The sequence below is a fragment of the Cherax quadricarinatus genome, chromosome 66 (assembly GCF_038502225.1).
Source record: "Cherax quadricarinatus isolate ZL_2023a chromosome 66, ASM3850222v1, whole genome shotgun sequence".
Classification (NCBI taxonomy): Eukaryota; Metazoa; Arthropoda; class Malacostraca; order Decapoda; family Parastacidae; genus Cherax; species Cherax quadricarinatus.
Window position 1 is genome coordinate 17,711,152 of NC_091357.1, and position 72,089 is coordinate 17,783,240.

At 39.8% G+C, this 72,089-nt stretch overlaps 2 protein-coding genes across 4 annotated transcripts in view; one reads left to right on the top strand and one right to left on the bottom strand.

Moving 5' to 3' along the window:
- Positions 1 to 21,544: 21,544 nt before the first annotated feature.
- LOC128704116 (isatin hydrolase) lies at positions 21,545 to 49,554 on the bottom strand. Of its 3 annotated transcripts, XM_053799156.2 has the most exons (7): positions 39,497 to 39,915; positions 37,721 to 37,842; positions 36,035 to 36,176; positions 35,113 to 35,177; positions 32,072 to 32,250; positions 22,809 to 22,945; positions 21,545 to 22,497 (listed from the first exon to the last, which is right to left on the bottom strand). In XM_053799156.2, the coding sequence occupies exons 1-7, from the start codon at positions 39,670 to 39,672 to the stop codon at positions 22,494 to 22,496; spliced, it is 825 nt and encodes a 274-aa protein (XP_053655131.1). In that variant the 5' UTR covers positions 39,673 to 39,915; the 3' UTR covers positions 21,545 to 22,493. The 3 variants fall into 3 exon arrangements, with proteins under 3 accessions (XP_053655131.1, XP_053655130.1, XP_053655129.1); XM_053799155.2 differs by lacking the exon at positions 39,497 to 39,915 and adding an exon at positions 49,312 to 49,554 and having other exon boundaries at positions 21,545 to 22,945; XM_053799154.2 differs by having other exon boundaries at positions 21,545 to 22,945; positions 39,497 to 39,918.
- Positions 49,555 to 53,682: 4,128 nt separating this feature from the next.
- Positions 53,683 to 72,089, top strand: part of Pat1 (Protein interacting with APP tail-1) — a 21,899-nt gene continuing 3,492 nt past the window's right edge. The window contains exons 1-10 of the mRNA XM_053799153.2: positions 53,683 to 53,860; positions 54,942 to 55,055; positions 55,464 to 55,568; positions 58,882 to 59,042; positions 59,364 to 59,532; positions 62,675 to 62,815; positions 63,304 to 63,426; positions 63,721 to 63,845; positions 66,410 to 66,543; positions 69,204 to 69,346. Coding sequence (XP_053655128.1) covers positions 53,720 to 53,860; positions 54,942 to 55,055; positions 55,464 to 55,568; positions 58,882 to 59,042; positions 59,364 to 59,532; positions 62,675 to 62,815; positions 63,304 to 63,426; positions 63,721 to 63,845; positions 66,410 to 66,543; positions 69,204 to 69,346 — 1,356 coding nt within the window. The 5' untranslated portion in view covers positions 53,683 to 53,719. The remainder of the gene's footprint in view (positions 53,861 to 54,941; positions 55,056 to 55,463; positions 55,569 to 58,881; positions 59,043 to 59,363; positions 59,533 to 62,674; positions 62,816 to 63,303; positions 63,427 to 63,720; positions 63,846 to 66,409; positions 66,544 to 69,203; positions 69,347 to 72,089) is intronic.

Below are 72,089 nucleotides of genomic sequence, written 5' to 3' on the forward strand. Positions count from 1 at the left end.
GGCTTATGAGTTATTTACAATAGGCTCCCCATTATGTGTCTCTGTAATCTTTTAACTACCGCCCACAGGCTGGGTATGGGAAGTATAATGAAGTAATTAGACTAAAACTATCTAGGTTAGGTAAGGTTCGTCAGGAAACAGGACAAGTGTTTCCTGACGCGGGTCTTAGATGTTGACCCGCCATTGGAGTTTTTGGTCATCTGACCGAGGCCTTCCGCTGGCTTACTGGTCCACCCCTTTAAAAATTATAGTCATAGTTATAACCATTTTTTCTATTAAACTATCTGTAGGTTGTCTTAAAAGCAAATCGTTCAATTCTGCACCCATAAACGTATATTTTTTTGGTAATAGTTACTCTCAATAATAATAATAACTCATATCTATATAAAGTTACTCAATGTAATTGGTATAGAAGCAGTTATATAATAGCTAAACATAAGTGTTAGCCATGGAACATTCTCCTAAGCTATAAAAAAATATTTAATTTTATATGTAGTTTTTATTTTTAGACACTGAAAAGGTGAGGGAGCCCTTTAAAAACATTCCTGATTGAAGATTGAGACACTTATGCAGCATATGGGAATCTTTATTCAGGAAACGTTTCGCCACACAGTGGCTTCATCAGTCCAATACAAAGAGGAAGGCGTAAGGAGAGGAGGATTATGAGGTAATCAGTCCCTCAACCTGGAGTCGATGTGTTCAGTCCATCAATCTTGTAGAATGATTGACAAGATTGATGGACTGAACACATCGACTCCAGGCTGAGGGACTGATTACCTCATACTCCTCCTCTCCTTACGCCTTCCTCTTTGTATTGGACTGATGAAGCCACTGTGTGGCGAAACGTTTCCTGAATAAAGATTCCCATATGCTGCATAAGTGTCTCAATCTTCAACTTTTCGGTTTTTCAAACCATTCATCACAAAAACATTCCTTGTGGATGAAGACAAAGAGATGCTTTTATCGCGAGAATTTTTGGTTCTGCGTAGAGCATGACATAGCTTGTTTAGATTAGATTTTGCCACCGAAGTGGCTACTTTGGAAATATAAACACATATGCAGTATAATGTGATCCTTTATTGACTACGTTTCGCCCACACATGTGCAACTCTTGGGTATCTTTATTGAGGAAACGTTTCGCCACACAGTGGCTTCATCAGTCCATACAAAGGAGAATCTTGAAGAACAGGAGGAGAATGAGGTAATCAGTCCCTCAACCTTGAGTCGATGTGGTCAGTCCATCAATCTTGAATAGAGTACGGCATACGTGCTGAGAAGGAGCTTATAAACCGTTGCTCCTTCTCAGCACGTATGCCGTACTCTATTCAAGATTGATGGACTGACCACATCGACTCAAGGTTGAGGGACTGATTACCTCATTCTCCTCCTGTTCTTCAAGATTCTCCTTTGTATGGACTGATGAAGCCACTGTGTGGCGAAACGTTTCCTCAATAAAGATACCCAAGAGTTGCACATGTGTCTAATTTATCAACATGTCGGTTCTCTGAACCATTCATCTACAAACAGATCTGTTTGTGACTTGAAAAAGCCCACTGTGTGGGCGAAACGTAGTCAATAAAGGATCACATTATACTGCATATGTGTTTATATTTCCATTGTGTCGGTATTTTATACCATTTATTTCCAAGTGGCTACTTTATTGTGTACCCCATATCCATCCTGTGGACGGTAGCACAAGGTCATATGGATACACAAAAGGCCTTGGAACTAGGCCCCAAAAGGGTTAACAGGTGTACATATGGATTTATAGCTACATATCTACATATCTACATATCAGATTCTCCTCCACCACGATGCTGTGAACACTAACTCCAAGGCCGAGGGACTGATTACCTCATCTTTTGTATATAGTTCTACTGTCTTCCTATTATGTCCTAGAATCTGTATTGATAAAGTCACTGGATGGCGAAACGTCTACAATAAAGATATCCAGATGTTGCACATGTGTCTTAACTTTCATACATATCTATAGTTCACTTATCTGTTACAAGCAAATTTAGGAAATTTGCTTAGTATATCTGGTATCTTATTTTCATTAATAAGATATCTTGACATGTCACATAGGTTATCATACTGTCTCTGTATTGCTCAATAAGTGGACAATTAAGCACAGAGTGTTCAAGACAGTGTATGGTGTAGGAGGTAGGTTACTGAAAGCAGTGAAGAGTTTTTACGAGGATAGTGAGGCTCAAGTTAGAGTATGTAGGAAAGAGGGAAATTTTTTCCCAGTAAAAGTAGGCCTTAGACAAGGATGTGTGATGTCACCGTGGTTGTTTAATATATTTATAGATGGGGTTGTAAGAGAAGTAAATGCGAGGGTCTTGGCAAGAGGCGTGGAGTTAAAAGATAAAGAATCACACACAAAGTGGGAGTTGTCACAGCTGCTCTTTGCTGATGACACTGTGCTCTTGGGAGATTCTGAAGAGAAGTTGCAGAGATTGGTGGATGAATTTGGTAGGGTGTGCAAAAGAAGAAAATTAAAGGTGAATACAGGAAAGAGTAAGGTTATGAGGATAACAAAAAGATTAGGTGATGAAAGATTGAATATCAGATTGGAGGGAGAGAGTATGGCGGAGGTGAACGTATTCAGATATTTGGGAGTGGACGTGTCAGCGGATGGGTCTATGAAAGATGAGGTGAATCATAGAATTGATGAGGGAAAAAGAGTGAGTGGTGCACTTAGGAGTCTGTGGAGACAAAGAACTTTGTCCTTGGAGGCAAAGAGGGGAATGTATGAGAGTATAGTTTTACCAACGCTCTTATATGGGTGTGAAGCGTGGGTGATGAATGTTGCAGCGAGGAGAAGGCTGGAGGCAGTGGAGATGTCATGTCTGAGGGCAATGTGTGGTGTGAATATAATGCAGAGAATTCGTAGTTCGGAAGTTAGGAGGAGGTGCGGGATTACCAAAACTGTTGTCCAGAGGGCTGAGGAAGGGTTGTTGAGGTGGTTCGGACATGTAGAGAGAATGGAGCGAAACAGAATGACTTCAAGAGTGTATCAGTCTGTAGTGGAAGGAAGGCGGGGTAGGGGTCGGCCTAGGAAGGGTTGGAGGGAGGGGGTAAAGGAGGTTTTGTGTGCGAGGGGCTTGGACTTCCAGCAGGCATGCGTGAGCGTGTTTGATAGGAGTGAATGGAGACAAATGGTTTTTAATACTTGACGTGCTGTTGGAGTGTGAGCAAAGTAACATTTATGAAGGGATTCAGGGAAACCGGCAGGCCGGACTTGAGTCCTGGAGATGGGAAGTACAGTGCCTGCACTCTGAAGGAGGGGTGTTAATGTTGCAGTTTAAAAACTGTAGTGTAAAGCACCCTTCTGGCAAGACAGTGATGGAGTGAATGATGGTGAAAGTTTTTCTTTTTCGGGCCACCCTGCCTTGGTGGGAATCGGCCGGTGTGATAATAAAATAAATAATAAAAAATAAATGTTCAAGACAGTGACCATATACCTGACCACATAATTTGCATTTAGTTTGATCATCATCTGTGTGTCTCCCAAACTGCCAGAAGTACTTGTAACCAAGCCTAAGCCTGGCCACTACAACATCAGTCAGTACTTGTAACCAAGGCTAAGCCTGGCCACTACAGCATCAGTCTGTACTTGTAACCAAGGCTAAGCCTGGCCACTACAACATCAGTCAGTACTTGTAACCAAGGCTAAGCCTGGTCACTACAACATCAGTCAGTACTTGTAACCAAGGCTAAGCCTGGCCACTACAACATCAGTCAGTACTTGTAACCAAGGCTAAGCCTGGCCACTACAACATCAGTCAGTACTTGTAACCAAGGCTAAGCCTGGCCACTACAACATCAGTCAGTACTTGTAACCAAGGCTAAGCCTGGCCACTACAACATCAGTCAGTACTTGTAACCAAGGCTAAGCCTGGCCACTACAACATCAGTCAGTACTTGTAACCAAGGCTAAGCCTGGCCACTACAACATCAGTCAGTACTTGTAACCAAGGCTAAGCCTGGCCACTACAGCATAAGTCAGTCTGTTCACATTGCAAGTTCATTGTTCAGCAAACTGGCGCTTTTTCTTCAGTATTGTCGCTAGTATAGCTGCTTGGATCTACCTAAAGGGGAGACAGAGTGAGAATCCTTGAAGCTGTATCAGAATGGACAAGTGTGACGAGTGGGGTTCCTCAAACGTAAGTACTTGGACCGGCACTGTTCTTAGTATACATGGAGAGAGTTCCGGGGGTCAATGCCCCCGCGGCCCGGTCTGTGACCAGGCCTCATGGTGGATCAGGGCCTGATCATCCAGGCTGTTAGTGGATGTACACGGGCCAAATAAGAGAGTCCTATATCTACCTCTTGGGGGATTATGTGGAACTAATGAGATTAATGAAAACGTGAGACGGCGGGAAATGGCTATACAATGGTTATGGCGAATTATAGGGATGGTCATGTGACTGACCACTAAAATTCAACACCAGAAAGTTGAAGGCTATGAAGAATGAAGGGAAAAGAAGGTAGGAAATGGAGTACAGACTGTGGGGGGACAGAAGCTACAGACCTCTCATAAGGAGGGCCTAGGAGTAAGTATAACCCTGCAACCACAAATAGGTGAGTACACACACACACACACGCACACATACAGGAACTACGAATCGACTCCTGCAACCACACACACACACACAGATCTATACATAGCTTTAAGAATAGGTATGAACAAGGCTTTTGGAGTGGGGAGAGAGTGATTTAGTAGCGACTAGCGAAGTCTGGGCCAGGAGCTGTGACTCAACCCCTTCAACCACATACAGGTGAGTATACACAGGAGCAACTACATATAGGCGAGTACTCTACTCCATAAACAAAGACTACTAAATAAAACTGTCGATACGTGTACTTGAATAACAGGTGCACGTGATTTTGAATATAAATCAGTGTTACATCTCTGTCTTTTGCCTTTGAAATATATCTGATATTTACATACAAATCAGAAAAATCACCAATAGTCTTCACAAACTGCAAAACATTTAGCAAGTATAAGAACATAAGAACATAAGAAAGGACTGCAGCAGGCCTGTTGGCCCATACTAGGCAGGTCCTTTACAATTCATCCCACTAACAAAACATTTGCCCAACCCAATTTTCAATGCCACCCAAGAAACAAGCTCCGATGTGCAAGTCCCTCTCAAATCCAACCCCTCCCACTCATGTACTTATCCAACCTAAATTTGAAACTACCCAAAGTCCTAGCCTCAATAACCCAACTAGGTAGAAATTGTTAATTTCATCTTGTCGGTATTATATACCATTCTAGCCCAACTAGGTAGACTGTTCCACTCATCAACCACCCTATTTCCAAACCAATACTTTCCTACGTCCTTTCTAAATCTAAACTTATCCAATTTAAATCCATTACTGCGGGTTCTCTCTTGGAGAGACATCCTCAAGACCTTATTAATATCCCCTTTATTAATACCTATCTTCCACTTATACACTTCGATCAGGTCTCCCCTCATTCTTCGTCTAACAAGTGAATGTAAATTAAGAGTCTTCAATCTTTCTTCATAAGGAAGATTTTTAATGCTATGTATTAATTTAGTCATCCTACGCTGAATGTTTTCTAACGAATTTATGTCCATTCTGTAATATGGAGACCAGAATTGAGCTGCATAATCTAGGTGACAGGATAATATTACCTCCCTGGGTGAAGATTGAGACACTTATGCAGCACATGGGAATCTTTATTCAGGAAACGTTTCGCCACACAGTGGCTTCATCAGTCCAATACAAAGAGGAAGGCGTAAGGAGAGGAGGAGAATGAGGTAATCAGTCCCTCAACCTGGAGTCGATGTGTTCAGTCCATCAATCTTGTAGAATGTACAGCATAGGGCCGTAGACGTGGCTTATATACTGTAGTGAGGGGACGTGAAGCAGGTGGAGGCGGGGTCATAGTGGTACCATCCACTAGTCGAAGTAGGTCTTCGTCCAAAGGTTGAACAAGTGTTGAAGAATTCTTTGTAACAAGATCCCATGATGCTGCAGTGTCTGACAGTTGTGATGAATGGTTTGAAAAACCGACAAGTTGATGATTGACAGACACTTATGCATCACTTGCAGACACTTATGCATCAACTTGTCGGTTTTTCAAACCATTCATCACAACTGTCAGACACTGCAGCATCATGGGATCTTGTTACAAAGAATTCTTCAACACTTGTTCAACCTTTGGACGAAGACCTACTTCGACTAGTGGATGGTACCACTATGACCCCGCCTCCATCTGCTTCACGTCACCTCACTACAGTATATAAGCCACGTCTACGGCCCTATGCTGTACATTCTACAAGATTGATGGACAGAATGGCAGAATGAGGTAATCAGTCCCTCAACCTTGAGTCGATGTTTATAAGCTCCTTCTCAGCACGTATGCCGTATTCTATTCAAGATTGATGGACTGACCACATCGACTCAAGGTTGAGGGACTGATTACCTCATTCTCCTCCTGTTCTTCAAGATTCTCCTTTGTATGGACTGATGAAGCCACTGTGTGGCGAAACGTTTCCTCAATAAAGATACCCAAGAGTTGCACATGTGTCTAATTTATCAACATGTCGGTTCTCTGAACCATTCATCTACAAAGTAGAAATGGGTAAGGAGAGTAGAAGTTTGAGGTAATCAGTCCCTCAACCTGGAATCGATGTGTTCAGTCCATCACTCTTGTAGGAAGTGCAGTATAGGGCCAGAGAGGTGGCTTATATACTGCGGTGAGATGAGTTGAAGCAGGAGGAGGTGAGATCACCCACCCTTGGTGGGGAGGACTATGTATCTCTTCTCGGCAGTAGTTCTGTGTGTGACTTGAAAAAGCCCACTGTGTGGGCGAAACGTAGTCAATAAAGGATCACATTATACTGCATATGTGTTTATATTTCCATTGTGTCGGTATTTTATACCATTTATTTCCACCTAACAACCTGTCGGTATTTTATACCATTTTAATGTTCACCTCCCTGGGTGGTTGTTGTCGTTCTACAGTGATGAGATAGGATGGTAGTACCTCCCTGGGTGGTTGTTGTCGTTCTACAGTGATGAGATAGGATGGTAGTACCTCCCTGGGTGGTTGCTATCTGCCCGCTCGTTACCTGCTTAAAAATGATAAACCATTACTTAATGCCATTTCCCCTATCACCCCATCTTTTCATTCTTCCATATATATATATATATATATATATATATATATATATATATATATATATATATATATATATATATATATATATATATATATATATATATATATATATATATATATATATATATATATATATATATATATATATGCAATAAGATCACAGTAAACAGGTGATTTCAAAATATGCAAAACAACCACTCTGAAAGAATAGAGAAATTCCAAGCGCTTTCGTGACTACTCACATTATCAAGGAACTTTTCTAGATGTTTTAATTATTAAGGGTAATAATGAATTCAAATTTAAAATTTACAGAAAACCTACAAATAACTGTTCCTATGTCCACTATTATTCCTCGCATCATGATAGAGTCAAACTGTCTGTTTTCTCATCAATGTTTTTGAGAGCTTTACGAATTTGTAGTCCTGAGTTCATAGATGAGGAAATATCCAAAATTTATGAAATAGGTAATGATTTAAAATACCCAAGAAATGTAATTGATAAATCTTTTAAAGTTGCTAGGAACACTTTTTATAATCCAAAAAAGGGCAACCAGCCTTATTCAACTAAAAATATGTTGGTTCTCCCTTACCATGAAAACTTGGTTGATATGCCTTCTCTTCTTAAGACTTTTAATATTAAAGTTGTATTCAAAAATCTTGATACAGTAAAAAAACTTTTGATTAAGAATTCCCCCCAAAATGCTGAAGGATGTGTCTATAAGATTCCTTGTAAAATTTGCGATAAAGTTTATTACGGTCAAACTGGTAAAAATCTCGAACTAAGATTAAAACAACATAAATATAGCATTAGAACTGGACAAGATTCCAATGCTCTATTTATTCATGTAAGAGATTTTAACCATCCAATTGATTTTCAAAAAGTTGAGAAAGTAGTATCAAGCAAGTCCATGGTCGACAGGAATATAATTGAATCTTGTTTCATAAAAAGCAGTTTTGACAATAATATGAATATTTCCTTTGGTTTATATAAATTAGATCCATTTATAATTAATAGAATTTGGGTAGAATTTAATAATACACTGGACAAATAAATAGCTTGGGGGTGAGTTTTGCAAAGGACCTATCCAAGTTGGCTCGCCGCGCGTCACGTGTTTAACCGTTGTGGGATCTGATAGTGAGGTGCTGGCCGACCCCTTATATAGCTTCCTTACCTGGAGGTTACCTGGAGGTTATTCCGGGGATCAACGCCCCCGCGGCCCGGTCCACGACCAGGCCTCCCGATGGATCAGGGCCTGATCAACTAGGCTGTTACTGCTGGCCGCACGCAGTCCGACGTACGAGCCACAGCCCGGCTGATCCGGCACTGACTTTAGGTATCTGTCCAGCTCTCTCTTGAAGGCAGCCAGGGGTTTATTGGCAATTCCCCTAATGCTTGATGGGAGGCTGTTGAACAGTTTTGGGCCCCGGACACTTACGGTGTTTTCTCTTAGTGTACCAATGGCGCCCCTACTTTTTATTGGCGGCATTTTGCATCGCCTGCCCAGTCTTTTACTTTCGTAGGGAGTGATTTCTGTGTGCAGATTTGGGACCATTCCTTCCAAGATTTTCCAAGTGTAGATTATGATATATCTCTCCCTCCTGCGTTCCAACGAGTACAAGTCAAGTGCTTTCAAGCGTTCCCAGTAGTTAAGGTGCTTGACAGAACTTATACGTGCAGTAAAGGATCTCTGTACACTCTCTAGATCTGCGATTTCACCTGCTTTGTATGGAGATGTTAATGTACAGCAGTATTCCAGCCTAGAGAGAACAAGTGATTTGAAAAGGATCATCATGGGCTTGGCATCTCTCGTTTTGAAAGTTCTCATTATCCATCCTATCATTTTCTTGGCACGTGCGATCGTGGCACTGTTGTGATCCTTGAAAGTGAGATCCTCAGACATTACTACTCCCAGGTCCCTTACATTATTTTTCCGCTCTATTGTATGGCCGGAGTCAGTAGTATACTCTGTTCTAGTTATTATCTCCTCCAGTTTTCCATAACGGAGTAGTTGGAATTTGTCCTCATTGAACATCATATTGTTTACCGTCGCCCACTGGAAAACTTTGTTTATATCTTCTTGGAGGTTAACCGCGTCCTCAGCAGATGACAGCCTCATGCAGATCCTAGTATCATCCGCAAAGGATGATACGGTGCTGTGGTGTATATCTCTGTTTATGTCTGATATGAGGATAAGGAATAAGATGGGGGCGAGTACTGTGCCTTGTGGAACAGAGCTCTTCACTATGGCAGCCTCCGATTTAACTCTGTTGACCACTACTCTTTGTGTTCGATTTGTTAGGAAGTTTAAGATCCATCTCCCCACTTTCCCAGTTATTCCTTTAGCACGTATTTTATGGGCTATTACACCATGATCGCATTTGTCAAATGCTTTTGCAAAGTCTGTGTATATTACATCTGCATTCTGATTTTCTTCCAGTGCATCCAAGGCCATGTCATAGTGATCCAGTAGTTGTGAGAGGCAGGAGCGACCTGCCCTGAACCCATGTTGCCCTGGATTGTGCAGATTTTGGGAATCCAGGTGATTTGCAATCCTGCTTCTTAGCACTCTTTCTAAGATTTTTATGATGTGGGACGTCAGAGCTATTGGTCTATAGTTCTTAGCTAATGCTTTGCTGCCACCTTTATGGAGCGGGGCTATATCCGTTGTTTTAAGTGACTGTGGAATCTCACCCATGTCCAAGCTCCTCCTCCATAGTGTACTTAGGGCACGCGAGAGGGGTTTCTTGCAGTTCTTAATGAAAACAGAGTTCCACGAGTCTGGGCCCGGGGCTGAGTGCATAGGCATGTTGTCAATGGCTTTTTCGAAATCTATCGGAGTTAGGGTAATGTCGGAAATCTGGCATACATTTATGGAGTTTTGAGGCTCATTCATGAAGAAATCATTTGGGTCGTCGATCCTCAGACCGATTAGTGGTTCACTAAACACAGAGTCGTACTGGGATTTCAATATTTCACTCATTTCCTTGTTGTCATCTGTGTAAGTCCCATCCTGTCTGAGTAAGGGCCCGATACTAGATGTGGTATTTGCCTTGTTTTTGGCATATGAAAAGAAATATTTTGAATTTCTTTCAATTTCACTAATAGCTTTAAGCTCCTCCTGCCTCTCCTGGTTCCTGTAAGAGTCATTTAGCTTAAGTTCGATAGTTTCCACTTCCCTGGTCAGCGCCTCCTTTCGTGTATCAGATATTCTAGCACTCCTGAGGAGCTCAGTGACTCTTCGTCGTCTTCTGTAGAGGGAGCGTCTTTTTCTCTCCAGTTTACTCCTGCTCTTCTTCTTTCTTAGGGGAATATGCCTAGAACATGCTTCGGCTACCAGGAAGTTGATCCTTTCAAGGCACTGGTTTGGGTCCATGTCATTTAAGACATCTTCCCAACATGTTTCGTTTAGGACATGGTTTACCTGGTCCCAGTTGATGTTCTTGTTGTTGAAATTGTATTTTGTGAAGACACCTTCACCGGTACATGCATTCTGCTGTTCAGGACCCCTATGCATGTACGTCTGGACTTCGATTAGATTGTGATCGGAATTAGTTGTTTTTGATATTCTTATGTCTCTTATCAGGTCCTCATTATTTGTGAAGATAAGGTCAAGTGTGTTTTCTAGTCTTGTTGGCTCCACTATCTGCTGGCTGCTTCACTTTCATAGTTCCTTGATAATGTGAGTAGTCACGAAAGCGCTTGGAATTTCTCTATTCTTTCAGAGTGGTTGTTTTGCATATATATATATATATATATATATATATATATATATATATATATATATATATATATATATATATATATATATATATATATATATATAAAGAACATAAGAATGTAGGAACACTGCAGAAGGCCTACTGGCCCATTATCAAAACGATCTCTACCTAAAGCCACCCAAGAAATAACTCCCATACCCAATGACACCAATCAAACCCAGCCCCTCCCATTCATATATTCGTCCAGTCTCTTCTTAAAGCTACCCAAGGTCCTAGCCTCTATCACCCCACTAGGAAGACTGTTTCACGCATCTACAACTCTGTTAGAAAACCAGTACTTACCTATGTCCTTTCTAAATCTAAATTTATCCAACTTATATCCATTACAGTATTTCTGGTTCTTACCTGGTTCGACACCCTCAGTACTTTATTAATATCTCCCTTGTTTATGCCTGTCATCCACTTATACACTTCAATGATATCTCCTCTCATTCTATGCCTCTCCAGAGAGTGGAGATTTAAGGCTTTAAGTCTTTAAGGCTTTAAGTCTATCTTCATACGGGAGGTTCCTTACACAGTAAATCATTTTAGTCATTCTTCTCTGTATGCTCTCTAATGAGTCTATATCCATCCTGTAGTAAGGAGACCAAAACTGAGCAGCATAATCTAAATGAGGCCTCACTCGATGTATGCACAAGGCTTATTCCTCTAAGAAAAAGGAGGAGTAGATGTAAAATAGAAAGAGACAGGCGCTCCCTTTACAGGCGACGGAAAAGAATAACAGAGCGGCTAAAAGAGGTCAATATATCTGAAATGCGTAGGGAGACACTGGTCAGAGAAATAGCAGGCATCGAACTTAAGCTAAAAGAATCCTTTAGGAGTCAGGAATCGCGGGAAGAACTAAAAGCCATCAATGAAATCGAAAGAAACCCAAAGTATTTCTTCTCCTATGCCAAATCAAAATCGAGAACAACGTCCAGTATTGGGCCCCTACTTAAACAAGATGGGTCCTACACAGATGACAGCAAGGAAATGAGTGAGCTACTCAAGTCCCAATATGACTCAGTTTTTAGCAAGCCGCTAACCAGACTGAGAGTCGAAGATCAAAATGAATTTTTTATGAGAGAGCCACAAAATTTGATTAACACAAGCCTATCCGACGTTATCCTGATGCCAAATGACTTCGAACAGGCGATAAATGACATGCCCATGCACTCTGCCCCAGGGCCAGACTCATGGAACTCTGTGTTCATCAAGAACTGCAAGAAGCCCCTATCACGAGCCTTTTCCATCCTATGGAGAGGGAGCATGGACACGGGGGTCGTCCCACAGTTACTAAAAACAACAGACATAGCCCCACTCCACAAAGGGGGCAGTAAAGCAACAGCAAAGAACTACAGACCAATAGCACTAACATCCCATATCATAAAAATCTTTGAAAGGGTCCTAAGAAGCAAGATCACTACCCATCTAGAAACCCATCAGTTACACAACCCAGGGCAACATGGGTTTAGAACAGGTCGCTCCTGTCTGTCTCAACTATTGGATCACTACGACAAGGTCCTAAATGCAATAGAAGACAAAAAGAATGCAGATGTAATATACTGTATACAGACTTTGCAAAAGCCTTCGACAAGTGTGACCATGGCGTAATAGCGCACAAAATGCGTGCTAAAGGAATAACAGGAAAAGTCGGTCGATGGATCTATAATTTCCTCACTAACAGAACACAGAGAGTAGTCGTCAACAGAGTAAAGTCCGAGGCAGCTACGGTGAAAAGCTCTGTTCCACAAGGCACAGTACTCGCTCCCATCTTGTTCCTCATCCTCATATCCGACATAGACAAGGATGTCAGCCACAGCACCGTGTCTTCCTTTGCAGATGACACCCGAATCTGCATGACAGTGTCTTCCATTGCAGACACTGCAAGGCTCCAGGCGGACATCAACCAAATCTTTCAGTGGGCTGCAGAAAACAATATGAAGTTCAGCGATGAGAAATTTCAATTACTCAGATATGGTAAACATGAGGAAATTAAATCTTCATCAGAGTACAAAACAAATTCTGGCCACAAAATAGAGCGAAACACCAACGTCAAAGACCTGGGAGTGATCATGTCGGAGGATCTCACCTTCAAGGACCATAACATTGTATCAATCGCATCTGCTAGAAAAATGACAGGATGGATAATGAGAACCTTCAAAACTAGGGAGGCCAAGCCCATGATGACACTCTTCAGGTCACTTGTTCTATCTAGGCTGGAATATTGCTGTACACTAACAGCACCTTTCAAGGCAGGTGAAATTGCTGACCTAGAAAATGTACAGAGAACCTTCACGGCGCGCATAACGGAGATAAAACACCTCAATTACTGGGAGCGCTTGAGGTTCCTAAACCTGTATTCCCTTGAATGCAGGAGGGAGAGATACATGATTATATACACCTGGAAAATCCTAGAGGGACTAGTACCGAACTTGCACACGAAAGTCACTCACTACGAAAGCAAAAGACTTGGCAGACGATGCAACATCCCCCCAATGAAAAGCAGGGGTGTCACTAGCACGTTAAGAGACCATACAATAAGTGTCAGGGGCCCGAGACTGTTCAACTGCCTCCCAGCACACATAAGGGGGATTACCAACAGACCCCTGGCAGTCTTCAAGCTGACACTGGACAAGCACCTAAAGTCAGTTCCTGATCAGCCGGGCTGTGGCTCGTACGTTGGTTTGCGTGCAGCCAGCAGCAACAGCCTGGTTGATCAGGCTCTGGTCCACCAGGAGGCCTGGTCACAGACCGGGCCGCGGGGGCGTTGACCCCCGGAACTCTCTCCAGGTAAACTCCAGGTAATACAGCCTCTCCTCACTTAACGACAGCGTTCCATTCCTAAGACCGCGTTGGTAAACAAACTCGTTGCTAAGCAAGGAGCATACTATAACAAAAGATAAAAAGATAAAGATTTTATTTCTTTGCAAGGTTACAATGTGTATTTACAGTTTTGATTAGTTAAGTACAAAGAAAGTCACTATTATGCCAGGGCATTTCGGGCAGACTTATCCTAATACATAATAACTACTTAAGTCTAGACAAGATAAGAGTGGTTAACTTTTTAATAAATCTTTATTTTATCTTAATATTAATGTGAGGTAGTCAAGGTGGAGATTTATAAGAATAATAATCTTGAAGTTGGACATTATAAAACAATATTACAATCAATGGTTCAAACAGCAATATTTCATGGATTGGCAGATATTTTAATAGACTCGAGGTCATATAAGTTGGGAGTTGCCTCAAACTGGTTAGAAGTTGTTTTAATTGGTTAGGTTAATATTCACAGATGAGATGATTTTTAAGCATAGCCCTAAATTTGTATGTTGTCGGGGGATCCTTTACCAGCTCTGGTGGTGAATTCCAGATCTTCGGCCCCTTAGTGTGCATTGCATTTTTGCAGTGTGAGAATGACACAAGGGAAGTCAAAGAGTTCCTTGTGCCTTGTATTGTGACTGTGCATTCTGTTGTAGCTATCAAGGAGAAGTTTAAGTGGAGGGTTTATATTGGAGTTTAGCGTTCTGTAGACATATATAGTAGGCACAATAGTATGAGTGATTGTCTCATATATATAGTAGATTCAGGCTTTTGGTAGCGTGTTTGTGTCGACCATCTTTGATATTGTCATAATGTCACCTTCGCACCATTTATAACATTTTTAGTATATTTTTAAATGTTTATTCAGTAGTGTACTATATATTATAATAAACAGAATAGAGGAAATCAGCTCCAGTATAAAGAGTTATGCATACTGGTCAGAAGCTCGTTGTAAGTCTGAGTCGTCAGTAAATGAGTATGTTGCTAAGTGAGGAGAGGCTCTATATTTAATTAGATTAAGCTAAATTAAATTGTGCTTGTTATAATAATTAGGTTAGGTAAGTTTTCTAAGGTTCTTTTGGTACAAAATTATTAATTTTTACATTAACATAAATGAAAAAAATATAGTATCTTTAAACATACGTATAGGAGAAAATTTTAGAAAGGACTTAATTTCAAACGAGTTCTTGCTAATTGACCAGTTTTACCTATTCGGCACAATATAACCGGTTAGCCAGACTCGAGTCCTGGAGGTAGAAAGTACAGTGCCTGCACTCTGAAGGAGGGGTGGGAATGTTTTAGTTTGGAGTCATCTGAATTGTGATGTCAGCTCACTTCTAGTAAGACAGTGAATGAATAAGTGACAACTGTGATGTCAATGCACTTCTAGTAAGACAGTGAGTGAATAAGTGACAGTGACAGGATTTTATTCTTTGTTGGAGCCTCCTACCTCAGCAGGAGACAGCCAAAGTGTTTCAAAGAAAGAGAGAGTTTGAGTGAATACCTAAGAAATCTATAATATAAATCCTCACTTTGTAAATACACTTGACTGAATGTCGTGGGCAGAGCAACGTCCACTAGCTTTATTGGCTTACAAAATACATGTATCTGGATAGTCAAGAGTCACACATTGTGACTCTTGACTCTAAAACTAGTGGAGTCTCGATCCTCGTTTCATTACCTGCAACAGCCTCTTCTCTGACCATGACTAAGTTTTCCAAAAGGATTCCACTGCCAGTTTTTATGGTAGTATTTCAAAAATTACACTGTTACTATTGTTATCATTATTATTAATTATTATTAATAATTTATTATTATTATTGTCGTGGTTAAGCACAAAATAAGGTCATGTATCATCTGAGGAATGGAAGGTAATCAGGTTTGATCCAACAAAGAAAAGGGTAGCTCCAATTCTTCAGATCAAGAGCCCCTGAGCAGCATCAAGGCACACTAGCTGCTTATGTGTTGTTGCTAAGGTACCAAGTTGGATCCATGGGAGATAAGATCTCTCAAGCTTATCACATTACCATCAAGCATTTCAAGGATCTCTTTCTCTTATTTTAATGACAGTGAATCTTTTCCCCTCCACGTTAAATTAATCAGAATCTCCAGGTTCTCTTCTTGTTAGATTATTATTTTCATGAATCTCTTCTCATGTTAAATTACTAGCATCTTATAGTCTTCTCTCCTTGTGTTAAATTACCAGCATCATACAGTTCTCTTATGTTAAATTACCAGCATCTTACAGTTCTCTTACGTTAAATTATGAGCATTTTATAGTTCTGCTCTCGTGTTATATTGCCAGTAAAGTACCAGTTAATGTAACATTAATAATATAGGTTTATGCTAAATTTGAAGTTTATGTGTGCTGCTAACTGCTACAGGCAGGTAACACTCTCTCCACTGTTGGCAACTACACCAGTGATAATAATAATGATCATAACACAAAATACACATGCACTCATAAACCTAGCACCCACTGCTTCAGTGGTCCAAGGAAAGTATATTCCATATTCCTTATGTGTAGTTCTTAAGTAGTCTGTAAAGATTAGGGTTAATCTGTCCGAAATTCACCGATTGCTAGTGGCTTAATATTTTATTACATGTAAACTACATTTTGTAATACCGCAGAAAGAAATATCTCGTAAGCCCAGCCCCCCTCTACCTTGGTGATCCAAGAAAGCGCTGAACCTACAAGGGTCATACAGCGCAGCTACTTGTGCACCAGTGATCTGAGAAAAGTATCCTCGTATCAAAGCCTCAATGCACACAGAAACAGTGATAGAAAGTGCTGTATAAGTTCCTAATGCAGTTAAATAATAACATTGAAGATTTGAATGGCAGTCTTTTGATGAACGGAGAAAACTTAGTTATCAAGGCAAATCTTTATTGGAGACAGATCACAAAACAGGTGGGGATAGAACCCATGGCAGGGAAGTTCTGCCAGTTTTAAGACTTCACTGCCACTGGTTCGAGCTCCACCCATTCTGTGATACGTTTACAATCTTTATTGGAGACCTTAACAAAACTGTCCAATAATGCCTTGCCTTTCCTTATCCTTGGTTTACCCACTTTATATGTACGTAGATATTTAATTCCTGTTATACCAACAAGTATATTGTACTTGTGATATTTATGGATATGCCAGCAGATATAATGTACTTGTGAAATATACAAATATGTTGGTTATATTCTGTTCTAACGACCCATCCACTTATTCCGAGGGCAGTGGAGAGAGAGATATCCACGGTGGACTTCGGCTGCCTGGACCCATGCACGTACACACACCCGCACAATCATATATAAACATGATAAGCTCTACGTCTTATCTGAAGGAGCGTTTCCCACCATTTGTGTCTACTGTGATGAATGCACACGACACACTGCACACGGCTCTCTAGGTGATGTGCAGCTCAGTGGCAGTGCTCATCTCAATTAAACATGTCCTTAGTTTGATTCCTGGGCAAATCTTACCCCTGATGACCTACCAGTAAATATGTACTTAGGTGTTAGCTTTTGTAGCTCTCATCCTAGGGAGAACTTTTATGTAAATAAGCCACATTTACTTTTTGGGGGTTATTGTTGGTTATCATTATCTTTGGCTTAATACACAACAACATCCACTAAAAAAATTTAGTGTCAAGATCAAAGCATTGCAAGCTGCTCCACATTGTGTCTTCAGTGCTCCACTGAGGTTCCTTGCAGTGAAAGATTAAAAATGCAGGCATTAAGATAATACAAATTATCTTAATGCCTGCAAATTATCTCAATGTCTGACCCAGTATGGGTCAGACAATGCCTGAGGAAAGGGAGGCAATCAAGTTTGATGTAAGGGGAGTAAAAATTCAATTCCTTGAATCAAGTGCCCCTCACCAGCATTTAGGAACCTCCCTCGAGAGAGAGAAACAGCAGAGACCATTATTATTACAATCAGTACCAAGTGCAAAGAGCATCATTATTATAATCAATACTAAGCGCTAAACACACGAGGGATAATGAAACCACAAATAATTGCAAAGAGTGCCTCCTGAGGTGATAATTACTGTATTCATAGGAAGAATTAAGACCATAGGGGTCACAGAATGCCTGGGAAATGGTAGGTAATTAGGTTTGATCCAGCTAAGGGACTGCATGATCCTTGTCGGTTTAGTGCTTTATTATTTGATAATAACGAATTAATAATTAATTATTAATAGTTAATAATAATAATAATTATGAAGGAGGGGTGTTAATGTTGCAGTTTAAAAACTGTAGTGTAAAACACCCTTCTGGCAAGACAGTGATGGAGTGAATGATGGTGAAAGTTTTTCTTTTTCGGGCCACCCTGCCTTGGTGGGAATCGGCCAGTGTTAATAATAATAAAATAACGAAGGGAGAATTATTACATTTATATTACTATAATCAAAACTAAGAGCTAAACCCATAGAGGTCATATAGCACCTGGGAGAATGGAAGACATTCAGGCTCAATTCAAGGAATTGGAGCACAGGTTCAATTCTTTTTATCAGGAGCCCCTCACAAGTATCAAGAAACCTCCCTTGATGGGAACTAAGGGAGTGGTAGTTCAATTTCTAGAGATGAAAATTTGTTTTATTGGATCAAGAACCCCTTGAAGTGGCAAGTATAATTAGACATTGACTAGTTCAACATCAATGGCAATCATGACAAGGTGAGAGTTGGTTATGAGATGTTGTAGTAATACATTCACTGGGGAGAGAATACTAAACTCCTAGGGGTCATGTAGCCTCTGTGGAATGGGAGCCACTCAGATTAAGGAAGGGGAGGAGGATAAGTCCAGTTCCTTAGATCGAAAGCTATTAAATGGCATCAAGGTAACTCTACTGAAGGGCCTAGGAAGGTTGTAACAGTATAGCATCCACTACTGTTCCCCAAACAAATCCATTTGTTTTCTCATTTTAACACTTTACTAATGTAATAATAATATAATCAAATTAAGTTCTAAACCAGAGAGGATCATACAGCCCTTTACTGATATGATCTCCAATCTGTCATATATTAGGAACCACTGGAGCATTTTTCCCTTTATTCCTGTTTGCTCTTCTAGCTAAATTTAAGTTAATTAGGGGGGAAAAAAGCACAAAACTAAGGGTCATACAGCACCTGGAAAAGGGAAGACATTCAGGTTTGATCTAAGGAGGATAAATACAGTTCCTGGATCAAAACAATCCGCCTTAAGAGGTTCTAGTTTAAAACTGTCATCCTTAGTCGAGTATAGCAATCTAGAAATATTCAGGGCATTCCACCCTAGCTGTTTTATTTTATACGTCTTAAATGTTTAAGAATTGAAGGTTTGAGAATTTTTTTTTTTTTATCCCTACAACCACGATGGTTTTCCTCTGCAGCAGCTTCTCTTCTCCAGGTCCCTTGTAATGGTATAAATTTAATTTATTCTTAAGTTGTTTCCTCACTTCTTCCACGGTGTGGATAGTTTCTAGTTTGTTGCCAGACTCTTGCTCTTAAGAGACTCCCTTCATTCTACCAATTTTATTGTTTTCACAGGAGAGGTTTAGCACTTAACCAACAAGGGCCTTTTAGCACCTGGAAAATGGGAGGGGGGGAGGCAACAACCTGGTTTGATCCAAGGAAGGAGAGAACAGATCCAAGTCCTTGGACAGAGGGTGCATCAGTGCACCCTGATTGATTCTACCATGAAGACGTACATGAAACTCCTTTCATATAATACTACAGTAATTCAACAGAGAATGTCTAGCATATTGAGGCAGTCTGGGACTGGGCAAACAAGAATTTAACCCTTCATATAAAGTAGGTTTCAAAAGGGAGTAAAATAACAAGCTCAATGACCTGTAATTTGATTCACGGGCAAATCTTACCTTTGATGACCTAATAGTAAATATATACAGGGAGGCCCCATTTTACAGCACTTTGCTTTACAGCAGTTTTTAATTATACCATTTTTCATTTATTCAGACTTCCTACAATAAATATATTCATCACTCATTATAAGCTAAGGATGAAAATATTTCAAGGTAAGTAATGTGTGTACTGTATATGCATTTTTTTTAGGCCCAACTATATTGCTCATTTAATATATGATGGTGTAAATATGTTCCAAGCTTCTGCTTTACAGCAGAAGCCCAGAACCTAACCTGCTGTATAACCAGCTAAAAGCTACCTTACACCTAGAGGGCCCCCCTCTAGGTGTAAGGTAGCTTTTAGCTTTTGTAGCTCACATCCTAGGGAGAGCCTTAATAAGCCACAAGCGGAATAACTCATATGGGTCATTCAACACAACAAAATGCGTATGAAAATACAATAACGGATTGTTACTGTTCAGTAATGACTCCTTATTACATGTTGAGAAATGGCATTTACATAATTTTTCATACAGTTTTGCATTACTATAGTATCTTCAGTGGTGGGCACAGTTATCCAAAAAATTTAGCTTCGCTAACCGCTAATCCACTAACTAAAAAATTAGCTCCGCTAACACTAAACCGCTGAACGGCCGAAAAAATTAGTGGAAGCCAACGCTAACCACTAACTTTTTCACATGAATTCAGATTCGGTTTAGTTTTTTGGTCTTCTACTTATACTTTTAAGACTTTTTAGAACAGACCTGGAGAACTTTCTAATAAGATACAAGGTTTTAATGAGACAATATTGCCCCACAATAAGGAAAACTCTTGTTATTTTTTTAGGCATATGGAAAGGACAGTGTTGCAAACAGTACTCATCTTTAATACTCGAGTATAAGTACCAGTGTTGTAAAGTAACGAAGTAAAACTACTCACGTACTGTACCTGAGTAACTTTTTTCGGTATTTACTTTAAAAAGTACTGAAATTGCTCACTACTTTTACTGTTACTTAAGTACTGAAATCTGTTATTACTTTTACTTCACTACAAAGTGATAACGATAAGTTACTCGGTGCAGACTCCTCAACACCACCCTCAGGCGGAACAGATACATCTCCCGTTCATAACGATAAGTGACAACGCATCCCAGTGATCGCTGACACTAAGACTAACAATGCTGCTGCTGCGTTGACAGGTCATGTTTACATGTAGTCAGCCAATAGCGTGCCTGACTGTTGGAGAAACGCCCATGACAGGCAGGAACAAACACGTGCGCCATTGAAAAGGCATTGCTTTCCGACTACCAAGAATGTATGATTTTTTTTTTTTGCGGACTCAAAGTTAGCGGAACTTTATTTAGCAGAAGCTAATTGTTCCGGTAATGGTTTACCTGGAGTTTACCTGGAGAGAGTTCCGGGGGTCAACGCCCCTGTGGCCCAGTCTGTGACCAGGCCTCCTGGTGGATCAGAGCCTGATCAACCAGGCTGTTGCTGCTGGCTGCACACAAACCAACGTACGAGCCACAGCCCGGCTGGTCAGGAACTGACTTTAGGTGCTTGTCCAGTGCCAGCTTGAAGACTGCCAGGGGTCTGTTGGTAATCCCCCTTATGTATGCTGGGAGGCAGTTGAACAGTCTCAGGCCCCTGACACTTATTGTATGGTCTCTTAAAGTGCTAGTTTCCGAAGTTAGCGGAAATGCTAATCCGCTAAACAAAAAGTTAGTTCCACTAATTAAGTGGAAATGTGCCAACCACTGATTATCTTTTTGATAATAACACTGCTGTTTTAATGCAATTTTGTTACTTGAAATAATCATTACATTTAATAATCTTATTTCAGAGAATTATACAGCTACATACTGTCAAGTAGTTTTAAATTAGTTTTCTCATTAATAAAGATGTCCACTGTATCCGAGGATTTATGCTACATTGTCGGGTTATATTATGGCATATAAAAATCAAGAATAATAAAATACTTTACTGATCATATACTATAAAAATTTCAAGAGATACAAGTAGTACTGTAAGCTATTAACAGTAATGTAATTGCAAAAGTTGGGTCTGACCATAAATATATGCAGAGCACTGTACACAAACTAAAATATTACAGCAGGAAACTGAATTTCCTGAATCTACCACTAGCAACTAATCAACTACAGCAATCTGCCATGCGACTGACTGTAGTAAAGTATTTACTGTATATCTAATATCACATAAATGTATCTCTTGAAAACATTTTAGGTTTTTTTTTTTTTTCAACAAGTCGGCCGTCTCCCACCGAGGCAGGGTGACCCAAAAAGAAAGAAAATCCCCAAAAAGAAAATACTTTCATCATCATTCAACACTTTCACCACACTCACACATAATCACTGTTTTTGCAGAGGTGCTCAGAACACAACAGTTTAGAAGCATATACGTATAAAGATACACAACATATCAAGTACCATATTTAAAATTTGAGATCCCATAGGATACATGTAATTATATAAAATACAGTACATACAATAATGAGGAACAAAATTAGAATAATATATTTTGCAGCAGTAGTATTAATAATAAAAAACAATAAATTCCTATACAATACTAATAGTAAAGTAGGAATTCTCGACTTTTGAGACTTATGAATCTGTTCGTTGCTTAAAAGTAAAAAAGAGAATTTAAATATAGAAAATCAGAGCATCAACGTTTGGTAGCATAAAATTAAAACAACTGTATAACAAGGTTGACCTTTCCTGGTACAGTATTTTCTTTGCATGAAGTCCCATGTTATGTATACCTGTAGTACAGTCCCCTTCCTAAAATCTTCTGATTATTTTAGAGCAAGACCAGTTGTGACAATTTTGCATACTATATGCCGATCAAATGTGCATGCCATGCTCACTGCCAACTGCTTGTAGACATATAATTATTTCCATTACCTGAAATGTACAGAGGGTCAGTTATAAGTATAGTAAGTGTTTAAGGATGTTTATATTCAATAGGCTATTTAATGCGTTAATTGAAATAAATGAGTAGGCACAAGACATTCTAATATTTAATGTACAATAAATAAAAATTTCATGCTGATGCAATGTTGGCATACTTTACATGTAGCAATGTATTGTACCTGCTGCAGGAACATCACATATGTAACTTAAGTTAATCCTGTACAAAAATGACTGTCAGGGACAACTATTACAAAATCTATAAATATCCACAGAGTAATGAGAAAGAAGCAGCCATGAAGTACAGGAGAGAGGCGTGTGCAATGGCTTGTGAAGTAGCGCTGTGATCAGGGAGAGTTGCTAGAATGCGTACAGGTGCGCCGCTGCCTCCCCGAATCTTCATAGGCATTACTGTCACATGGAACCCAGTGATAGGCAATTTCTGTTGATAAAATAAAATTTCTTACACACTCTAATAGGTAGGTATATACTAAAGTTAATTATGAAATTTGAAGAAAGCACATGTTGCAATAAAAGACAAATTTAACACACAAGATAAGATTAACAAAAAACTATTTGCATAAATAAAACACACAAGAAAAATACAATCACTTCAAATTAAAATATCTAGCATGTTCCCGATACTCAATTGACAGTTTGACATGGGTCCATGTCTCAGCATTTAGAACAAAGGTAACTGAGTAAGAAAAAGACTCCCATAGGCCACCACTCGAGTCATAATAGGGAGATCAGCACCTGCAGCTCCCCAATTTTCCCCAGCATCATTTAATATTCCATTATAAAAAAAGGCTTGTCACAATGTATTCTAAACTTTAGAACTATAAATAAAAGTAATATCTTTGAAAGAAGAAATAACTACATTTAAAGTTATAAATGGATGTGAAAAGTAGACAGGATTTGATTTGTGCCAGCAGTAAGGAAAACAAGAAGCCATGATGTAAAACAACATGGAGCTGTAGAAAGGCTATTAGAAAAAAAATTAATAAGAGTAGTGGATGACTGGTATGAAATCTTAAAATGTTTTGCCAAAATCAGTTTTTAAAAATAAATTTTCACAGCTGAAAAGCATGAGCTCTATTCCTGTAGCTGCAAATACAGAATTATTTTTAAAATGTCTGCCATTTCCCACTGAGGCAGGGTGACTCCCCCCTCCAAAAAAAGAAAAGCTCAAAAAGAAATGAAAAAAAATCTCATCATTCAACACTTTCACCATCACTCATACATAATCACTGTCTTTGCAGAGGCGCTCAGGTGCGACAGTTTAGATGTCCCTCCAAACAGCCAATATCCCAAACCCCTCCTTACTTCCCACTTCCAGGACTCAAGCCCGGCTAACCAGTTTCTCTAAATCACTTCACAAAATATTACCCTGCTCACACTCCAACAGCTCGTTAGGTCCCAAAAACCATTTGTCTCAATTCACTCCTATCAAATACGCTCACGCACGCTTGCTGGAAGTCATACTACATAATTACTATGCATTATTTATACAGAGTACCAGATGTACATGACAAATGCTGCAAAAACTTTTGTTTATTAAATAGTTTGAGCTTGAGATATTTAAAACTACAGTGGTCCCTCAATAATCATCCAGCTCGATAGTCGTCCTTTTCGGAAGTCGTCGTGTTATTCTTGTCCAAACATTGGCTCGCAAATGGTCGGTTTACTCGCTAATCGTCCTTTGTCTGGGACGTGTACTCACACTCTGAGCCGCCTCGGCCTCCCTTCCCAGCCAGTGTGCCATTGTTTACCAGTGAGCGACGGTCCCCTCACTTGTTCATACGAAATATTCATAATATTCCATTCATTTTAGTGCGTGCAAGTGCTAAATAAGCTACCGTGGCTCCAAAGAAAGCTCCTAGTGCCAAGCCTAAAATGGAGGAATATAGCAAATAATGTTGTTGCAGTGATAACACCAGGAGGCAGCTCTGACGAAAACAAACACACACACACACACACACACACACACACACACACACACACACACACACGCTTTTAAATCTCTGCACAAAATTCAACTTAAATCAGCAAATAATAGAGCCTACTAGACTGGAGAATACACTAGACCTCATCTTCACTAACAATGACAATCTGTTATGAAATGTCACCATATCAAAAACAATATACTCAGATCACAACATAATCGAGGTTCAGACATGTATGCGCGGAGCCCCAGAACGACATAATGAGATAAGTCACGAGGGAGCCTTCACCAAATTTAACTTCAATAACAAGAACATAAAGTGTACTGTGTACCTCTTCAGTACAGGAAAGACTGTGCTATAACTTAAATTGCCAGGCATACCATCTAAAGGGGACAAAAAGATACAAAACATCCAGGCCATGGGAAAACCTGGGTAGCCACAGCCACTCAAGAGGGAGAGGTTTTTTAGTGCCAGGAAGGAAAAAAAAACTGGCAGGAAATGGCAGAAATCGTACACCAAATCCAGTCATTCCTGGAGTGGAACCACAGTCGATGGCCTCCACTCCAAACCAACAGATACAGATACTAATGCCGGAAAAAAAATCCCCCCCCAGTACCAACAATACCACCAGTCCGATAACATTCTTCTTTGCAAATATACAGGGTCTAAAGCCAGCAACAAACAACAAAATACCTTTCATCCGTGGACTGCTTGCAGAGGCAAAGGCAATGTTCGCGGCTTTCACTGAGACCCACATAAAGGATCACTTGGACAACGAAATATGGATCCCAGGTTACAACCTATACAGATGTGACAGAGTGAACAGGCAAAAGGGGGGGGTTGGCCTGTACATTGCAGAGTCACTTGTTTGCACAGAACTGCTAAATGCCTCAAATGATGTAGTGGAAGTTTTAGCAGTAAAGGTCGAGAACCAAAACCTAGTCATTGTGATAGTCTACAAGCCTCCGGATGCAACATCCCAGCAATTCCAGGAACAGCTGTTAAAAATTGACCACTGTCTGGAAAACCTTCCAGCTCCTGCACCCAACATCTTGCTCCTGGGGGATGTCAACTTAAGGCACCTAAAATGGAGGAATATAGCAAATAATATTGTTGCAGTAATAACACCAGGAGGCAGCTCTGATGAAAACTCACACTCATGCGAGCTTTTAAATCTCTGCACAAAATTCAATTTAAACCAGCAAATAATAGAGCCTACTAGACTGGAGAATACACTAGACCTCATCTTCACTAACAATGATGATCTGATAAGAAATATCACCATATCAAAAACAATATACTCAGATCACAACATAATTGAGGTTCAGTCATGTATGCGCGGAGCCCCAGACCGACATAATGAGATTAGTCACGAGGGAGCATTCACCAAATTCAACTTCAATAACAAAAACAAAGTGGGACCAAGTAAACCAAGTCCTAACCGATATAAGCTGGGAAGATATACTAAGCAACACAGACCCCAACTTATGCCTAGAACAGATTAACTCGGTAGCACTCGATGTATGCACAAGGCTTATTCCTCTAAGAAAAAGGAGGAGTAGATGTAAAACAGAAAGAGACAGGCTCTCCCTTTACAGGCGACGGAAAAGAATAACAGAGCGGCTAAAAGAGGTCAATATATCTGAAATGCGTAGGGAGACACTGGTCAGAGAAATAGCAAGCATCGAACTTAAGCTAAAAGAATCCTTTAGGAGTCAGGAATCGCGGGAAGAACTAAAAGCCATAAATGAAATCGAAAGAAACCCAAAGTATTTCTTCTCCTATGCCAAATCAAAATCGAGAACAACGTCCAGTATTGGGCCCCTACTTAAACAAGATGGGTCCTACACAGATGACAACAAGGAAATGAGTGAGCTACTCAAGTCCCAATATGACTCAGTTTTTAGCAAGCCGCTAACCAGACTGAGAGTCGAAGATCAAAATGAATTTTTTATGAGAGCCACAAAATTTGATTAACACAAGCCTATCCGATGTTATCCTGACGCCAAATGACTTCGAACAGGCGATAAATGACATGCCCATGCACTCTGCCCCAGGGCCAGACTCATGGAACTCTGTGTTCATCAAGAACTGCAAGAAGCCCCTATCACGAGCCTTTTCCATCCTATGGAGAGGGAGCATGGACACGGGGGTCGTCCCACAGTTACTAAAAACAACAGACATAGCCCCACTCCACAAAGGGGGCAGTAAAGCAACAGCAAAGAACTACAGACCAATAGCACTAACATCCCATATCATAAAAATCTTTGAAAGGGTCCTAAGAAGCAAGATCACCACGCATCTAGAAACCCATCAGTTACACAACCCAGGGCAACATGGGTTTAGAACAGGTCGCTCCTGTCTGTCTCAACTATTGGACCACTACGACAAGGTCCTAAATGCACTAGAAGACAAAAAGAATGCAGATGTAATATATACAGACTTTGCAAAAGCCTTCGACAAGTGTGACCATGGCGTAATAGCGCACAAAATGCGTGCTAAAGGAATAACAGGAAAAGTCGGTCGATGGATCTATAATTTCCTCACTAACAGAACACAGAGAGTAGTCGTCAACAGAGTAAAGTCCGAGGCAGCTACGGTGAAAAGCTCTGTTCCACAAGGCACAGTACTCGCTCCCATCTTGTTCCTCATCCTTATATCCGACATAGACAAGGATGTCAGCCACAGCACCGTGTCTTCCTTTGCAGATGACACCCGAATCTGCATGACAGTGTCTTCCATTGCAGACACTGCAAAGCTCCAGGCAGACATCAACCAAATCTTTCAGTGGGCTGCAGAAAACAATATGAAGTTCAACGATGAGAAATTTCAATTACTCAGATATGGTAAACATGAGGAAATTAAATCTTCATCAGAGTACAAAACAAATTCTGGTCACAAAATAGAGCGAAACACCAACGTCAAAGACCTGGGAGTGATCATGTCGGAGGATCTCACCTTCAAGGACCATAACATTGTATCAATCGCATCTGCTAGAAAAATGACAGGATGGATAATGAGAACCTTCAAAACTAGGGAGGCCAAGCCCATGATGACACTCTTCAGGTCACTTGTTCTATCTAGGCTGGAATATTGCTGCACACTAACAGCACCTTTCAAGGCAGGTGAAATTGCCGACCTAGAAAATGTACAGAGAACTTTCACGGCGCGCATAACGGAGATAAAACACCTCAATTATTGGGAGCGCTTGAGGTTCCTAAACCTGTATTCCCTGGAACGCAGGAGGGAGAGATACATGATTATATACACCTGGAAAATCCTAGAGGGACTAGTACCGAACTTGCACACGAAAATCACCCACTACGAAAGCAAAAGACTTGGCAGGCGATGCACCATCCCCCCAATGAAAAGCAGGGGTGTCACTAGCACGTTAAGAGACCATACAAGAAGTGTCAGGGGCCCGAGACTGTTCAACTGCCTCCCAGCACACATAAGGGGGATTACCAACAGACCCCTGGCAGTCTTCAAGCTGGCACTGGACAAGCACCTAAAGTCAGTTCCGGATCAGCCGGGCTGTGGCTCGTATGTTGGTTTGCGTGCAGCCAGCAGCAACAGCCTGGTTGATCAGGCTCTGATCCACCAGGAGGCCTGGTCTCAGACCGGGCCGCGGGGGCGTTGACCCCCGGAACTCTCTCCAGGTAAACTCCAGGTAAACTCCAGGAACCAAGTAAACCAAGTCCTAACCGATATAAGCTGGGAAGATAGACTAAGCAACACAGACCCCAACTTATGCCTAGAACAGATTAACTCGGTGGCACTCGATGTATGCTCAAGGCTTATTCCTTTAAGAAAAAGGAGGAGTAGATGTAAAATAGAAAGAGACAGGCGCTCCCTTTACAGGTGACGAAAAAGAATAACAGAGCGGCTAAAAGAGGTCAATATATCTGAAATGCGTAGGGAGACACTGGTCAGAGAAATAGCAAACATCGAACTTAAGCTAAAGGAATCTTATAGGAGTCAGGAATCGTGGGAAGAACTAAAAGCCATAAATGAAATCGAAAGAAACCCAAAGTATTTCTTTTCCTATGCCAAATCAAAGTCGAGAACAACGTCCAGTATTGGGCCCCTACTTAAACAAGGTGGGTCCTACACAGATGACAGCAAGGAAATGAGTGAGCTAATAAAGTCCCAATATGACTCGGTTTTTAGCAAGTCGCTAACCAGACTGAGAGTCGAAGATCAAAATTAATTTTTTATGAGAGAGCCACAGAATTTGGTTAACACAAGCCTATCTGATGTTATCCTGACGCCAAATGACTTCGAACAGGCGATAAATGACATGCCCATGCACTCTGCCCCAGGGCCAGACTCGTGGAACTCCGAGTTCATCAAGAACTGCAAGAAGCCCCTATCACGAGCTTTTACCATCCTATGGAGAGGGAGCATGGACACGGGGGTCATCCCACAGTTACTAAAAACAACAGACATAGCCCCACTCCACAAAGGGGGCAGTAGAGCAATAGCAAAGAACTACAGACCAATAGCACTAACATCCCATATCATAAAAATCTTTGAAAGGGTCCTAAGAAGCAAGACTGCCACCCATGTAGAAACCCATCAATTACACAACCCAGGGCAACATGGGTTTAGAGCAGGTCGCTCCTGTCTGTCTCAACTATTGGATCACTACGACAAAGTCCTAGATGCATTAGAAGACAAAAAGAATGCAGATGTAATATATACAGACTTTGCAAAAGCCTTCGGCAAGTGTGACCATGGCGTAATAGCGCACAAAATGCGTGCTAAAGGAATAACAGGAAAAGCTGGTAGATGGATCTATAATTTCCTCACAAACAGAACACAAAGAGTAGTAGTCGACAGTAAATCCGAGGCGGCTACGGTGAAAAGCTCTGTTCCACAAGGCACAGTACTCGCTCCCATCTTGTTTCTCATCCTCACATCTGACATAGACAAGGATGTCAGCCACAGCACAGTGTCTTCCTTTGCAGATGACACCCGAATCTGCATGACAGTGTCTTCCATTGCAGACACTGCAAGGCTCCAGGCAGACATCAACCAAATCTTTCAATGGGCTGCAGAAAACAATATGAAGCTCAATGATGAGAAATTTCAATTACTCCGATATGATAAACACGAGGAAATTAAAACCTCATCAGAGTACAAAACAAATTCCGGCCACAAAATAGAGCGAAAACCAACGTCAAAGATCTGGGAGTGATCATGTCGGAGGATCTCACCTTCAAGGACCATAACATTGTATCAATCGCAGATGCTAGAAAAATGACAGGATGGATAATGAAAACCTTCAAAACTAGGGATGCCAAGCCCATGATGACACTCTTCAGGTTGCTTGTTCTATCTAGGCTGGAATATTGCTGCACACTAACAGCACCTTTCAAGGCAGGTGAAATTGCTGACCTAGAAAATGTACAGAGAACCTTCACGGCGCGCATAACAGAAATAAAACACCTCAATTACTGGGAGCACTTGAAGTTCCTGAACCTGTATTCCCTGGAATGCAGGCGGGAGAGATACACGATTATATACACCTGGAAAATCCTAGAGGGACTAGTACTGAACTTGCACACGAAAATCACTCACAACGAAAGCAAAAGACTTGGCAGACGATGCAACATCCACCCAATGAAAAGCGGGGTGTCACTAGCACGTTAAGAGACAATATAATAAGTGTCAGGGGCCCGAGACTGTTCAACTGCCTCCCAGCATACATAAGGGGGATTACCAATAGATCCCTGGCAGTCTTCAAGCTGGCACTGGACAAGCACCTAAAGTCGATACCTAACCAGCCGGGCTGTGGCTCGTATGTTGGATTGCGTGCAGCCAGCAGTAACAGCCTGGTTGATCAGGCTCTGATCCACCAGGAGGCCTGGTCACACACCGGGCCGCGGGGGCGTTGACCCCCGGAACTCTCTCCAGGTAAACTCCAGGTAAAGAAAGTGAGAAATACGATTGAATTTAAGAATAACATCATTGAACAATATGAAAGTGGCATACGTGTGGGCAAACTGGCCAGGATGTATAACAAATCCCGTACAACCATATCTTCCATCGTGGCCAAGAAAAAGGAAGTCAAGGAAGTTGTTGTTGCAAAGGGGGTAAATATGCTGACAAAAATGAGATCACCAGTACTCGAAGATGTTGAGAAGTTATTATTGGTGTGGATAAACGAGAAACAATTAGCAGGAGATACTCTTTTGACGTCGATTATTTGTGAAAAGGCTAGGCAGTTGTATGACGATCTGGTAAAGAAATTGCCTGCAACGAGTACTGATAATTGTGAATTTAAGGCCAGCAAAAGTTGGTTTGAGAGATTTAAGAAGCGTAGTAGCATACACAGGCATGGTGAAATGTGGGGTAGGATGAAAAGATTCATGGAGAAACATCACCCTGAGAAGGATGTTGCAAGCCTTATCGGCAACTTGTATAGTGACAGTCTTGGCCCATTTTAGAGAAGTTTTAAAGAGATAACAGAAACAGAGCTCTCTGGACACTTTTTTTTGTGAGACAGGACTTCAGTGACTCAAGGTGGTCCTAGTGGTATTAAGAAACAGAGAAGAGAAGCAATCCCAGAAAAGCACTTGGTACCTGAGATGTTGATGGAAGGGGATTCCCCTTCCAAACAGTAACTAATCCAATCTCTCTCCTCTTCCAGTCTTCCATACACTAAGAAGAATCGCCAATAAAAGTAAGTGTTATGCTGTTAATGTTTCATTCATCATGTCCCACTGTACTGTTTATGTACTACATCTACATTTCATGCAAAAAAAATTTTGTTTTAATACTACTGGGTGTCAGGAATGGATTAATTGTATTTACATTATTTCTTATCTGGAAAATTGATTCGAAAATAGTCTTTTTCGATAATCGTCGCACTTCCAGGAACGGATTAAAGACGATAAATGAGGGACCACTGTACTTTGTTCACTTTGAAATATACACACTGCTATTCTGATTAAACTCAAATTTCTACTTTCAATTTATTTTGAGAAGAGATGATGGTCCTCTTTCTTTACAGCAGTAGGAATTTTCAACTTCATCTCTTTTTCCCTAAAATGTTTTTACAACCATAACTCCTGCACTGTCACCCTATGTTTAATCGTATTGTGCATACTGCACTTTTACAGCGTTTTTTAATTATAACCATTCTTCATTTATTTAGGCTTCCTACAATAAAAATATTCACTACTCACTATAAGGTAAGAATGAAATTTTTTTAAAGTAATGTGTGTATTGTATATGCATTTTGTAGGCCTAGCTCTATTGTTCACTTAATATATAATAGTGTAAACATGTTATAAGGCTTTTACATGTATACAAAATTGAAAAAAAAGGCCATGCTTCACTTTACAGCGATTTTAGTTTTACAGCAGTAGCCCAGAACCTAACTTGCAGTCCTTTTCCAGCAAGGCAAGATGACCCGAAGAAGGAACACACATTCACCATCACTTCATTCCTTTAGTCTCTCCAGAAATGCATGTGTATAACTTAAAAAATTCTAAATATAAAGAGAAGCAATACATTATTTGTACAAGCTACCAATAATCTTAAACTGTTTTTACAAGTTTTACAGTTGACTATTAAAATAAACTACCGAAAGAGCCAAGTTGATGAATCTTTACCTCCAAGTTTGCCACATTCTCCAAGCCATATATATTTGCTGTGAAAAGTTCAACATGCGAGGTGAATAGTGTAGATGGCCCATAGTCAAGAGAGGGTGTATCTACCCCTACGCCAAACACCCGACGCCCAGTGGCTGCTTCATATCCTATTAGTAACTGTGCAGCTCCTGGGTTGATTCCTGCAGTAATAAAATGGAAGTCATTATTATGGGAACTGTTGGAAGAAGGAAAAGATGCAACAGAGAATACAAGTCGAGAAAATATCACACTATCTGGATAATTCTGCAGCCAATTTCAGACCTTTTAACTACTTATCATTCAAGAAAAACTATGAATTCTCTTAATGTTTATGTATATAATAAGCATCTTTACTGGCTCTGGACAGTAAAGCATTTTTTTTGCTGATTAAAAACTTATGACTATATCTTGTACAGTACTAACCTATAGCAGTACCCCAGCAACTGGCAGCTAAAGAACACACTAGGGAAAAACAGGGGGGGCTATTTGATATTATGTATTATTATTATTATTATTATTATTTTGCCACACTGGCCATCTTCCATCAAGGTACAGTTACCCCAAAAAGAAGAAACTAAAGTTTTTCTTCTTTTTACATTCAGTAATTTATGCAGGAGAAGGGCTTATCACTAGCGCCTTGCTCCTGGCATTTTAGTTACCTTTTGCGACACGCATAGCTTACACAGGAAGGATTCTTTTCCATTTCCCATGGAGAATTATTATTATTATTATTACTGTATTATATTCATGTGAAACACTAAAACAACAAAAGTCATAGTGTATAGGAAAATAAGTTGATCTGGCTTGAACCAAGAAAGGGAAGGGTTGCTAAAATTCTTTTGATCAAGAGTACTTGACCAGCATAATGGTGCACCTCTGGAAGGGAATATTTTACGAAAGGTCTGGACACGAATGAAGTAATATACTGTATCTTATCAACATTTGACCACAACAATAATAAAACGCACAAATTTAGTTAAATAAAACTAAAATTACGGAACACTTTAGACAAAAGTAATTTATTATCTAGTCATAAAATCCAGTAGAAACACCACATAGCATTCATTTAAAGCAGTCAGTAAGGATAACACTATCCACACGAGATCACCCCAGGCTGCCTTTTCATGCTTGATATTTACCCCTGAATATTTTTAATGCCTAGTTTACTCTGGGTACTCTTCTAGCTTAGCAAGGTGGCAGCCTGGAAAAGCATTCACAATCAAACTGCTGTAAAAAATTATCAGACTATACTTTATTTCATAAAAAGTTCTCTTCATTTTAATTATTTAAATACGTACATGTTACTCCATGGGGAAGTGGAACAGAATTCTTTCTCCGTAAGCCATTCATGTTGTAGGAGGCGACTAAAATGCCAGGAGCAAGGGGCTAGTAACCCCCTCTCCTGTATATATTACATACAGACAGTGATGGAGTGAATGATGGTGAAAGTTTTTCTTTTTCGGGCCACCCTGCCTTGGTGGGAATCGGCCAGTGTGATAATAAATAATAATATAACTAAAGTTACGAAGAGAAACTTTTGTTTTTCTTTTTGGGCCACTCTGCTTCAGTTGGATATGGCCAATTTGTTGAAAGATGTACATGTTACTAATTTACACTTGTATAAATTAGTACCCTTTATGATATTATTTTCAAGAACTACAGTATGTTTTAAGTTTACCGAGGGAGGGTGACCCTAAGGAGAAAAAACACATCCACTCAGTCACTATCTTTCCACAAAAGTGTTGGCATCACAATCAGAGTTACCCTCCGACTGCAACATTACCACTTCTTCAAAGTGTGGGCACTGCCCTTCTCACCTCCAGTACTCAAGTCTGGCAAACAGGTTTCCCCAAATTTCTTCATAAAAATTACCTTGCTCACATTCCAACAGCACCTCCATTAAAAACCACATATTTCCATTCATTATCTAACCTGCTCACACAAGCCTGCTGGATGCTCAACCCCCTAAAACTCAAAGCCTCTTGTATCCCCTACCTGCAACCATTAATGGGATGATCCCTTCCCCTTCTACCTTCCACCTCAGATTTATACACTCTCTTTATCAACCTATCTCTGTCCATCCTCTCTTCATGCCCAAGCAACCTCAACGTCCCCTCCTCAGCTCTGTTGAATTACCAGGCTTAACAGCTGTAATTCTACCTCAGCAAATTTCAAAGCCCAACCCAATCAAAGGTATACTAAAACTACTACATACTACTACTACCCCACAGAATACCTTCTACAGGTCTGCTAGTGGCCAAGTATCTAGGTAAATAGGGGCAATAGGTTGTAGGAGATTCTCATATGTCTATATGCCCACGATTAATTTAAGTTCTTTGATGATAAGCCAAAGGTGAAAAAAAAATATAATCATTATACCTTGTATAATAAATGCTCCAGTATTGTGAGAATGTAGTAGAAATGCTGCATGCAGTATGGGTTTTACAAAAAAAATATCTATGGAAAGATAGTGGTACCTCGGGATACGGACAGCTCAAAACTCGAACAATTATGTAAGTGTATTTATGCAAGTGCTTTTGTAAGTGTATTTTGGGGGTCTGAAATGGATTAATCTAATTTATGTTATTCCTTATGGGAACAAACTCATTTGGTAGCGGCACCTGAACAGCCTCGTATCCCGAGGTACCACTGTATTAGTTTTTTGTATAAAAGTACATTAACTGAATCACTCATAGCAACCCCAATGGAAATAAGTAAAGGACCCCAATGGAAATAAGTCACTCTGTCTGACTTTTTTGGGTCATCCTAGGTTCTCTACACATATGCTGCTATATATGATAATTCTATGTAACTGTATTTGTGTATACCTGAATAAACTTTACTTACTTACTTACTTACACAATGGTGCTATGCCATACCTGCATTAAATATAATTGAACTTACTATTCAATAACTAAATTGAGCACTGTACCTACATCATATACCAAAAAATTGTAAGCTTTAATAATTTCTTACAAAAGAATTTTACATGCATGCAACTTCACATAATACCTTTGACCCACCTGGAAAGATAAGTTTACTCGTATCATTTGTATCTGTGCCAAAGTATGCCGTTTTGTTACCATACCTGAAAATAAGAGAATACATTATTTTTATCACTGATGAATTATATTTAGAGCATGGCTGTTTACTTAAAACATACTTTACTGTATTAGTTATCAAGCACCATTCAACATCTGGTAACTACCTGTATTTCACAATTCTGTATTGGCTAATCTTTAATAAATAGCTATGAGTGATAATTATTGTTACCTCTCTGATTAATTCTACAGAGTAAGTTTAGTGTGGGACACTCCTCTTTTAGCCTCTAGCTTTAGATAATCAGTTTCTATTAATAATTACAAGGTGCACCTGATAGCTATAAACAAAACTGGAGCTATTACACAAGACCTTAAGAAAGCCTTAAATCAATCTTCAGTGCCAGTAAAACATTTGTACTTGTATAGTCTGAACCATTTTTCATAAAACTAACAGATCAGTCTTGGGTGCATTTTTCTTCTATGGATAAAAAACTTCCACAATTTCTTATATAATCTACAGTATTAGCTGAATCATTTAACTAAACTCCTCCATAAACCTCAATGGACTGACTTATAAAATTTCAAATTTTTATTTCTCTTTATTAGAATTCACAATTACTTTTTCCCTTAAGCATCACTGTTTGATTCCGCCTTCCACCCCTGATGACATCTGCCTCCAAGAAGCTTTAGTTTTGCCTTATTTATTCCAAACAAGATACATTCTTCCTTCACAGAAACGGGTCTGTTTCCAGCTCAGCCCATTAACTGTAGTATTTCTGGCCCTACAAATTAAACTTTTGTACTGTCTCTCAAGTGACCTATACCCTTCCCTCTTTTTAGATTGGACTAAGTTTTAATTGAGAAGTTTCACTTAATACATAAACTGACTTCAAAAGACACTTACCTATTCCCCCAGCCAGTTCTCACGAAGAGAATTACACCATCAGGAAGTGGGCCATGTTCATCCATCCATGCCATCAGATCATCAGAAGTTAGTTCAGCAATTGGGTTATTTTCTACTTTACTTTGAATATCTACCACAACACCTGTTAAAGTCAGAAGTGGATGTTGCGATTTTTCTCCATCAATAGAAACAGACAAACATTATGGGATAGCTGGTACACTATGGAAATAAACATAAGACATCCAAAGTTAAAATTTAACAGTAAACATACATTTATGGTACTCTAGTAATGATGCTATCTGGACAAAACACTGCATACCACAGAAACAGATTTTGAAATTATTTTCACAACAGTATCAATAACAAATACACAGTGCTATACAGTGTTTCAGTGATAATTTATTTCCATCATTATTTTCAATAGTAATTTCTCCATTACTTGTATAAGTATTCCATCTTCCTAACTATCACCTGTATATGTAATTAGAATTGTTAAAACACTGTACAATTCTTTTACTGAAAATATACATTACATAAATTTACATATACTACCTTACACTACTGTATTTACTGTATTGCTGTCCTTTCCGACAGACCACATATACCAATATTAAATTGAAAAAATATCACATAATAAATAATTCGTTTTCAAATCATTTACAGAAATTTACGTGCTTAAACTCAAATAAATCTTCATGCTGAAATAAGCAGAGAAACCAAAGGAGAGAGGTGGAAAAGCAATAATCAAAAGAAAATCTCATGTGAAGAATTGTGTAAGAAGTACTGGTGACTGAACTAGCAATCTTGCATTTGCAAATCAATAATTAGACTGATTTCACTATAGTGTGCAGAAGGTGTAAAATGCTGACAAACTGGAAGGCACCAAATGCAGGTAAGACATTATTGGTATGTTTTGCCATCTGTGGATAAATGTTATATCAATAAAAGTTTCCCTGTACTTTGTGTCTTCTTACCAGGCTTTATTGTTCAAACTAAGACTGTGGGTAGCCTCAACTGCTGTTCAGTTCCAGGGCAGCAGATATGAGACTCATCACATGGCTCAGAAGTGATGAAAGAAATATCTAAACAGAGGGTGTATTAAATTTTACTGAAAACATGGATAGAGCTATTCTATATGATTCTGTCAAGCATGAGTTTATAATAAAAACACTGGAATTAAATTTTATCCTTACCATGTGAATGTTTGAGAATAAGTGTAATGAATGAACATTAAGTTCTGATATTACTGTTTGTTGGGTGGGACTGAAGAGTATTAAAGAAGGTATTTTTGCGAGCAATGAAAAAGTCATTACAAACACTGTACAGCATGTGGTAAGACCTAAGCATAGAAATCTGAAGTACTACATCCATGACAGGTATTTCACTGGGGTGGAATATAAGAACTTTAATGAGAGATGCCTAGCTCTATCTGTATGCTATGATTTTACAGCTACAGCATTACCAAATTGCCTTGGGTGCAGCAAGCCTGATATGACTTGTGGATTACATGTTTATGGGGAGAGGTGGGACGAGCATTTGGTATGGATGTAAAGGTATGGATAATAGGGTATGGTGTAAGGATGTGGTCATACATACATGCAGCTTTTTAAGGAGCATTTAGCTAAAGCTATAACAAAATATACAAGTAGTTGGAAATAAAGTTTATTTGTATAAAGAAATTCTGACCTGGTCCCATGAGATGAGTGATGGGAATCTGGTCAACTGACCACTTGCCCTCAGCAAAGTGAGACGGAGCATCCAAGTGAGTGCCAGTGTGCTCGGCCATACAAAATCTGTAAGACTCGTACCTGAAAATAATAATAGTGTGTGTTATCACGACAGCTAAGTTGTATATCATGTAAAATTATAAGTTCTAATTTAAGCATGATTTATAATAACACTGATGGTAAGCAATTTACTCAAGCAATAAAAATGATTAGAAAATACATTATACTCACTATTAATTACCATTTATATCTTTTAAAACTCTCATTACCTAATGAATTATCAATTACGTACACTATAGGCTCTTCCACTAATGTGTTTACCAAGGCAGTTCCTTGCCTTCCCATACATTCTTGCATGTGAGCAAGAGTTCACCTAATTCAGAAAAATATTGGAAAATTTATATTGGTGTTGTGCCCAGGTAAACACCTGTGTTTTAACCAGTGTAATTAATTTATATTTTTTTTAAGAAACAGTAGTTTCACACTGACAATGTAGAAGACAGTTAAATCTGAGTATGGAGCTCTCTAGAAACAGTGTCCATTTATTTGAATTATATTATTTGAGGGTTATTCAGCTGAATCAAGACTGGAGAGGATTTCCTGTTCCCTGTATTTTCTTGGTCTACTGCAGCCTGGAAAGGTGCCACTTTGGTCTAGGATAATAGGTACCACTCTCCAGGATAAAAAGTGCCACTCTAGGGTAAAAACAGGTCCCACCTTTGTCTAGAATGAAAGAACAGGGGCCACTCTTAACCTAGGTAATATGAAAAGATGCCACTAGACAAAAGGAAAAAAGGTGCCACTGTAGCCTTGGGATAAGAAAGGATCCCATTCATACCTAGGGGAAAGATAGGGTGTCAGTCATGCCTAGGGAAAAGATAGGGTGCCATTCATGCCTAGGGAAAAGGTAGGGTGCCATTCATGCCTAGGGAAAAGATAGGGTGCCATTCATGCCTAGGGAAAAGATAGGGTGCCATTCATGCCTAGGGAAAAGATAGGGTGCCATTCATGCCTAGGGAAAAGATAGGGTGCCATTCATGCCTAGGGAAAAGATAGGGTGCCATTCATGCCTAGGGAAAAGATAGGGTGCCATTCATGCCTAGGGAAAAGATAGGGTGCCATTCATGTCTAGGGAAAAGATAGGGTGCCATTCATGCTTAGGGAAAAAGATAGGGTGTCGCTGTGGCCAGCGGAAAAGAAAAGGTGCCACTGTGGCCAGCGGAAAAGAAAAAGTGCCACTGTGGCCAGTGGAAAAGAAAAAGTGCCACTGTGGCCAGCAGAAAAGAAAAAGTGCCACTGTGGCCAGTGGAAAAGAAAAAGTGCCACTGTGGCCAGTGGAAAAGAAAAAGTGCCACTGTGGCCAGTGGAAAAGAAAAAGTGCCACTGTGGCCAGTGGAAAAGAAAAAGTGCCACTGTGGCCAGCAGAAAAGAAAAAGTGCCACTGTGGCCAGTGGAAAAGAAAAAGTGCCACTGTGGCCAGTGGAAAAGAAAAAGTGCCACTCATGACAAAAACAAAGGATGTTACTCATACCTTTGGGAAAGAAAGTATACAAGAAAAAGAAAAGAAAGAGTGCCATACTCTAGCCTGGGTAAGCGAAAAAGTGCCACTCCAACACAGTAGTTGAAAATTCTTAGCTAAATTGAATAGAGTAGTGCCACATCAATGGTAGAGGAGGGGGTGAAGTACCCAGTACTACCAGAAAACAAAAATGAGTGTCAAAAAAGTGATACTCACCAGTATTCCCCAGGCACTGTGTATCCCTTTGCTAGCTGCTGCCTGGCAAAGGGTTTCCTGGTGGGCCAAGTCATGGAGTCTTCTCCAAATTCGTAGCCCATATCCACATACTGGTTATTAGGCCCACTCTGCACCCCTACCACCCATACCAGAGCCAGATAAACCACCACAGGCATGACTGGCACTGTCAGCTGGGTTTTTAGGCTTATATAAAACTACATGAGGAACATTAAGGCTTGAAGGCACCCAGGCACCGTAGGTGCCAATACTGTTGGCACTGTGTGGGAGTGTTAACGAGATAAAAGTATATACACCGATAATATCACACTTGGCGATGTATATACCTAGTGGGTGGAGAGACAGTGGCTCACACACGTCCACTAGACAGGTACTGCTGGGGTACGTGGGCATCATCCTGATGATTGGTGGGGCACCTGAAGATTCGAATACCAAGGATACTGAAGCTTTGACTCACATCAACTCAGGGGACTGACGTTTGTTTTGGTTTATTGGTTTGTTTTAGGGCTTTTACTTGTTTTAGGGTTTTTACTTGTTTTAGGGCTTTTACTTGTTTTAGGGCTTTTACTTGTTTTAGGGTTTTTACTTGTTTTAGGGCTTTTACTTGTTTTAGGGCTTTTACTTGTTTTAGGGTTTTTACTTGTTTTAGGGCTTTTACTTGTTTTAGGGCTTTTACTTGTTTTAGGCCTTTTACTTGTTTTAGGCCTTTTACTTGTTTTAGGGTTTTTACTTGTTTTAGGGCTTTTACTTGTTTTAGGGCTTTTACTTGTTTTAGGGCTTTTACTTGTTTTAGGGCTTTTACTTGTTTTAGGGCTTTTACTTGTTTTAGGCCTTTTACTTGTTTTAGGGTTTTTACTTGTTTTAGGGCTTTTACTTGTTTTAGGCCTTTTACTTGTTTTGGGGTTTTTACTTGTTTTAGGGCTTTTACTTGTTTTAGGCCTTTTACTTGTTTTAGGCCTTTTACTTGTTTTAGGACTTTTACTTGTTTTAGGCCTTTTACTTGTTTTAGGCCTTTTACTTGTTTTAGGACTTTTACTTGTTTTAAGCATGGTAATTATACTTTTGACTTTTTGGGCTATCATTATTCTAATCAAAACCAAGCGCTAAACCCACAAGGGTCATACAGCGTTCTTTGGGCTATACCAGATAATTTACAAAAATGTTACTATGATAATTGTACTTATGTACTTAAATAAACTTGCTTATACCTCGGTGCAAATTGTATGCTGTATAACCCTTGTGGTTTAGCGCTTCTTTTTGATTGTAATAATAATAATCGGTGTAAATTGTTACGTTTTTTTGAGCAAACTGTTAATTTGGGAGATATTTAAAAAATATTTACAGGTACTCTAGGTATACAACAGTAACAGCCTGGTTGATCAGGCCCTGATCTACCACGAGGCCTGGTCATAGATCGGACCTGTGTACCTCTCCAGGTACACATTTTGTTACGTACAACACGTCAAGGCCAATCAACGGTTAGTATTGATGTTCCTAGCCAGTCACAGCTAACATAAACCTCAGGCGTGCCTGTCCCACAACTTCCGCTGGAGGGGTAAGGTTAAGTTACGTTAGGTTGGGTTTAGTTACATTTCTTACGTCCCTGCAACATAAAGCTGTCACTACACCTCTGGGCCCCTCAAGGGAGGTTCCTTGATGCTGGTGAGGGGCTCTTGATCTAGGGAATTGGATCTGTGCTCCGGTTCCCTGAATTGAGTCTCGATACCTTCCATCTCTCCCCCCACATGCGCTGTATAATCCTACGGGTTTAGCGCTCCCCTATGATTATAATGATAATACACCCTGGGAAAACAGAACACAAATTGAAAAGGGTAATGGGGAATCCATTATTACAGCAAATTCAGTGAAATATCTGGGAATCCCCTCTGACCCAAGCATGTCAGGAGAATTAACAAGGAACAATGGTGTAAAGAAGAATGCCAGACCAAAGTTCCTCTACAGACAGGACACAGGCACAGTGCCTGCCTACTGAGGCTCTCAGGACCCTAGCTCTCTTACAATATATTATAGACTACTCTTGTTCTTCATGGTACTCTGGCTATAAATCACCCAGGACAAAACGGTGGGATTCATTCTGGACCTGGGTACAAGAGAGCATGTAGGCCAGGATGAGTTACAAGAACCATACATGCTGAATGTTCAAGACACAGGTAAATCAACTGCAACTAAATTAAGGATTAAGACGACGAGAGCTGTCGTGAGATGGGAAGGAAGAAGGATAAGGAAGGATGGAAATAACTGGAAAAGGATGGGAAGGAGAGGAAGAGGAGGCATCAAGGCAAGTGGCCCAACCACTTTGGGATATGTGGTATCGAAGTATTGGAGGCCTATATGGAGAGGCTTGAATGATGTCGTTCAGCTAAATTACGTTTATAAAATTGCTGACAACCAGTGTCCCCCAATATCTTACTGCCAAATTTATTGAGGCTGGGAACTCATGCACTTACAGAACTAGGGGAAGGGAGAACAACTTTGCAATACCTAGAGTCAGTGGTCAGGCTTCAAAGACATTTTTCTGTTCAACAATAAAAGAGTGGAATAGACTGCCTGTGCACATGTCAAAGCCTGTCATAGCATGAGCCAGTTCAAGAAGAGAGCCAAAATGTACCTCATGAATAAGGCTACAGAAAGGGACAAGAGTGATTTCTTGTTAATGAAATAACTAATTTTAAATCTCCCCTAGTATATCTTCTTTTATTGTAACTCCTTTTACATAATTAAGATACCTGCTGTAGATGAATGGTTCAAAGAACCGACATGTTGTTAAATTAGACACATGTGCAACTCTTGGGTATCTTTATCGAGGAAACGTTTCGCCACACAGTGGCTTCGTCAGTCCATACAAAGGATAAACTTGAAGAACAGGAGGAGAATGAGGTAATCAGTCCCTCAACCTTGAGTCGATGTGGTCAGTCCATCAATCTTGAATAGAATACGGCATAGGAGCGGAGAAGCAGCTTATAAACCGTATGGCAGGAGAGGTGCAGCAGTCATAGGTGGTGTCACATTTGTCCAATGTGGAAGTAGGTCGTGTCCAAGGGTTAGGCAAGCGAAGAATTCCCAAGTATTAAGATCCCAAGAAGTTGCAGTGTTTGACAGGATAAAGATACCCAAGAGTTGCACATGTGTCTAATTTAACATGTCGGTTCTTTGAACCATTCATCTACAATCCTGTCAGACACTGCAACTTCTTGGGATCTTAATACTTGGGAATTCTTCGCTTGCCTAACCCTTGGGCACGACCTACTTCCACAATGGACAAATGTGACACCACCTATGACTGCTGCACCTCTCCTGCCATACGGTTTATAAGCTCCTTCTCCGCTCCTATGCCGTATTCTATTCAAGATTGATGGACTGACCACATCGACTCAAGGCTGAGGGACTGATTACCTCATTCTCCTCCTGTTCTTCAAGTTTATCCTTTATATGGACTGATGAAGCCACTGTGTGGCGAAACGTTTCCTCGATAAAGGTACCCAAGAGTTGCACATGTGTCTAATTTAACAAGATACCTGCTTTCAACTTTGAAATATAAGTAACAATTATCACAAGGACCCCAATGGATACGTCAGTGACCTTTTTTTGGGGTTATCCCAGGTTCCCTACACATGCTGCTATGTTTGATAATCAATATAACTGTGACCTGACCCAAGTAGGTTAGGGCATTGGCTTAAGTCTGTAGGAGACTTGGACCTGCCTCGCATGGGCCAGTAAGCCTGCTGCAGTGTTCCTTCTGTATGTTCTTATGTATACCTGGATAAATTTACTAAAAGTCTATGACTAAACAAACCTAACACTAGACATTTTTTTGGAATTACCGTTAAATTTACACAAGGACTAGATCCCCATATAATTATCACCCAACATTCTCAAGGTAGCATTGCTTGCGAAAGCAGTTGTGAGCCAGGGTCTAATTTAGATCTGATCAGGGCTTAATGCTCCTTTAAAAAAAAAGTCAGCTCCCCAGTAGATCTCAGTAAAGTACCACAGAATATTTAGAAGTTGACCATAAAGCGTAGTGAAGATTTCATTTTTTCCCCCCCCCAAATAGACACGTATGCGGGTTTAAAGACATTTACCAGAGCGAGGCAGTATAAATAGTGGTGATCAGGTGCTGTGGTGGAAACGGAAGTACTAATTTGGCAAGAACTTTAAATGTAGGTTGGACGGGCACATCAAGCACGGGCCAATAAGTCTGCTTGCATTGTTTCTTCATTCGTGTGTGTTCTTACGCGTACGTATTTGACTGAAGAAACCTAGAGTACAGGCGAGACGTTTTGACAAACGGGCGCCGTGGCCTGGTAGCAAAAGCTCTCGCTTCACACGGTGAGGGTCCGGGTTCGATTCCCGGCGAAGGGGTGGAAACATCGGACGTGTTTCCTTACACTGGTTGTCTATGTTCACCTATCAATAAAATGAGTACCTGGGTGTTAGTGGACTGGTGTGGGTCGCATCCTGGGACAAAACTGACCTAATTTGCGGGAAATGCTCAGCAAAACAAGCGGCTTTCTATATAGTAGTATGTCATTGATGTCAGCTATGGTCTGTATACCTTGTACATGTACTGGTAGTAAATAAAGATTATTATTAATGTCGCGCAAAGACCGACTGGATCCTTCACTCTCCCCTACGACCTACGGAGGGAATGGAAGGCAAAGAGACAGTTGCCTGGGCGAGAGCTCCCCCTACCCACAGGGGAAGCCCAGTGCAGAAAAAACTTTAGGAAAGGTTAAAGTAGGAACTTTCCGCTGGGTGGGGGCGACCTGCCACACTGTCAAGATTTGGATATGTTTGGGCCGACTGAACACGCCCCCCTAGACGGATACCTTGCTGTGCAACCCAATATTTCGTGATGGATCAAGTACACAGAGGTTAATGGGTCTAGCAAAGCTTCCACCAATGAATAACCTGAATATACCACATGGCATTTTCAGTAGAGTGACTGCCTAGATTTCCGAAACTATGTTTTCTGTATACCTGGAGTTTACCTGGAGAGAGTTCCGGGGGTCAACGTCCCCGCGGCCCGGTCTGTGACTAGGCCGCCTGATGGATCAGAGCCTGATCAACCAGGCTGTTACTGCTGGCTGCACGCAATCCAACGTACGAGCCACAGCCCGGCTGGTCAGGTACCGACTTTAGGTGCTTGTCCAGTGCCATAGATGAGAGATTTAGACCCGTATGGGTCATACAGCGACTGGGAGAATGAAGGCATTTAGGTTCGGCTCAAGGATGGGGAGGGCATGTTCAATTCCTTGGATCAAGAGCCCCTCACCGGCATCAAGGAACTTCCTCTGAAGGAACTGCATATGCAAAATACGTATGCAATAATTAGAAAGCCCATAGTATGCACAGCATTTCAGGCAAAACTAAGTTTTAAGAACTATGTAGTTTATTGTTTCTAAAGTCTATACATGATTAGTTAACAGGATTTTGTCTAACAATAACACGAGTCATTAAAGTTACATGTAGACTGTTCACCACCGGCCAAGAATACTTTAATCCCTAAAATCGGGGTTACAGCAAACTCTCAGTGTATTAGTCCCCTCAAGGGAGGTTCCTTGATGCTGGTGAGGGGCTCTTGATCTGTGCTCCAGTTCCCTGAACTGAGTCTGAATAACTTCCACCCCCCTTCCCACAGGCGCTGTATAATCCTACATGTTTAACGCTCCCCCATGATAATAATAATAATACTAATACTAATAATAATACTAATAATAATCTCAGTGTACTGGAAGTAAACTCCAGGTAATTTACACTATACGTATAAGAAAAGTGTACCTCAATAAACTTACACAAAGACACACGTCTTGGTGTGTATATCCTGCAATCCAACTACACTCATTTTACACATTTACACTCATTTTACACCTATTGTAGGGATTGGTAGAGTAAATTCATAGATGGAAGGCTTCATACTGAATGTTGCTCAATGATTCTGAAGCTATAAACCAAACATACCCCGATGCCCGAGCACAATATTTCAATATACATCGTTCATAAACACCAACACATCACAAGGTACATAGTGATTTTTCATGGTATCACATACATAGAATACACACATGTATATCTATAAACTAGTATAATATCTATTTTTTTTCCATTCGTACTGATACATGCAATTATTTTCGAGTTGTCCGATTTTGGTTGAATAGAAACGATGTTCTTGTAAGAGGAAGATCACTTGGCATTTAAAACCCAATTGTTAAATGACAAAACTACAATTAACATAGACGAAAACAAAACGTTCTTTTGGATTTATCTGACTACACATTATAACATATCTTTTAAGTTTACATCTGTTGCTTTAATTTAACAATAGCATTAAGAAATAGATATGACATAACCTGTTCATTTTAGCCATGGAGCGAGTGCCAGATGTCAATATTTAAGAGAATTTCACACAAACACTATGTATACATATGTTTTACTCAGAATAAACTTAAAAAAACCTATGTAGCTGTTCCTCCACCTATCGGTGTAAAAAATATAACAAACAGCTAACGTAAAATGGCTTTAATAATGATCATAGGCAGTCACGAAGCAGGTATACAGACCTGGGTGAGGCAGACCCCAAGGTCAGGTACATAATACAACATATCTTTCCTCATTACACTCATGATTAAGTAAGATTATATTCCGGTTCGACACAGACTTATATTTTTTACACATGTCATACAGAGTTATGTATAAATAAATTTTAGATAAACTAATGAAGTCAAAACATGTTGACTTATTTCCACTGAAATGACATGTTTTAATATACCTACCTCTCTTGTAGTCAGAATTATGAAAATATTGTTTTGCAAATCATTAAACAACCTGGACACATGCCCGGATAATACATATTTACTAACAACCACCTGTTATATACAATAACACGACTTAACATTCTACAGTGAACTTATTATAACAGTGGACTGTTCTTCAGAATTACTAATGAAAGAGGACATCTACGGTAGGTGAATAATTCATGTATTGGCCCAAAAGGTGGAATTATAATTATAATCGTGGGGGAGCGCTAAACCTGTAGGATAATAGAGCGCATGTGGGGAGGAGAATGGAAGATTTATTTTTTATTATCACACCGGCCGATTCCCACCAAGGCAGGGTGGCCCGAAAAAGAAAAACTTTCACCATCATTCACTCCATCACTGTCTTGCCAGAAGGGTGCTTTACACTACAGTTTTTAAACTGCAACATTAACACCCCTCCTTCAGAGTGCAGGCACTGTACTTCCCATCTCCAGGACTCAAGTCCGGCCTGCCGGTTTCCCTGAATCCCTTCATAAATGTTACTTTGCTCACACTCCAACAGCACGTCAAGTATTAAAAACCATTTGTCTCCATTCACTCCTATCAAACACGCTCACACATGCCTGCTGGAAGTCCAAGCCCCTCGCACACAAAACCTCCTTTACCCCCTCCCTCCAACCCTTCCTAGGCCGACCCCTACCCCGCCTTCCTTCCACTACAGACTGATACACTCTTGAAGTCATTCTGTTTCGCTCCATTCTCTCTACATGTCCGAACCACCTCAACAACCCTTCCTCAGCCCTCTGGACAACAGTTTTGGTAATCCCGCACCTCCTCCTAACTTCCAAACTACGAATTCTCTGCATTATATTCACACCACACATTGCCCTCAGGCATGACATCTCCACTGCCTCCAGCCTTCTCCTCGCTGCAACATTCATCACCCACGCTTCACACCCATATAAGAGCGTTGGTAAAACTATACTCTCATACATTCCCCTCTTTGCCTCCAAGGACAAAGTTCTTTGTCTCCACAGACTCCTAAGTGCACCACTCACTCTTTTTCCCTCATCAATTCTATGATTCACCTCATCTTTCATAGACCCATCCGCTGACACGTCCACTCCCAAATATCTGAATACGTTCACCTCCTCCATACTCTCTCCCTCCAATCTGATATTCAATCTTTCATCACCTAATCTTTTTGTTATCCTCATAACCTTACTCTTTCCTGTATTCACCTTTAATTTTCTTCTTTTGCACACCCTACCAAATTCATCCACCAATCTCTGCAACTTCTCTTCAGAATCTCCCAAGAGCACAGTGAGGCTTAATTCAGGGAACTGGAGCACAGATCCAGTCCCCTAGATCAAGAGCCCCTCACCAGCATCAAGGAACTTCCCTTGAGGGGCCCAGAGGTGGAATGCGTTACGTTAAAACAAAGTAACATTACACAACTTTCCAATGACCTTCCACAGCCACGTCGACGTAATTCAACACTCTGGAGCTTTGTTAAGAGATCTTAAATATTTCCTGATTGAAAGAAAAAATCTTATATACTTTAGTTTTTAATTTGAAAGCCTAAGAGCAATTGATGTATATTTTGATACGGTTTGTTAAATATTTTGTACTTTACCAATTTATCATTATTACTATTATAAGTCTTAAGTAATTAAACTCCATCTTTGTAAATTAATTTATGTTAGTGAAACTAACATATATATATATATATATATATATATATATATATATATATATATATTATATATATATATATATATATATTATATATATATATATCTTTCTTTCAACACACCGGCCGTATCCCACCGAGGCGGGGTGGCCCAAAAGGAAAAACGAAAGTTTCTCCTTTTACATTTAGTAATATATACAGGAGAAGAGGTTACTAGCCCCTTGCTCCCGGCATTTTAGTCGCCTCTTACAACACGCATGGCTTACGGAGGAAGAATTCTGTTCCACTTCCCCATGGAGATAAGAGGAAATAAACAAGAATAAGAACTAGAAAGAAAATAGAAGAAAACCCAGAGGGGTGTGTATATATGTGCTTGTACATGTATGTGTAGTGGGACCTAAGTGTAAGTAGAAGTAGCAAGACGTACCTGAAAACTTGCATGTTCATGAGACAGAAAAAAGGACACCAGCAATCCTACCATCATGTAAAACAATTACAGGCTTTCGTTTTACACTCACTTGGCAGGACGGTAGTACCTCCCTGGGCGGTTGCTGTCTACCAACCTACTACCTATAATATATATATATACATTATATATATATATATATATATATATATATATATATATATATATATATATATATTTTTTTTTTTTTTTCAACAAGTCGGTCGTCTCCCACCGAGGCAGGGTGACCCAAAAATTAAGCATATCCCCATAAAAGAAAATACTTTCATCATTATTCAACACTTTCACCAGACTCACACATTATCACTGTTTTTGCAGAGGTGCTCAGAATACAATATATATATATATATATATATATATATATATATATATATATATATATATATATATATATATATATATATATATATATATATATATATATATATGAAATGCACATGTACCTACAGTTTGTTGGGTTTGTTTATTTAAAACATATGGGCTCTGCGAGGCATTAAAACATCTCACCTGTAAATTAAGATGACTATTTAAATCCTTGTTTAAGGGATTAATGTATATTTCGATGGATATACATCTATACACATCTTTGTATTTATAAATATAGTGGATATAAACGGAGAAATATATACCTTTGTATATACTGACAATGAAATACGCTTCAGTGTATATGCACTAAGAGACCTTATATTGTGTATACAGAAGATAACTCTCAATGTATATACATGATACACCTGTATATATAGACGATATATACTTTAGTGTATATGAACATGGGATACACAAGTTTATATACACAAGCTACATATATCCTAAAGTATATAGTCATGTATAACGTACATTTACCTATGTTTCTACCTACCAGAAACCCATGCTGCCAATTTTCACTGTCTCACTGGTGAAAGGTGAGGTCCCAGGCCACACCATGGACACCTCGCTCACACTGTGGCCTAGATCGACGTACTTCACTCCCAAAATACCCGGTATATTGGCCACAATGGCGCAAAATATCGCCAAGGTGATCAACATGGTTTTCGAAGCCACCTGTGAAGCGTACACACCCACACCAGGCTGTGCTTTAGCGTTTACTGAGTGAGGGAAGACGAATGGACCTGCTCTGACTTCACAAAAAAATGGTCCATTAACACTGCAACATGCTTACAAATGGTGGGATCCAGTCCCTGAACCCATTGTGGGTCTGTGTGATCTTTGATTATCCCCCCCAAGGATGGTTATGGAGGTATATAAATGAAGATATTAAACTGAGTTTGACTCCACATCCACGGTATTAATAAATTGTCCTCACGTCCAGTGAACGTTCCGAGTCGCTCGCGCGCATATTTAAGTTCTGAGTAAGTTTAGGGATAGTAATTACAAACCTGGGGTGATGAAAAAGACATGCAACACTTAAAGTCGGTAGCTGACCAGCCGGGCTGTGGCTCGTACATTGGATTGCGTGCAGTCAGCAGTAACAGCCTGGTTGATCAGGCTCTGATCCACCAGGAGGCCTGGTCACAGACCGGGCAGCGGGGGCGTTGACCCCCGGAACTCTCTCCAGGTAAACACCTGGGTATCTGTGCTTATAGACGTCTCGCCTGCATAACAGGTTATCTATCTAATATAGTGTCGTAGGTAGGTAGGTATAATGCTTGTCAGGAAGCAGAACAAGTGTTTCCTGACATGGGGCCTTAGGCACACATTGTTCCTCCAGATTTAGGCACATATGATGACCCACAGCTGGAGCTTTTGGTCATCTGACCGAGGACTTCCGCTGGCTTATCGGTCCACCTCTTTAAAAATCATGGTTATGATTATAACCATTATGGTGTCATGAGGACGGCGCCTTTTATAGTGGGGTAAGTGGAAGAAGTGAAGATGCAGCAGTTGTAGACGTGAACACATGTATTGAGGGTAAATCTTAGATATGACTGGGTTAGGAAAAGAACTGAGATTGGATATTCGGCTCCTAGCCTGTAAGATTAACAAAAAAATCACTAACATTAACACTTTCAGGTTCCTAGGTGTCCGTAACCTATATTCTTTCTGATCTTACTGTTTATTAGAAACAGGTGGTAGTCTACTGGCCTATAGCACTTTCTGGTTCTAAGCAAAAAAGCGCTCAGCAGGGCAGAAAAAAAAGCAAGGTAAACAAGCAAGGGTAGATTTCTTTACCTATCTATTTCCTCACCAATATATATACACTATGTGAAAATAAATGGTATAAAATACCGACACAATGGAAACATAAACACATATGCAGTTTAATGTGATCCTTTATTGACAACGTTTCGCCCATACAGCGGGCTTTTCCAAGTCACAAACAGATCTGTTTGTGACTTGAAAAAGCCCACTGTGTGGGCGAAACGTTGTCAGTAAAGGATCACATTAAACTGCATATGTGTTTATGTTTCCATACACTATGTACGATATTAGAGAAGTCAGACTGAAATCGTACAAATCAGAACCACTATCTATTTTCAAGAGGGACCTGACAGGCACATAAAGTCAGTATTTGTCCAGCCGGGCTGTGATTCGTACATTGGTCTGCGTGCGACCGGTAGCAACAGCCTGGTTGATCAGTCCCTGATGCACCGCGAAGCCTGTTCGTGGATCGCGCCGTTGACCCCCGGAACATCTTCCAGTGTCTGTGGAAGTCTGCCACACATTAACCTCTTGCATGGGGGTTATTTCTTTTGTTTTGTCCTGTTTGTCTAGGAAAAAATAATGTCTGTGAGAAGAATATCATTTTTTTTGGTGTGAAATGTAGAAGGTTGATTAGGTGTTGATTTAGTAAGTTTAGAGCGAAACACCAACGTCAAAGACCTGGGAGTGATCATGTCGGAGGATCTCACCTTCAAGGACCATAACATTGTATCAATCGTATCTGCTAGAAAAATGACAGGATGGATAATGAGAACCTTCAAAACTAGGGAGGCCAAGCCCATGATGACACTTTTCAGGTCACTTGTTCTATCTAGGCTGGAATATTGCTGCACACTAACAGCACCTTTCAAGGCAGGTGAAATTGCCGACCTAGAAAATGTACAGAGAACTTTCACGGCGCGCATAACGGAGATAAAACACCTCAATTACTGGGAGCGCTTGAGGTTCCTAAACCTGTATTCCCTGGAACGCAGGAGGGAGAGATACATGATTATATACACCTGGAAAATCCTAGAGGGACTAGTACCGAACTTGCACGCGAAAATCACTCACTACGAAAGCAAAAGACTTGGCAGACGATGCACCATCCCCCCAATGAAAAGCAGGGGTGTCACTAGCACGTTAAGAGACCATACAATAAGTGTCAGGGGCCCGAGACTGTTCAACTGCCTCCCAGCACACATAAGGGGGATTACCAACAGACCCCTGGCAGTCTTCAAGCTGGCACTGGACAAGCACCTAAAGTCAGTTCCTGATCAGCCGGGCTGTGGCTCGTACGTTGGTTTGCGTGCAGCCAGCAGCAACAGCCTGGTTGATCAGGCTCTGATCCACCAGGAGGCCTGGTCACAGACCGGGCCGCGGGGGCGTTGACCCCCGGAACTCTCTCCAGGTAAACTCCAGGTAAACAGGTACACATAAGTACAGTTATTATACATAGTGTTAATTACCTAGAATAACCCCAAAAAGTCGAAAGTGACCTATTTCAAGGGTTGCCTCCAGTACAATAAATCTTATCTAGTTTACCTGGAGAGAGTTCCGGAGGTCAACGCCCCCGCGGCCCAGTCTGTGACCAGGCCTCCTGGTGGATCAGAGCCTGATCAACCAGGCTGTTACTGTTGGCTGCACGCAAACCAATGTACGAGCCACAGCCCGGCTGGTCGGGAACCGACTTTAGGTGCTTTTCCAGTGCCAGCTTGAAGACTGCCAGGGGTCTGTGTGGGGAAAGCCTGGCTACAAGAATAATTTGCCTCCTATAAATGGTATACAATACAGACAGGTGGAAAGGAGAATTACCAGACTCCACTTCTACTGTCTTTAGTGTTATAATTGTCTGGAAATAATGTGGAAATAAAAGGACCCCAATGGAAGTAAGTCACTCTGACTTTTTTGGGTTATCCTAGGGGATTACCAATAGATCCCTGGCTGTCTTCAAGATGGCACTGGACAGGCACCTAAAGTCAGTACCTGGCCAACCGGGCTGTGGATCGTATGCCAGCTTGCGTGTGGCCAGCAGTAACAGCCTGGTTGATCAGACTCTGATCCACCAGATTATCATACATAGTAGCATATGTGTAGAGAATCTGGAGTTTACCTGGAGAGAGTTTCGGGAGTTAACGGCCCCTCGGACCGGTCTGAGACCAAGCCTCATGGTTTACCTGAAGAGGCTTGGTCTCAGACCGGGCCGCGGGGGCGTTGACCCCCGAAACACTCTCCAGGTAAACTCCAGGTTCTCTACACATATGCTACAATGTATGATAATCTGTGTAACTGTATTTGTGTATACCTGAATAAACTTACGTACTTATGTGTGTTTACATTTCATAATTTGATTGGAACAAAGAAAGCCACTGTTACCTTTGTAACTTGCCATGATTGTGACCAGATCTACCTGAAGTCCATTACCTTTGTAACTTGTTCATCTATCAAAACTTTGGGGCCCAGTCCCTGGACCCATTATGTACCTCTGTAATCTTTTAGCTGCCGCCCGTAGGATGGGTATGGGGTGCATCACTCATGCCGAGACATTTCGGGCAGACTTAATCTATGTAACTGTATTTGTGTATACCTGAATAAACTTACTTAATCTAGGGTCTCTTTATTTGCAGACGTTCTCCAACCAGTGGCTTTATGAAAACAATACAAGGATATAATATGATGAGGGTAGAACTACATACAATTGATGGGGTAATCAATCCCTCAGCCTTGGAGGCTGAGGGATTGATTGCCTCATCTTACCTGGTTTACAAATAAAAATACCCCAGATGTTGCATATGTACCTTAAAGAAGCTCAAATTCCTTGGATCAAGAGGCCTTTACCAGCATCAGGATGCCACATTCTTGAAGAATCAAATTTTATAGTTAGTCATAAAATTCATTTTCTTTGGTGACATTAACTGTGAGATTCATCATAGTCTTGAGATGACATTAAATCACCAATAACATCTTTACCTCAACCAGAATGCACACAGAGCAAGCTAAAAAATTATACAAAATATATTTTGGTGTTGAGTAATATATAATATAGCAAATAAGAAAGAAAGTAATGGAAATATTTTGTTGTTGACATTGATCAGCTGTGTGAGGGATACCACCGTAGTGAGATCACAATGGCTTCTGCATCTTTCCTCAAATGGTTCCCTGGGACACTATATAACTCGTCCCTTAACGTGGTGGTGCTGCACTATAACAGTGTCAGGCATGAACTACGTATATTCCCTCCCTCTGTCCAGTTTGATGTACTTTATAAGGTGAGGTTTTCTGGGGGACTCGTCTTGGGTTTTTTTTTATGTTCTGGCTTTGCGCATCTGGTTATTTTACGTTTATTCATAGCATTTCAGTGGGTAATGGTTACCATGGCAATATCTGCGTCATATATTTAGCTCAAAAGGAGCATTTAACCTCATCTAGGGATGCTATTAAAAAATATGTAATGGGTTTTTGGCCTTAACTAAGTTTGAGTGTTTCCAGTGGGAATTAATTATGCAATTTGCCTTTTAAGTAGGATTACTTAATTACAATTTTACAAAGTATTAACATGATTACTACAGTGGTCTTACATAGTAACATATGTAAATTATCTGAGGTTAATCTTAAAATCTCGAAATGTCTTATTTCCATTGGGGTTTTTGGGGTTTCTAAAGTTATATAATTAATTTATCACCATTGTAGGGCTGTAATTATTTGTTTTATGCAAACTGTGTATATATTCAACTAAACGGAAAAATGTGAATGAAGCTTATGAAGGTACTGTCATGGGAAAGTTCCATCTTCATGTGTGCACTTACTGTGTGCACTTACTGTATGTACTTACTGTGTGCACTTACTGTGTGCACTTACTGTATGTACTTACTGTGTGCACTTACTGTGTGCACTTACTGTATGTACTTACTGTGTGCACTTACTGTGTGCACTTACTGTGTGCACTTACTGTGTGCACTTACTGTGCACTTAATGTGCCTCCCAGCACACATAAGGGGGATTACCAACAGACCCCTGGCAGTCTTCAAGCTGGCACTGGACAAGCACCTAAAGTCAGTTCCTGATCAGCCGGGCTGTGGCTCGTACATTGGTTTGCGTGCAGCCAGCAGCAACAGCCTGGTTGATCAGGCTCTGATCCACCAGGAGGCCTGGTCACAGACCGGGCCGCGGGGGCGTTGACCCCCGGAACTCTCTCCAGGTAAACTCCAGGCACTTACTGTGTGCACTTACTGTGTAATCTACACATGTCCTGCTATGTGTGATAATTTGTGTTATTGTATTTACATGTACTTATACCTGAATAAACTTACAGTATTTCTCCAGCTGTACAATGACATGTGTTTCTTTCAGCTGTACAAGTATGGGTGCCTGGCAGAGCTTCGTGGGGAGCTGTGCAGCCTGGACGTGCTCACCAGGATGCTCAAGGTGGTCGACAAGAGACACCTACTGCACCACTGCTTCCAGGTATATGGCAGTGAATGCACATTCTCATATGTCAAATTCTCATTCCAATATTGAAAACTCCTGAAATACCTATTTTTTTTATACTGTACTTCATGTATAGTGTTGTATTCATTAGTGTTTATTATGTATTTTTAGATTAAGCTCCCATGGACAGTACTATGGTATTATATTTTAATGTTTCCATGGCAAAGTTAAGCTAATTGATATACATTAATGTAATTGATGTTTATTTTTGCACTTCTTAGGGCTCATTACTATACTGTACTTACAAGTACGTACTCATTAATGTACAGTTATTCTCATTGTTCATTGATACACATGCCCTACTTTCTAACGTATTGTAGTTCGTGGATAAAATGGGAATAAAATTGTTAATTCTGTGGAGAACTTTTATGTGTTGTGTTGCAGGCTTTGATGGACCAGGCACCAGGGGATCACAGCAGCAAAATATCATCATTATTAGCCCAAGCTTATGTTCAAAGATGCAATCAAGACTTGATGCTGGATCAACAAGTAAGTTGAGAATTTTATTTTTTATGCCTCTTTGTTCTGTCTAATTATTATCACACTGGCCGATTCCCACCAAGGCAGGGTGGCCCGAAAAAGAAAAACTTTCACCGTCATTCACTCCATCACTGTCTTGCCAGAAGGGTGCTTTACACTACAGTTTTTAAACTGCAACATTAACACCCCTCCTTCAGAGTGCAGGCACTGTACTTCCCATCTCCAGGACTCAAGTCCGGCCTGCCGGTTTCCCTGAACCCCTTCATAAATGTTACTTTGCTCACACTCCAACAGCACGTCAAGTATTAAAAACCATTTGTCTCCATTCACTTCTATCAAACACGCTCACGCATGCCTGCTGGAAGTCCAAGCCCCTCGCACACAAAACCTCCTTTACCCCCTCCCTCCAACCTTTCCTAGGCCGACCCCTACCCCGCCTTCCTTCCACTACAGACTGATACACTCTTGAAGTCATTCTGTTTCGCTCCATTCTCTCTACATGTCCGAACCACCTCAACAACCCTTCCTCAGCCCTCTGGACAACAGTTTTGGTAATCCCGCGCCTCCTCCTAACTTCCAAACTACGAATTCTCTGCATTATATTCACACCACACATTGCCCTCAGACATGACATCTCCATTGCCTCCAGCCTTCTCCTCGCTGCAACATTCATCACCCATGCTTCACACCCATATAAGAGCGTTGGTAAAACTATACTCTCATACATTCCCCTCTTTGCCTCCAAGGACAAAGTTCTTTGTCTCCACAGACTCCTAAGTGCACCACTCACCCTTTTTCCCTCATCAGTTCTATGATTCACTTCATCTTTCATAGACCCATCCGCTGACACGTTCACTCCCAAATATCTGAATACATTCACCTCCTCCATACTCTCTCCCTCCAATCTGATATCCAGTCTTTCATCACCTAATATTTTTGTTATCCTCACAACCTTACTCTTTCCTGTATTCACCTTTAATTTTCTTCTTTTGCACACCCTACCAAATTCATCCACCAATCTCTGCAACTTCTCTTCAGAATCTCCCAAGAGCACAGTGTCATCAGCAAAGAGCAACTGTGACAACTCCCACTTTGTGTGTGATTCTTTATCTTTTAACTCCACGCCTCTGCCAAGACCCTCGCATTCACTTCTCTTACAACCCCATCTATAAATATATTAAACAACCACGGTGACATCACACATCCTTGTCTAAGGCCTACTTTTACTGGGAAATAATTTCCCTCTTTCCTACATACTCTAACTTGAGCCTCACTATCCTCGTAAAAACTCTTCACTGCTTTCAGTAACCTACCTCCTACACCATACACCTGCAACATCTGCCACATTGCCCCCTATCCACCCTGTCATACGCCTTTTCCAAATCCATAAATGCCACAAAGACCTCTTTAGCCTTATCTAAATACTGTTCACTTATATGTCTCACTGTAAACACCTGATCCACACACCCCCTACCTTTCCTAAAGCCTCCTTGTTCATCTGCTATCCTATTCTCCGTCTTACTCTTCATTCTTTCAATAATAACTCTACCATACACTTTACCAGGTATACTCAACAGACTTATCCCCCTATAATTTTTGCACTCTCTTTTATCCCCTTTGCCTTTATACAAAGGAACTATGCATGCTCTCTGCCAATCCCTAGGTACCTTACCCTCTTCCATACATTTATTAAATAATTGCACCAACCACTCCAAAACTATATCCCCACCCGCTTTTAACATTTCTATCTTTATCCCATCAATCCCGGCTGCCTTACCCCCTTTCATTTTACCTACTGCCTCACGAACTTCCTCCACACTCACAACTGGCTCTTCCTCACTCCTGCAAGATGTTATTCCTCCTTGCCCTATACACGAAATCACATTTAACAATTCCTCAAAATATTCCCTCCATCTTCCCAATACCTCTAACTCTCCATTTAATAACTCTCCTCTCCTATTTTTAACTGACAAATCCATTTGTTCTCTAGGCTTCCTTAACTTGTTAATCTCACTCCAAAACTTTTTCTTATTTTCAACAAAATTTGTTGATAACATCTCACCCACTCTCTCATTTGCTCTCTTTTTACATTGCTTCACCACTCTCTTAACCTCTCTCTTTTTCTCCATATACTCTTCTCTCCTTGCATCACTTCTACTTTGTAAAAACTTCTCATATGCTAACTTTTTCTCCCTTACTACTCTCTTTACATCATCATTCCACCAATCGCTCCTCTTCCCTCCCGCACCCACTTTCCTGTAACCACAAACTTCTGCTGAACACTCTAACACTACATTTTTAAACCTACCCCATACCTCTTCGACCCCATTGCCTATGCTCTCATTTGTCCATCTATCCTCCAATAGCTGTTTATATCTTACCCTAACTGCCTCCTCTTTTAGTTTATAAACCTTCACCTCTCTCTTCCCTGATGCTTCTATTCTCCTTGTATCCCATCTACCTTTTACTCTCAGTGTAGCTACAACTAGAAAGTGATCTGATATATCTGTGGCCCCTCTATAAACATGTACATCCTGAAGTCTACTCAACAGTCTTTTATCTACCAATACATAATCCAACAAACTACTGTCATTTCGCCCTACATCATATCTTGTATACTTATTTATCCTCTTTTTCTTAAAATATGTATTACCTATAACTAAACCCCTTTCTATACAAAGTTCAATCAAAGGGCTCCCATTATCATTTACACCTGGCACCCCAAACTTACCTACCACACCCTCTCTAAAAGTTTCTCCTACTTTAGCATTCAGGTCCCCTACCACAATTACTCTCTCACTTGGTTCAATGGCTCCTATACATTCACTTAACATCTCCCAAAATCTCTCTCTCTCCTCTGCATTCCTCTCTTCTCCAGGTGCATACACACTTATTATGACCCACTTCTCGCATCCAACCTTTACTTTAATCCACATAATTCTTGAATTTACACATTCATATTCTCTTTTCTCCTTCCATAACTGATCATTCAACATTACTTCTGTCTAATTATTTCCTGTATTAGCATTTTCAATATTTTCATCTTGATGTTACAAAACCAAATTGAGGTGCTGAAAATTACAGGATTTTCTTTAGTGAAGAAGTTGAAGGATGGAAGACAGATAAGATAAAAAAACATAAATAAGGAATAAGAAAGCATATACATGTAATGTAGAAATGTTTATTTTCTTGTCAAGGACCCCATTGGAAATAAATCACTTTTTCTGACTTTTTTGGATTATCCTAGGTAATATACACACGTTACTATGTATTATTATTGTACTTATGTAGACCTGTATCTAAATAAACTTCGGTTTTTCAGCAAATAGACAACCTAGTAATCCAAGGATTGGCAGTGTCAGCATTTTTAGCAGAAGCTGGCTGGCTCCCAGATGCTGAGAATATCTTGACCTCCTGCCAGGGTCTCCTTGCAAACTCCACTGAACCCCAACAAATGACCCGAGCCCTTGAATGCTGCCACAGGTGAGCAGGTTTGTCTTTTTTGTCTCCATGAGACATTACTAAAGGGAAACTAAAAGAAAAGTTTGTTACTTATAATTTGTGAAGAGAGGATCTTATAGAATTTAGTTTTTTCTAATGGAAAGACAAAACTGAAGGCAAAAAGATGAAAACTATTAAAACATAAAGTTAATTTAAAAATTAATTTTCTAGCTAAGCAAAGTTCATCCTTTGGACCCTGTTCACTTTTACAACCTTCCTTGTATTAAAAATGTGTTTTAAAAAAAAAATATAGGAAATAAATATAACATTATTTCAACATATAACACAGAACTTTTTTTGCAGACTACTTCATGTACAGAATGGGTACTGTAGATTTGAGGAAGCCGAGCGAACATACAACCAGGCGATGCAGCTGGTCAGGCAGCTACAACAGGCAGGAGCATCTCCTAACCTTGCCTCTCTCTACTCAGAGTTTTCTACACTGTATATGCTTAGATCTAACTATGCAGAGGTCAGTCTTAAGTGAGCATGTTATCTTCATTCTTTAGAATAGATAAACACTTCAGGAGGTGCTTTGATGTTCGTTAAAGGCTTTTGATTGAAGGAATTGAAGTTACCCTTTCCTTTCTTGGGTCAAATTTGATTACCACCTTTCATCCCCCCCTTACATGTTTTCACTTCCTTATGATTCTTCTTTCTTTCAATGCACCAGCTGTATCCCACTAAGGCAGGGTGGCCCAAAAGGAAAAACAAAAGTTTCTCCTTTTAAATTTAGTAATATATGCAGGAGAAGGGGTTACTAGTCCCTTGCTCCCGGCATTTTAGTCGCCTCTTACGACACGCATAGCTTATGGAGGAAGAATTCTGTTCCACTTTCCCATGGAGATTTCTTATGATTATATTAATATAAATAAATATGCTAATTTTTTATTGTTTATACTTAATGCATTCACTTTTTTTATTCATCATTCTATCTATCTAATCTATATATCAAGTAGGGCATATTCTATATTTTATTAAACTAGTGGTTTTTGGATTTGGATGTGCTGTTGGAGTGTGAGCAAGGTAATATACCAGTATAAAGTATGTTCTCTCTAGGCTGGAGTACTGCTCTATACTAACGGCCCCTTTCAAGGCAGACGAAATTGCAGACATGGGGGATATACAAAGAACTCTCACTGCATGTATAAGTACAATAAAGTGCCTAAATTACTGGGAATGATTGAAGTTCCTTGACTTGTATTCCTTGGAATTCATGCGAGAAAGATGCATGATAATATACACTTGGAAAATTCTAGAGGGACTAGTCCCAAATCTGCACATGGAAATTACTCTACAAAAGCAAAAAATTCTGCAGGCAGTGCAACATCCCCCAATGAAAAGCAGGGGTGCCATGAGTACACTAAGAGATAATACAGTAAGTGTTAGGGGCCCAAAGATTGTTCAACTGCCTCCCAGCATACATAAGGGGGGATTACCAATAGACCCCTGGCTGTCTTCAAGGAGGAGCTGGACAGACACCTGAAGTCAGTACCTGACCAGCCAGGCTGTGGTTTGTATGTTGGTTTGCATGTAGCCAGCAGTAACAGACTGGTTAATTAGGCCCTAATCTACCACGAGGCCTGGTCATAGACTGAGCTGCGGGGGTGTTGACTCCCAAAACACCCTCCAGGTATATACACTTGAGAAGTCACACGTGAATGGTATTTTTCAGTTGGTTAGCACTGCTATAAGATATCTGTAAAATTCTGAAAATAGAGTTAGGAAGCAAATGATGATGATTGCATTTCTTTTTGGTGAAAAATAGACAATTTGGTAAAAAAAAAAATCTTGCAGCATCCTTGAATCAACAAAACCACAAGAAATCATTTACATCATGATTGAATTCTAGTACTCTTTTTAATCTAAACCCTGTTCCTTAATACACCTGGGAGCCTGAGTCAACTGCAAACATTCAATTTGAATTTAAAAGGCAATGTGTGATAACATAATTTTTATCTGTTATGAAGAAATTTATAAGAAATAGTGCATATTGTAAATGTTTTTTTTCTTTCGCCTAAATGAGTGAAAGTATGCAGAAGAGAGTGCATAAAGAAAAACGCTTTCCCTAACTCGCTGATGGCTATACAGACTTCCCATATTTGTAAAAAGCAGGAAATAATAATCAAATTAATACAATATCTGCATGTTAACAAGCCGTTTAATCAAAGACAAATAAAGTACATATTAACCCTTTGACTGTCGCGGCCGTATATATACGTCTTACGCGGTATCGTGTTTGACGTATATTTTTTTTATTTTTTTTATTATCACACTGGCCGATTCCCACCAAGGCAGGGTGGCCCGAAAAAGAAAAACTTTCACCATCATTCACTCCATCACTGTCTTGCCAGAAGGGTGCTTTACACTACAGTTTTTAAACTGCAACATTAACACCCCTCCTTCAGAGTGCAGGCACTGTACTTCCCATCTCCAGGACTCAAGTCCGGCCTGCCGGTTTCCCTGAACCCCTTCATAAATGTTACTTTGCTCACACTCCAACAGCACGTCAAGTATTAAAAACCATTCGTCTCCATTCACTCCTATCAAACACGCTCACGTATATATACTCATAAATTCTAGCGGCTTCAAATCAAGCAGGAGAAAGCTGGTAGGCCCACATGTGAGAGAATGGGTCTGTGTGGTCAGTGTGCACCATATAAAAAAAAATCCTGAAGCACGCAGTGCATAATGAGAAAAAAAAACTCCGACCGTTTTTTTTAATTAAAATGCCGACTTTGTGGTCTATTTTCGCATAGTATTTATGGTTGTATTCTCGTTTTCTTGGTCTCATTTGATAGAATGGAAAACATATTATAGAAATAGAGGTGATTTTGATTGATTTTACTATAAAAAGAACCTGGAAATGGAGCTCAAAGTAGGGGAAATGTTTGATTTTTGCCAATGTTCAAAAGTAAACAAATGATGTCATTGTCCAATAAATGTCCAACTAGCCATTCTAATATGCAGTCATGAATGGGTTGATGTTATTTATACAATAATTACAGTATTGCAGTAGTCTGCATAATAGTAAGTCTTCTATTTTTTGTTTGAATAAAATTCAAAATAGAAAGCAAGAGTAATATCAGAGGGGCCTGGAGACATGACTGATGAATAAAGAAAATGTTATTTTAGAGCCAGGAATGTCTGCATTGTTCATTCTGGGCCTTATTTTGAAATTGTCATATTTTTTAATTTTCATGAAATTGGCCAAGTTGCAAATTTCTGACCACATTATTGGGTAGTTGAAATCGGTAAATGGGCAGTTTCTTGTACTCAATCGATAGAAAAAATGGAGTTCTAAAGAAATAGCTATGAGTTTGGTCGACTGGAACAACGAAATTAGCTGAAAATAGGGCTCAAAGTGGGCGAAATCGCCGATTTGTAAATATCGCCGAGGTCACTAACTTCGCGAGACCGTAATTCCGTCAGTTTTCCATCAAATTTCGTTTTTTTGGTGTCATTGCAATCGGGAAAAGATTCTCTATCATTTCATAAGAAAAAATATTTTTTTTTTTTTAAATTTTGCGACACCCGGAGACACCTCAGGATTGGGGGTTGCGACAGTCAAGGGGTTAATAAATCAACTTATATTTTTGTTAATTTTTTTCCAGGCATACAGTTGGAGTGTGAAAGCTCTGCAAGCATTGGTTGCCAACTTTCCGAAGCCACCTCTCATTGATGTCTTGAGACAGTCGGCAAAAGCATGTGTCCTAAAACGAGAATTTAAGAAGGCTGGGTTGCTAATTAAACAGGTGAGCATTTCCTGATACTAAGCAACTTTGTGTATTTTGTACATGCATTTCTGAATTTGTTGTGGTTTGATGGCTTTCCAGGTTTTAGACGGTATTAGTGGACTCGTGTGAGCTGTATAAATGTGCAGCACTAGGAACAGCACAAGCTAAATACCAGATTTGATGGAATTATGTTTTGCAATCTTGTTACTGTTTTTCATTTTATGCACATCACCATCTTATTTATGAGACTTAACCCTTTCAGTGGCTGTCACATAGAACTGTCATTGAGGTCAGGGTCCATTGCATATTTCTGTGTCACGAGCTCACCTTGCTCTGATAATCTGTGAGTAAATTTTGGCCTAGATATGAGAGAATGGGTGTGTGCAATGAGTGTGCACAGTATAAAAAAAATCCTGTCCCCACACACATTTCATTATGGGAAAAGCAAAGCTCTTATGTGTTTCATGTAGTATATGTTTGTATTAATTATTTGGGATTTCTTCCAGGCTGTTATGATTGCAACTGAAGTGTTTGGTGATAAGCATCCAAAGTATGCAGACACACTCATCGATTATGGTTTTTACCTCCTTAATGTAGATGCCATAAGTCAAGGTGTACAAGTATATCAGGTAAGCTACACAGTATTTTTTTAATGTACATCGAATAAAAATTACAGTACCATGGTTTGAACAATTTACAACTAACCCATAAATCAGAGATAAAACATAGATGATATTCCAGTTGAAAACTTGATTATGGTCCTGGGCAAACCAAAACTTCATCTGAGTTTCATATTTAGTTTGTGGATTAGTTGTGAGTGATGTTAGACATGTATAGACTGCAAAAATTTGTTCTTGATTTTGGATGTCTCTAATGGAATTTAGGCTTTGAAAGATTCTGAAATGTTTACTCTCTTGCTTCAGACTGCGTTAGATGTTCGTCATAGTGTGTTTGGAGGCATAAACCTACATGTAGCTATTGCTCATGAAGACTTGGCATATGCCTCATATGTCCATAATTATGCTTATGGAAAATTCACTCATGCTAGGTAAGTTGATCAGATGAGTTTGCCATTTGTAATTTTGTTAACAGCTGTTGTTTGGAAGCTGATTTGAGGCTCAGAAGACCTTGAAGTTTTTTCATATTGTAGCATGGTATGAAAGATGACTAAAATAATAGAGAAGAAATTCTATCACTGGGAATATCCTCTTCAAAAGAACTAAGATCCCCATATTTGTGTGTTAAAAGTTCTGTACTGTATTACTGTATACTCTGCCAGGTAAGAAGCTCTTGATTTGTCAAGGTACTTGAAGTAATACTCAAACATCATTCATTGAGTAGTGCAGTATTCACAAATGAAAAAAAAAGAGAAATAAGTTTTGGGAGCTGAATGATTAATAATTTATTATTATTATTGTTGTTTTATTACATTTTTTATTCATCACAGTATTATTACTGGTAGAACACTTATTTTCCAGCATCCTTGGTTCCTAAGGCTTTGTTGCAATATTGATTATGCTGGACCAACAGAAGTCAGGTAATAATACTCCAACAGTACACCTGAGTAACTAATTACACCTCCCATGTATCTAAAGCACCCTGGACTGTTAGAAATATAATTAAACATTAGTATAAATGAAACAGGTTTATTAGTTATTGTTCTTACCAAAAATGTTGCAGTACTACCTCCCCCAAAGTAATAAATTTTAGAATTTTACTGGATCATGCTCAATACTCTTAATTACATTTTAGTTTTCTAATGTTCATTTGCTTCTTTATATAAGCAGACCCCCACTTTACAGCACTTTGCTTTACAATGTTCCTCTAATACAGCGGTGTTCAGTTATACCCATTCTTCGTTTATTCAGACTTCCTATGTTAAACACATTCACTACTCATTATGTATACGCTAAGGAGGAAAATATTTTAAGGTAAGTAATCTGTGTATTATATATCCATTTTTTAGGCCTAGCTCTATTGCTCACTTAATATTTTTATTATTTTTATTATCACACTGGCCGATTCCCACCAAGGCAGGGTGGCCCAAAAAAGAAAAACTTTCACCATCATTCACTCCATCACTGTCTTGCCAGAAGGGTGCTTTACACTACAGTTTTTAAACTGCAACATTAACACCCCTCCTTCAGAGTGCAGGCACTGTACTTCCCATCTCCAGGACTCAAGTCCGGCCTGCCGGTTTCCCTGAACTCCTTCATAAATGTTACTTTGCTCACACTCCAACAGCACGTCAAGTATTAAAAACCATTTGTCTCCATTCACTCCTATCAAACACGCTCACGCATGCCTGCTGGAAGTCCAAGCCCCTCGCACACGAAACCTCCTTTACCCCCTCCCTCCAACCTTTCCTAGGCCGACCCCTACCCCGCCTTCCTTCCACTACAGACTGATACACTCTTGAAGTTATTCTGTTTCGCTCCATTCTCTCCACATGTCCGAACCACCTTAACAACCCTTCCTCAGCCCTCTGGACAACAGTTTTGGTAATCCCGCACCTCCTCCTAACTTCCAAACTACGAATTCTCTGCATTATATTCACACCACACATTGCTCTCAGACATGACATCTCCACTGCCTCCAGCCTTCTCCTCGCTGCAACATTCATCACCCATGCTTCACACCCATATAAGAGCGTTGGTAAAACTATACTCTCATACATTCCCCTCTTTGCCTCCAAGGACAAAGTTCTTTGTCTCCACAGACTCCTAAGTGCACCACTCACCCTTTTCCCCTCATCAATTCTATGATTCACCTCATCTTTCATAGACCCATCCGCTGACACGTCCACTCCCAAATATCTGAATACATTCACCTCCTCCATACTCTCACTTAATATATGAGAGTGTAAATGTGTTATCAGGCTTTTATATGCATTTGAAAGTGAAAAATGGCAATGTTTCACTTGACAGCAATTTTTGTCTTACAGTAGTAGCCTGGAACCTAACCTGCTGTGTAAGCGGTGTCCGCTTGTATAGAATTTCAGTATTTGGCTTTCTTTGCATCTTTGTCATAAACGGTTGGCAAGCCAATACTATTGATGTCAGACAGCTTGCGTGTACAAACACCACTGTCCAATTTTTTCAGCGATTCTATTGTATCTTTTATTGATGTGGACTAGTGTTGACACCACTGCTAACTCTTGCATTTTTCTCAAGAGCCATAACTAGGGTTATTATTAAAGTTGTCTCCAAAAGCTAACTACGAGTAGTAAACATGAACTTAAATGTGATTCATAGTAACAATTATGTTAATAATGCAGTAAACCATTGATGTAATGGACCTCAATATAATGGACTTTAAATAATTGGCAAAATCTGCTGTGTAAATTGCACTTCTTTTATTTCAATATAACTGTAAATTGTGTATACAATGCTGGTGAAAGTGTTGAATAATGATGGGAAATGGCAACATGTTAAAAAAAAAAAAAAAGGTACTTTAGGTATAGCTTACCTTTTGCTTTTTTTGAGTTACTTTTTAACATTATTTTGATTTAAAAGACAGGCTATTAGTCTGTTATATGGAGGGTTTACTGTATTTTAAATTAGTAAAATAGGGTTTGATAATTCTTCTTTTTAAATAAAGTATGCCTTTCAGAACACATGCTGAAAGGGCTATTGAACTGATGCTCCGCCTCCTTCCTGAAGACCATCTTCTTCTCTCCTCAAGCAAGAGAGTTAAAGCATTGATATTAGAAGAAATGGCTATTGACAATCCTAGTAAAGATGTTGGTGAGTTCCAACAATGACATTTTGCAAGATATAATTTGCTGTTACCTTTCATTCCTCAGGCAGTAGATTCCCACAGAAGGTATGGCACTTCACCATGAAAATAATAATTTTCCCTTTGAGAAATGGTATGGTGATACTGACAAGATATGGATAGGAAATATTTATGCACAGTTTAGGATGTTTCACCATGAGTGTCCCCTCTAGCCCTTCATTACAACTGAAGAAGCCACTCATGGTGAGACATTTCCTCTAATAAATGTCCTGAACTGTACGTAAGTGTTTTTTTTTTCTTAATTTACCCATTGCACAATTTCTTGTTCTTAAGCTCTCATGGTTTTACCTAGCTATATATTGCTTGCTTCTGCATCCCTCACTGTCTTTTATTTTCCTCTTTCTCTCAAGTGTTGATTTAAATCTTCAGTGTAATTACCTTTGTTTTTGTTTTTAATATTAAACTTTGCTGAATTATAATGTCTTAAAATAGTTAGACTATTTTGTCAGTGTGGTTTGAATATCTGTATTTATGCAAGTCCTAGGTAGTAGGTTGGTAGACAGCAACCACCCAAGGAGGTACTACCATCCTTTCAAGTGAGTGTGAAACAGAAACCTGTAATTGTTTTACATGATGGTAAGTTTGCTGGTGTTTTTTTTTTTTTTTCTGTCTCATAAACACGTGGGATAACAGGTGTATCTTGTTACTTCTGCTTACACTTAGGTCACACTACATGTGCATGTACATACATATATATATATACATACCCCTCTGGGTTTTCTTCTATTTTCTTAATAGTTCTTGCTTTTTTTTTTCCTCCTATCTCCATAGGGAAATGGAAAAGAATTCTTCCTCCGTAAGCCATGCATGTCGTAAGAGGCGACTAAACTGCCAGGAGCAAGGGGCTAGTAACCCCTTCTCCCGTACAAATTACTAAATTTAAAAAGAGAAACTTTTGTTTTTCTTTTTGGGCCACCCTGCCTCGGTGGGATACGGCCGGTTTGTTGAAAAAAAAAAATACAGTAGGCATCATAAATGTGCACATACAAAGGTATGCCTCTAGCAGGCTATTTGTGTGACAGTTTTGAGAAGTGCCAGGGGAACTTTTGTATGCAAGATAGTGTTCCATGCCATACTGCCAAAGGCATAAGAGTGGCTAAATTATTGTAAAATTTTATTCCTTGATGACTGTCTTGGTAAACTCACCAGATTTAAATTTGATAGAGAATGTATGGAACCTTGTGTTGAAAATGGTATAAAATACTGACAGGTTGATGATATATAGGTAGTAGGTTGGTAGACAGCAACTGCCTAGGGAGGTACTACCATCCTGCTAAGTGAGTGTGAAATGAAAGCCTGTATGATAGGATTGCTGGTGTCTTTTGTCTGTCTCATAAATATGCAAGATTTCAGGTATGTCTTGCTACTTCTACTTACACTTAGGTCACACTACACATACATGTACAAGCATACATATACACACACCCCTCTGGGTTTTCTGCTATTTTCTTTCTAGTTCTTGTTCATTTACTCTTATCTCCATGGGGAAGTGGAACAGAATTCTTCCTCTGTAAGCCATGCGTGTTGTAAGAGGCGACTAAAATGCCAGGAGCAAGGGGCTAGTAACCCCTTCTCCTGTATAAATTACTAAATTTAAAAAGAGAAACTTTTGTTTTTCTTTTTGGGGCCACCCCGCCTCAGTGGGATGCGGCTGGTTTGTTGAAAGAAGAAAAAGAGATTGATGATAAGACAAATTTGCAGCAGTTGGGTATCTTTATTGTTGCAACATTTTGCTTACACAGTAGGCTTCTTCAGTCATATACAGAGGCAATAGGCACAGTAGTGAAATGAAAATGATGTAATCAGTCCATCAACTTTGGAGAAATAGTATTTGAGGTGGTCAGTCCCTCATCTTGGAGAAGAGTTCAGCTCCATGAAGCTGAACTCCTCAGCTCCAAGGTTGATGGACTGATTATATTATCTTCATTTCACTACTACACTTGCTGCCTCTGAGGATGCCTACTGTGTAGGCAAAGCATTTCAACAATAAAGAAACCCAACTGTTGCACATGTGTTTTAATCATCATGTGGAACCTTATTAAGTGTTGAGCTTCATGCATGGACATGTCCACTATAGATTGTCATTAAGCAGGTGTGGGAAGGTACTGACTCTGTCTTCCATACTTTAGTTTTGTCAGTTTCCAGGAGATGCAAAGAGTACATCAAGAGGAAGGGTAATTCTATGAAATATGTATTAGGTAAGGTAAGTAACCCATACACATTTCAGTATTTTTCAGTATTTTATGTATTGTGTATCTTTATACGTATATGCTTCTAAACTGTTGTGTTCTGAGCACCTCTGCAAAAACAGTGATTATGTGTGAGTGAGGTGAAAGTGTTGAATGATGATGAAAGAATTTTTTGGGGGGATTTTTCTTTCTTTTTGGGTTACCCTGCCTCGGTGGGAGACGGCCGACTTTTTAAAAAAACAAAACAAAAACCAAAAAAAAAAAAAAAAAAAAAACTTAAAACCATGGTTACAGTGAGTGTTCCCATTAGCTGTGTGATTAGTTTGTGTGCATGCACATTTGTTTGCCCTGTCTTTCATGTTTGATGTTCGCGCAGAAAGCTTGTACTAATTATGTTAAAAATATAAATCTTTCCACAGAAAAGAAGTACCTTGCTGAAGCACACTCACTGCACAAGGAGGCATTAGCAATGGCAATGCGTGCCTTTGGTGAGATGAATGTCCAAACTGCTAAGCACTATGGTAACTTGGGCCGACTTTACCAGTCAATGCGTCTCTTTCAGGTAACTGTTCATTGCTTAATACTGATTTTTACCCCTCGGGACAGTATTTTGATTGACGAGTATGGTTATCAGTTGTACCATTTGTGGGATTACATACATATTTATAGTTACTGGGCAGAGCTGTGCTTGTGGTCATTTCTATTTCTCTGTAGTGTTCTTTGACATTGTTATCCTGTCTTTTTTTTCTCCCTACAATCTAACATGGGTATTTTTTGTGTTTTCAGTCTTTCCTCATAATTCATAATTCTTGAGTTCTGGAAGCACTTTATTGGATAGTTGATAATTTTATCTAAAATTTTGCAATTTTAGATAAAAACCCAACAATACCATTGTGTTTTAATTTTGGTCTAACGTACAGTATGAACCACTTTTTACCATTTCATTTATGTATAAGGTATTCTGGTGCCTGTCTTGTCACTGATGACCTCTGGGTCATATGCTCTAAATATTTTACTACACTATATTTTCATATTGTATATATTGCCTTCTCTCATATCCATTATATAGCAATAATCAACATCACACAAATACCCACACATAGGAGAATTAAACTTATGATAATGTTTTGGTCTGACTTGGACCATTAACCCTTTCCGGGTCGGAACCTATTTTGAGAATTGCTCATAAGGGCGAAGAAATAAAAAAAAAATTATATTTTCTTATGAAATGATAGAGAATCTTCTTCTGAAGGTACTGAAACCAAAAGTACAAAATTTGATGGAAACTTAAGGAATTACGTTCTCGGTAGGTTAGCGGTCTTGGCAATATTTACACATAGGTGATTTCCCCCACTATGAGCCCTATTTTCAGCCAATTTCATTGTTCCAGTCATCTAAACTCATATTTTGCTATTATTTCTTCTGCTGGTTGAGTACAAGAAACTGCCCATTTATCTACTTCAGCTATCCAACAAAGTGACCAGATACTGGTAATTTGGCTAATTTCACACAAAATTAAAAAATTGCCAATTTAAAAATAAGGTCCAGAATAAACAGTGTAGACATTTTTGTCACTAGAAAAATATTTCTTTTATTCATTAGTTACATCTCCAGGTCTCTCCTATATTACGCTTGTTTTCTAGTCCTAGTCCTAGAGGGACTAGTACCGAACTTGCACACGAAAATCACTCATTACGAAAGCAAAAGACTTGGCAGACGATGCAACATCCCCCCAATGAAAAGCAGGGGTGTCACTAGCACGTTTAGAGACCATACAATAAGTGTCAGGGGCCTGAGACTGTTCAACTGCCTCCCAGCATACATAAGGGGGATTACCAATAGACCCCTGGCAGTCTTCAAGCTGGCACTGGACAAGCACCTAAAGTCGGTACCTGACCAGCAGGGCTGTGGCTCGTACGTTGGTTTGCGTGCAGCCAGCAGTAACAGCCTGGTTGATCAGGCTCTGATCCACCAAGAGGCCTGGTCACAGACCGGGCCGCAGGGGCGTTGACCCCCGGAACTCTCTCCAGGTAAACTCCAGGTAAACACAAAAAATAGAAGATTTACTGTTATGCAGACTACTGTATTATTGCAATAATTGTATAAATAATGTCGGCGAATTTGTGGACACACATTAGACCAACCAGTTGGATGCATATTGGACAAGTGATGTAATTTGTGTACTCTGGAATATCTGCAATAATTTAATATTTCCGCTACTTTGAGCTCAATTTCAAGCTACTTTCAGTCCTGAAACCAATAAAAATTATCTCAATTTCTGTAATATATCTTCCATTCTAGCAAGTGAGACCAAGAAACAAAGAATAGAGCTATGAAAACCACATGAAAATACACTGCAGACTTGCTGTTTTAAACCAAAAACACTAATTTTTTCCCCATTATGCACCGCTTGCTGCAGGAATTTTTTTATATGGTGCACTCTTACTGCATAGACCAATTCTCTCTCTTGGCCCAAATTTACCACTCACAGCTTATCTGAGTGAGCTGAACTCATGGTGGAGTACTATGGGACCGACCCATGCTTCAAAGCCGTAGTACAACGGCCCACCCTGAAAGGGGTTAACTAGTCCAAGTTGGACCGAAATGTCGCCATAAGTTTCATTCTCCTATGTGCGGGTATTTGTGTATTGTTCCAGTCACAGCATTGTGACTTTTTATTCTTTAATCTATATTAAATTCCATTATCCATCTATCACTTCATATGCTCAATTGATCAACAAAGTTTTTTCTTGTAGAGATTTATGGTAATTTTTATTACTTATTTTGTGCATGATCTTTGCATCATGCACAAACATATTCATAAATTTTTCATTCCTTTGGGCAGGTCATTTTGTGTAAATTGGCAGTTTGGAGGGATATGTTGTGTATCTTTATACGTATATGTTTCTAAACTGTTGTATTCTGAGCACCTCTGCAAAAACAGTGATAATGTGTGAGTGTGGTGAAAGTGTTGAATGATGATGAAAGTATTTTCTTTTTGGGGATTTTCTTTCTTTTTTGGGTCACCCTGCCTCGGTGGGAGATGGCCGACTTGTTGAAAAAAAAAAAAAAAAACTTGCTTACAATTTTAGACAAGATTTTATGAAACCTCCCTGACATCACTATTGCCACTTAGATGTACATGTTTTTTGGGGAGGTGTAAATGAAGGTCAATCTGAATGTTTTCTCCACTGATTCAATTTATAGTCTTTTTTTTTTTTTTTTTATCCCTTGGATCTTTATTCTGTTGACAGTTTTTTGTTTGTAATGCTGATTAAGGATTTTTGTTACATATATGAAACGTT

What these genes read in the sequence shown, in the direction of transcription:
- LOC128704116 (XM_053799154.2), bottom strand. Translation starts at nt 39,672, where the DNA reads ATGCCTGTGGTGGTTTATCTGGCTCTGGTATGGGTGGTAGGGGTGCAG. An exon ending in ACAGTGCCTGGGGAATACTG is followed by an intron (nt 37,843 to 39,496) that starts GTGAGTATCACT and finishes TATTATTTTCAG; the next exon opens with GTACGAGTCTTACAGATTTT. An exon ending in GAGTAAACTTATCTTTCCAG is followed by an intron (nt 32,251 to 35,112) that starts GTGGGTCAAAGG and finishes TTATTACTGCAG; the next exon opens with GAATCAACCCAGGAGCTGCA.